Genomic DNA, 72,089 nt, shown 5'->3' with positions numbered 1-72,089 from the left:
TTTTAAAGTAATTCCAAATTCATTAGGAAAAAAGACAAAAGGCATATGAGGAACTGCAGAATGGATAGCACAGTTCAAACTGCAGAGGGCACACCAAGCTCATGCATAATCTGGCAGTCACCAAACCTCAGCTTGTCTAACTCACAGGGCATGGCTGTGGGACCCAAGGCAGCACTTTCGGGATCCAGGCAATCAGTCTATTTAGAGCAAGGCCTTAGTATCTGGGGATTGGAAAGCAGAATACCACCACTATCACTACCACTCTTCCTACCAGGGGGTTAAAGAAGAGGTAGAGGTGTAGGGCAGGCAGGGATAAGCAGGGCCTTGTCCTAGAAGAGAAGGATGCTACCTTACTAACATCATTGGTGGTGCTAGTGGTAAAGAACCTGCCTGCCAACACAGGAGACACGAGACAGGAGTTCGATTCCTGGAACCAGAAGATCCCCTGGAGAAGGGCACGGCAACCCACTCCAGTATTCTTGCCTGGAGAATACCACGGACGGAGGAGCCTGGTGGGCTACAGCCCATAGAGCTGTGAAGAGTCGGACGTGATTAAAGCGACTAAGCACACACTGGGCTTTTCCTATGTTTCAGGCACTAAGTGTTTACTTATTCACATCCAGAACCTTCCCTAATATTTAAGAGGCCTGAGGCAAAATTAAAAGTGGAGATCAACATACCATGTCTCTAAATATGCAAATATAAATCAGGCTAACAAGCTATTAAATGTGTTTATCTCCTGTCTAGACAAATAACACTTTCATAATGACTTGAAAGCCCAGATTCAAATTTGCAATTATTAGACCCTTCTCAATGTCATGCTGATACATGGCTGCTCAAGAACAGATGGGCCATGGGGCGCCCATTTTTCTTCCTATTGTCCCCAACTCCAGTCCTCACTTGAGGGACCTCATATACATGTGTGTGGCCCCCCTCAACCCACACAACACATCAATAGCTGTCCTTTGCACTCTCAAGCCTAGAAATGCACACACCCTTGATTTGATGGAACCTGTCTTGGGGAGACCTAATCCTGGCACCCCAGTTAGTTCTAGCCAACGCAGGCTGTGGAAGGAGGATCGGTTACTTATCAGGAGATTTCAGGTCCAGGCATGTGTAGTGTGTTCTAGAAGGAGAAGGGGAGGGGGCTACTCACTGGATGCGCACAACCTCCTGGCCTTGTGGACTCCTTACACCATAGAAAGGACCAGCTATATAATTTGGAGAACCAAGTACAAAATGAAAATGCAGGATCCCTTGTTAAAGCAGAAGTAAAAAGTATTATTAAAGCTACTAAAATATAAAGCTTTTTACTTTCTTCCATAGCCTTTCTTCGGTTGTCATAGTAATTTTATTTGTAATTTAAAGTTGTTCTAAACTTGAAAAATTACCACTATAAAGTATTCATGTGACTTTTACCAATCCTCTTTACATTGTGCAATGCTAGTTCTAAATGCACATGTAAGAATATTTAACTTGTATGTAGAATACACAATTCATATTTTATGACTCATACATGCATATGTATTTCATTCTTGCCAAAATAGTGAAAACAGTGCACAAAACTAACTTTTAAGTGTTTTTACTTCACATCTTGCCTGACAGATGCTCTCCACCTCTGGTTCACTGGTGAGTAAGGAAGGACTGAAAGGAAAAGGAACTATGAGTTGTTCTATTTTTCCTTTTCCTTCTATATCATCATTATCAATATAAGCAGTTAACTAACAAAGGAAAATGGAGAAGAAAATGGCAATCCACTCCAGTATTCTTGCCTGGAGAATCCCATGGACAGAGGAGCCTGGTGGATATAGCCCATGGGGTCAAAAAGAGTTGGACATGACTTAGGGACTGAGAAGCAACAAAGGGAAATAACATGAATAAGAAAGGATATGATACTTTCTTGGTTTCTTGTGTTTCTTGGAATGTCATTGCCTTCTTTCTGCATTCAAAGTTCTGGATTAAACTGAAAGCACAGCCTTTCCAGGCTGTCAGGGCACTGTCTACTTAAATAAAATATGTTTATCCTGTATTCACTTTGAGTCTCACTGAAATCCAACACTTTGTGAGCTCACCTGAATTTGTGCTCATGAACCTCATGAATGCTATATGTAAAGAAAATGGCAAGAAATGGTGGGCACACATCCATCTTCCCATCAGACTCTACTTATAAAAAATAAATTCAAAGAAAAAAAAAACCTAAGGATTTTAGGACAACTACAGCAGAGCATTGAGTCAAGTGTAGGGCTTTTCTGAATCCAGGGCCATATGTGATGACTACATAAGTCTCACACCCATGAAGTTAGCCTGGGGGAAGTTAGCACAGCCAGCAAAGGGCAAGTGCAGGGCCCTCTAAAGAGAAATGATGTTATATCAAAGGCAGTACAGACAAGCAACTAGGGCCTAAGAGTTCAGCAATCTGCCTGTAGTCTCAGTTGGTAAGTGATTTAAGTAATATTTAAGCCATAGTTAGTCAAAATCTGGACAGTAATCTCTTAAATAAGTTTACTGCACTTCCTCCTGAAAAAGAAGACCAGCTGCATAAACTGGGCCAATAGTGTACAAGCCTCAGATTTTCAGGTATTCTTTTTCCCATAGCCAAGAAGCATTTCCAGGTGAATCCTTTGGCAGGCTGATAGAAACATAACTGCATTTGTAACAATACTATTCATAAAACATTAGCCTGATGAAAAGAGAAGATGCAAGCAATTTTTCTTAGTAGTAATAATTAGAATATATAGACTAATAAGCATAACAAGAAAAATTATTATTATATAATACTAACAAAAAGAATAGCTAACATATATTTGTGTGTGTGTGTTAAAGTCGCTCAGTGATGTCCAACTCTTTGTGACCCCTTGGACTGTAACCTGCCAGGCTCCTCTGTCTATGGAATTCTCCAGGCAGGAATACTGGAGTGGGTTGCCATTCCCTTCTCCAGGGGATCTTCCCAACCCAGGGATCAAACCCAAGTCTCCTGCATTGTAGACAGATTCTTTACCAACTAGGCTACCAGGGATAGCACTTACTAAGTGTCAGGTACTGCTCTCAGAGCTTCTGCTATATTTTCTCATTTTTATTTCACAGAAAACCTTTAAGTTTGGTAATATTATTATTCATATTTTACAAATGAGAAAACTGAGGTAAAGAGATTTCAACAAATTTAGTAAGGTCACGCAACTGATTAGAGATAAGAATCGGCAGTTTGAACCCAGAATTGTTTCCTGTGTTTTTTGACTATAAAATAGGGGAAATATAAAGTTTATTCATATTCAAATTGACTACATTAATATGGTATGGCCTTTTATTGAAGCATGGTTAACTTACAATATTGTATTAGTTTTGGGTGTATAGCAAAGTGGTTCAATTATATATATATATAACTGAATATATATATATATATATAAAATGGGCTGGCTAAAAAGTTTGGTTTTAAATAAAAATAAAAGACACATTTTTCATTTTCACCAAGAACTGCATTGAAACATATTCACTAACTGAAAAAACTTTTAAGCCAAAACAATATTTAAACATATATATATATATGTATACACATAGACACACACACACACACACACACACACATATATGTATTCTTTTTCAGATTCTTTCCTCAGCTCAATTCAGTTCAGTTGCTCAGTCAAGTGCAACTCTTTGTGACCCCATGAACTGCAGCACTCCAGGCCTCCCTGTCCATCCCCAACTCCCGGAGTCTACCAAACTCATGTCCATTGAGTCAGTGATGCCATCCAACCATCTCATCCTCTGTCGTCCCCTTCTCCTCCTGCCCTCAATCTTTCCCAGCATCAGGGTCTTTTCAAACAAGTGAGCTCTTCACATCAGGTGGCCAAAGTATTGGAGTTTCAGCTTCAACATCAGTCCTTCCAATGAACACTCAAGACTGATCCCCTTTAGGATGGACCGGTTGGATCTCCTTGCAGTCCAAGGGACTCTCAAGAGTCTTCTCCAACACCACAGTTCAAAAGAATCAAATCTTCAGTACTCAGCTTTCTTTAGAGTCCAACTCTCACATCCATACATGACCACTGGAAAAACTACAGCCTTGACTAGATGGACCTTTGTTGGCAAAGTAATGTCTCTGCTTTTTAATATGATGTCTAGGTTGGTCATAACTTTCCTTCCAGGGAGCAAGCGTCTTTTACTTTCATGGCTGCAATCACCATCTGCAGTGATTTTGGACCCCCCAAAAATAAAGTCAGCCCCTGTTTCCACTGTTTCCCCATCTATTTGCCATGAAGTGATGGGACTGGATGCCATGATCTTTGTTTTCTGAATGTTGAGCTTTAAGCCAACTTTTTCTATTATAGGTTATTACAAGATATTGAATATAGCTCATTGTATTGAATATAGTAGGTTAATTGTTTCTATTTTTCATATATTAGTGTGTATATGTTAATTTGAAATTCCTAATTTACCTCCTCTCCTTTGGTAACCGTAAATTTGCTATGTCTGTGAGCCTATTTTAGATTTGTAAATAAGTTCATTTAAATAATTTTTTTTAGATTCCACACAAACGTGATATCATATGATACTTATCTTTGTCTGATTTGCTTCACATAATATGATAATCTCTAGATCCATCCAGATGGCATTACTTTATTCTTTCTTATGGCTGAGTAATATTCCATTGTATACATATACCATATCTTCTTTATCCAGTCTTTCCTCAGTGAACTTTTATGTGACTTCCATATCTTGGCTATTGTAAACAGTGCTGCCATGAGCGTTGAGGTGCAAGTATCTTTTTGAATTATGCTTTCCTCCAGATATATGCACAGGAGTAGGACGGCAGGATCATGCTGCTGCTGCTGCTGCTAAGTCACTTCAGTCGTGTCCGACTCTGTGCAACCCCATAGACGGCAGCCCACCAGGCTCCTCCATCCCTGGGATTCTCCAGGCAAGAACACTGGAGTGGGTTGCCATTTCCTTCTCCAATGCATGAAAGTGAAAAGTGAAAGTGAAGTCGCTCAGTCGTGTCTGACTCTTTGCAACCCCATGGACTGTAGCCTACCAGGCTCCTCCGTCCATGGGATTTTCCAGGCAAGAGTACTGGAGTGGGGTGCCATTGCCTTCTCCAAGCAGGATCATATGGTAAGACTATTTTTAGTTTCTTAAGGAACCTCCATACTGTTCTCCATAGTGACTGTACCAATTTACACTCCCATCAACAGTGTAAGAGGGTTCCTTTTTCTCCATACTTTCTCCAGTATTTACTATTTGTAGACTTGTTGATAGCCATTCTCTCTCTCTCTCTACACACACACAAACACACACACACACACACACACACACACATATCCATCCCTATATTAATGAAGTCTACTTGCAGACAGGTAGAACTAAGCCAACTGACCAAGACAAAGTGATCAACAAATATTTTTAGAATAACAGTAAAGGGAATGTTAATAGCATTTTCATTTATCAGACATAACTAAAATCTACATTAATTAGTTTTCCTTTTTACTTTTCAGAAAGTTTTTTTTAAGTTTCCATTTTAGATCTAGTTTTTTTCATCCTGTAGGCAAGATTTCATATGCAGGAAACATTTTGTATTTAATTCAATATCCTATATACCTTCCTTATCTACACTGACAGACAGTAAGGCCAGGAACCAGGAAATAAGGAGAAAATCCTGATGACTAACAAAATTGTTAGTACATTTCTCAACATGGCTATTAACTTCAGAATTGAGCGTCAATCAAATTTGCTATCAATGTACAGAGTTTATTGCCTAGCTTCCTTGTTTGTTTTGGTTCTTTTTGTTTTAATGATGGATAGTATGTGGATCAAATTTGCTAATACAGCATGACCTAGTTGTCTAGTTAGCTTTCTGTTTTATTACCAGATAGTATAAGATCTATGTGGAAACAGGTATCAAATATGCATACCTGGTAGTGAATCAGTAATCCTGAATAATAAACAGTGACAAAGGTAACCAAGAGTAGGGTTCACTCAATTTCCTCTTATGAGAACGAGGTTAGAGAAGTGCTGTGAGCAACCCCATTGATCAGCAACAAAAAAACAATAAAATAATTGTTACTAAATTAAATATACATATATATAGTATTTATGTATACATATTATTTGTAAAGTGTAATGAGGTATATACACTTATATACCATTTCATGAACCATAAATAGGCACTGACTTTCTAGAAAGCAATTGGCAATGCCAAAAGCCATAAAAATCTCCCCTTGACACATTAGTTCACAAACAGTATCTATCATATGGAAATAAATAAACTTGCCAACAAAGTTATTCACAGCAGCATTCTCTGAAAGATACCCAAATTGGGTATCTTTGTAATATCAGTACAATATAATAGTAAATCAATGTAATAGTAAATTTTATTGTATTCTTGTGATGAAATTTTACTCATTCATTTTGGTTTATGAAATATTGATATAAAAATGCTTTAAAAATACATATCCTCCCACTAGTTATGAAACATTGGCCAAGTTATCTCTCTGTACTAAAGCTTCTTTATATGTGGTATAAAATGAAAACATAGGATTTCACATCATAGGACTGATGTGAAGATTAACTGAATGACTATAAGAAGGGTGGTTAGAACAGGGTCCAGTACAGAAGAATCACTAAGTCAATATTGGTTATCTCATCAGCTACATTATCATCTTCATTCTCATTCCAAAACAGTCTTTTGGTAGAATGCTCATAGTATATCTAATTTTTAAAGGTTTACAAAATTGAAAAATTGAGAACATATACACATATGAAATGAGGAAAATGGAGAATATGCAGTTCTGCTGTATATGGACAACATCTCAGCAGTGCTTTCACTTCTGGCCACTGCACACAATTCTACAGAGATTAGCAAATTTCCAAGAACCTTGTACTGGTCTCCAGAGTGGTGGCCAAAGTTGATCTACAGAATGATGGTCCTGAGTGTGCAACTAAACTAATTCTGATATGACATAGATGTCACAGAAAGGCAAGCCCAAACACACTCAAAGAGGACAAGGAAATGAGCTTTCTTCTATCCCTGGTAGCTCAGATGGTAAAGAATCCACTTGCAATGTGGGGTGGATTTGAACCCTGGGTTGGGAAGATCCCCTGGAGGAGGGCATGGCAACCCATTCCAGTATTCTTGCCTGAAGAATCCCCATGGACAGAGGAGCCTGGCAGGCTACAGTCCATGGGGTTCCAAAGAGTTGGACATGACTGAGCGATGCACACACATGTGTGCAAATGAGCTTTCTTCTCTCTCTTTTCCCATAACAGATTACCACATTCAGTTCAGTTCAGTTCAGTCGCTCAGTCCTGTCCGACTCTTTGCGATCCCATGAATGGCAGCACGCCAGGCCTCACTGTCCATCACCAACTCCTGGAGTTTACTCACACTCATGTCCATTGAGTTGGTGATGCCATCTAACCATCTCATCCTCTGTCATCCCCTTCTCCTCCTGCCTTCAATCTTTCCCAACATCAGGGTCTTTTCAAATGAGTCAGTTCTTCACATCAGGTGGCCAAAATATTGGAGTTTCAGCTTCAACATCAGTCCTTCCAATGAACACCCAGGACTGATCTCCTTTAGGATGGAATGTTTGGATCTCCTTGCAGTCCAAGGGATTACCATATTAATTTATCTGAAATTGAATTCTAAAAAATTTTAAATCTGGCACTTCCCTTCTGTGAAAGTATTTGTGTGCCTCAATATAAATGTGTCCTGTGGATAAAGACTGGAATATATGATCCTGGTGTCCAATGGAGGGCATTCATTAAAGACTCTTAACACCTTCACTCACTCTTGTGCCCCATTCATTACTCAAGTTATCCTCGATATATTCTATTCAATACATTCTCTTTTAGAAAGAAAGGCCTGAAAAGAGTTAAAATTAAGTTTTCAAACTAAATGAATTAGGCTTCAGTTATCTGGGAAGTTCAATGGCAGTATGTATTCCTGATTGATGCCAGATAATCAAGGCTTCCAGATATCCATATCAAGTAGCATCAAAGAATATCACATGAACTGAGCCTAGTTCTTCCAGAACAGCATATATAGCAGTCTAATGCTTCAGCCAACCAGGATTTTTTCACCTTAGGACCATCTCAGACTTTAGGAAATCATCCCCCAGATATTTTCAGAATCTGACCTAGGTATACAAAGTTGTCAGCAAAACTGATTTTGTATTGGTTCCTGGATAATGCACAGTAGGGCTGGTTTTGAGTTCTCTTCAGGCTACTTCTTTGCAGTGCTATGTGAGATGTACCCAATATCCTTCAAATGAACAAACATATAAATAGATTTCACTAACTTATGTGAGTTGATTTTCTATCACATGCAACCACAGAGTCCTGTTTAAAATACTCATACAGTATAATTAACACTTCAGGAAACAATCTTTTTAGAGCTGAAAAAAAACATTCATTGTAACCTTTGTAAAAGAACCTATTTCCTAAATTTTTGTTTCTTAACTATTGCTCTGAGTCTAACAGTGTCTAGCACCTAGAACATAATATCTGTTAACTTGAATTCATTTATTCATTGAGCACAATTTGTACTGTATAATAGTCACTGTGCTTTAGTCTGGAACTACATAGTCCCTGCTCTTCCCAGAGGTTTACGATTTAGTCAAGGAGACAAAGCAATTTCATGTGATGTGATACAGTGCCATGTAATTATAGGAGTATAAAGGAGAAAATGTAAACATTTCTGGGTATTCTAAGCTGGAAGAGGAGAGGGCAAGAAATTGAGGACTAAGAAGGTAATGAGAAAGTAGCTAAGCCACAGAGGAAGGCTTTGAATAAAATGCCAAAGATCTTGGACTTTAACCTACAGGCAATGGGGAAATGATGGTTAAAAAAAACAAAGTCTTTATTGAGAAAGACTGTGGGTGGGAAACATTGGGAGGACTTAGCGTAAAGACAAGGTTTTCTGTTAGGACAGAGATTGTGTCTCTGTACTAGTAAGTTACTGTACAAAGTTATAATGAGGTAAAATAAAATCATTCAGGGCCAACTGATTTTGTCTTTTTCATTACCTGTTACAAATTTCCTACCTTTCTTGCATTTTCTTTTACATGTAAATAATTTTGGAATAGTTACAAAAAATATATTGAGAAATTGAGGTACAGGAGGGTCAAGTAGCTTAACCAACTTCATCCACATAATGGTAAAACTAGGGTTTGAACTTAAACAGTACAGTTCCAAACCCTTATATTCTTGACTGTTTTGCTTATGGCTGCCCCACAAGATAAGAGCTCTAGTATCTATAGCTTGGAAAAGGAATATATGTATGCATATGGATTTGAATACCCATCTCAGTAAACTTGAGTCCCCTTAGAGTCTTAATCCACAGGTTGGAAATCACTCTCCTTTGATTTGGAAATCACTCTCCTTTACCTAGCATGGCCTTTAATATGTTCAAGTTCACATCTCTATATTAGAAACATTTGAAATCTTGAAATCTCAGAGTCCCACTTTTATATAGCTATAAATATAAGTGATAACTGCTTGAAAGTGAATATTCTAATTATAAAATAATTCTGAGTCATTTTAAAGAGAATCTGTCAATCAGAGGAAAGCACTACTATTCTTTCCACCAGAGCAAGTAAATGAGGTCTAGGTCTTTGTATTAGATTTCTAATAAAAATCACAGATACAGGCCATTTCCTACCTCTGTGATCCTGGCCTCCATTTCAAACACAATTCCGATATTAAAACACTAAAATCCTATCCATTCTTTGTGACTCATGAGTCATTCCTTAACTCCATCTCTAGGACTGAATCAGAATATTTTACTCCTTCTTTTGTGCTATCTTGTGCTTTTATTACTGTATATTTCAGATTGCATTATAGACCTTCACAGGTCAGCCTCCTTCACTGAATTGTAGATTCCTTAAGAGTAAGTACTTCTTTTTTAATCTTCTGAGCTTATCAGAAAGCAAATACTCCACAAATATTCAAGGCAGTAGTCTAAAGACTATATGAAATGTCATATAATATGTTTTGCCCAGACAAGATTTCTCACTCTCCCCAGTCACAGAAATGTATATCTTCTGGATTAGGAGAAGAAAACTGTAAAATACATGATAATTTGTGTTTTGCAACTAGAATTTTTATCATTTGTTTTTGTATTCTCCCACAGACGGAGGGGCTGACTATGAGTTGGCCCCCTTACCGGGGGACTTTATGTATCCTTGAGGAATATAGCATAGGGGTTATGAATATGGCTTGGGAGTCAGACCAGGGTTTCAGCTTGGTTCTGACACCTGCTGGCTGCGTGACCTTGATGGTGATATTAAGGCTCAGCTTTCTCATTTGTAAAATGAAAAATGGTATCTACTCATGTGGTTCTTGTGAGGATTCAATGATTTAGTAGATTTAAAGAATATCACATAGTGCTTGGCATATAGTAAGTGCTTAATAAATAATAGTTGAGAAATTAAGACATGCTCCTCTATCTTAGAATGGATTCACCAAAATTAAATCCTGAGACAAGACTTTACATACAAGCAATTTATTAAGGAAGTTCTCAAAGAAAAAAGTGACAACGGAGGAAAGAAAACAAAACAAGGAAAGATTAAGTCAAGTAGGATGTTGATTACTGTCCTGTGGAGATTTTTTTTAGGTTTTTTCCACAGGGAGCTCTAATATCTAAGTTACATCTTAGAACTTGTCCCAACTTGAAGCAAAGACATTAAGATTTCACATTCCTTGCACTTGTTAGTCACTGGCTAAGGACTACCTGGGAGGATGTAAGCTACCACTGGCTGTCTGCATAAACAGATTAAGCAGCTCCCATAGTCTGAGGACCATCCTCCAGAGGAGAGTTGCCAGTGTGAGCCACTGAGAGAAAAGGCCCCTGACACAGAGAGAAGAGGTATACAGGAACACTAAAAAGGCAAGAGGAGAGGGGGCACAGCGGTAACAGTGTCCACCACCACAGTCCAATGTGTAACCAAACAGGCAAAATATAGCTACCCATAACATGATGTAGAGACAAAAGACATAAGTTCAAATCCCATGTTCTTCCTTCTATGCGCCTATTATTCAGAACATTTACTTGACATCTCTGATCTCTGTTTCACCATTTGTAGAAGGAGGAAGATAATAGGATACCTATCTCATGACTCAATTTGCTGTACAGCAGAAAATAACACAACATTTTAAATCAACTATACTACAACAAAATATTTAAAAAAAATAAAAATTTAAAGTTAGTGATTATGAAAACTAAATGAGTTAATGTAAAGTAACAATAAGAGTATCTGACATGGATGCTCAATAAATATTAGTTCTCCCTGATCCTTATAGGATCCCATATATACACAAGAATGAATTATAGAGATCACTATGAATAGATGAACCTGTGAGTACTTGCTCCTGGCATAAAATTCTTTGGACAAACTTTTGGTTTAAAGCAATTTTGCTCAAAGGATTTTTTTTTCTCCTTGTGGCTTGTCCAATTCTGATTACACAATGAGAAAGTCTTTAACTTAGGAATCATATGTTACAAAATTTCTGTAGCATCTGATAACTTTACAACTCCTAAAAAGAAACAGGTACCTTGAGTTCAGGGTACAGCTGGTGTAACAAACAGCCATAGCAGCGGCAGCCAGGGGGAGTAAGGAGGTACTGGCTCAGTGTTGGGAGCAGGAAGCCATGGGAAGAGGTCACACTGGGCAAAAGTCAGATGTTCTGGTTGAAGTTTTGCTACTAAGTCACTTTTCCTAGGACATGTGTTGTCATCCATAATATCAGTGGTTGAACTAGATGGTCTATCAGGTCTCTCAGGTCTTCCAGCACTAAAACTGTCTTATGAAGCTATTCAAAATCTCAACCCCTAAATCCTGAAATTGAGAGGATTCTCTGTGTAGAAAACTGTGTTATTAATCAAAGGGTACAGAAATTCAGAGAAGGGAAATAACAGGAGGTATTGGTCAGTGAAACCATAGGAAGCAGAATTTAAGCTAGATATTGAATAATTAGAAAAATGAATGTGGTCAAGGATACCATAGTGGAAAGTAAAGGTGATTTTTCACAAAGTATGAGAGAGAAATATTTATTACTGGTGGTATTAAAAGACAAAATTGAAACTGTAAATTGACCAGATTCTGATATATTCTAAATAGCAAATCAAGGTTTGTGCCAATCTGAAGGTAATGATATTCTCTTGAAGAATTGGAGAAGGGAAAGATGACATTGTACGTGAGACAACTGACGTATAAGAGGAACTGGAGCCAGAAAATCTGGTGACTAAGGATTCAGTAAGAAGGCTGCCTAACTGCTTGATTATGAAATTAAAACTCTTTGAAAATAGGGTTTTACACCATATGGCTAGCACTATAAAGACTAGTTGAACAAGGTATAGTTCCTCTAACAATGAGAGAAAATGAAACCACCTCTGACTGTCTAAGGGCTTCCCTGGTGGCTCAGATGGTAAAGCGTCTGCCTGCAATGTGGGAGAGGGTTCGATCGCTGCATCAGGAAGATCTCCTGGAGAAGGAAATGGCAAACCACTCCAGTACTCTTGCCTGGAAAATTCCATGGACAGAGGAGCCTGGCAAACTATAGTCCATACTGTCGAAAAGAGTTGGACAGGACTGAGCGACTTCACTTTCACTTTCTGACTGTCTATCCCCTCATGAAGAACCTGTTGGAAAGTAGACTTCGTTTCGTTTATATAAGACTATATAGCTCTTACATGGAAACCCACTCCAGTATTCTTACCTGGAGAATTCCATGGACAGAGGAGCCTGGTAAGCTACAGTTCATGGGGTTGCAAAGTGTCGGATGTGACTGAGTGAGTGACTATCACTCAGTCAGTGATGATCACTCACTCATCTTTAACAGGCTTCAATGTGCAAGTTTGGGAGCAGCAGCAGGAGAGAGCTAAAGCACTACTTTGTAGAACAGAGAAAAGTATTTGCAGTTCCAGGAATTTAACAGTCCTGAAAGGAATAAGTGAGAATAAGCAGAGAATGAGAAAAGAAAGGGGAAAGCTGGTCACTAAGTAGGAAGAAGGGCCAATAGGAAACCGTTATTGGTGGGATGTTCCAAGAAACTATAAATATGTGATTTTATACTGTTTCCTATTTAATTAATACTTTGGACTTTTAAATCACAGACATATATACAAAAGCCCCAGCCATTTCCTTTTCAGAAGTTGGAACTAATTTAGAAATGAGTATAGGAGTTAGAAAATAAAAATATTGGCTAGATCAATGGCAAAACTGGACTAAGAAATATGATTTGACCTGAAGCCACAGTCCAAGTCCAAGGTAAGGAGCAGTGGCTGCACTTTGCTGGAGCAGCCTTGAAGAGATACCCCACATCCAAGGTAAGGGAAAACCAAGTAAGATGGTAGGCACTGAGAGAGGGCATCAGAGGGCAGACAGACTGAAACCACAATCACAGACAACTAGCCAATCTGATCACATGGACCACAGCTTTGTCTAACTCAATGAAACTAAGCCATGCTGTGTGGTGCCACCCAAGACGGGTGAGTCATGGTGGAGAGGTCTGACAGAATGTGGTCCACTGGAGAAGGGAATGGCAAACCACTTCAGTATTCTTGCCTTGAGAACCCCATGAACAATATGAAAAGGCAAAATGATAGGACATTGAAAGATGAACTTCCCAGGTCGTTAGGTGCCCAATGTTACTGCAGATCAGTGGAGAAATAACTCCTGAGAGAATGAAGAGATGGAGCCAAAACAAAAACAACACCAGTGGATGGGACTGGTGATAGAAGCAAAGTCCGATGCTATAAACAGCAATATTACATAGGAACCTGGAATGTTAGGTCTATGAATCAAGGCAAATCGGAAGTGGTCAAACAGGAGATGGCAAGAGTGAATGTCAACATTCTAGGAGTCAGCTAACTAAGATGGACTGGAAAGGGTGAATTTAACTCAGATGACCATTATATCTACTACTGTGGTCAGGAATCCCTTAGAAGAAATGGAATAACCATCATGGTCAACAAAAGAGTCTGAAATGCAGTAAAAGGATGCAATCTCAAAAACGACAAAATGATCTCTGTTCATTTCCAAGGCAAACCATTCAAAATCACAGTAATCCAAGTCTATGCCCCAACCAGTAACACTGAAGAAGCTGAAGTTGAACAGTTCTATGAAGACCTACAAGACCTTCTGGAACTAACACCCCAAAAAGATGTCCTTTTCATTATAGGGGACTGAAATGCAAAAGTAAGAAGTCAAGAAACACCTGGAGTAACAGGCAAATTTGGCCTTGGAGTATAGAATGAAGCAGGACAAGGGCTAATAGAGTTCTGCCAAGAGAACGCACTGGTCATAGCAAACACCCTTTTCCAACAACACAAGAGAAGACTCTACACATGGACATCACCAGATGGTCGACACTGGAATCAGATTGATTATATTCTTTGCAGCCAAAGATGGAGAAGCTCTATACAGTCAGCAAAAACAAGACCAGGAGCTGACTGTGGCTCCAATCATGAACTCCTTATTGCCAAATTCAGACTAAAAATGAAGAAAGTGGAGAAAACCACTAGACCATTCAGGTATGACCTAAATCAAATCCCTTATGACTATACACTGGAAGTGAGAAATAGATTTAAGGGACTAGATCCGATAGGCAGAGTGCCTGATGAACTATGGACAGAGGTTCATGACATTGTACAGGAGACAGGAATCAAGGTCATCCCCAAGAAAAAGAGATTAAAAAAAGCAAAATGGCTGTCTGAGGAGGCTTTACAAATAGCTGAGAAAAGAAGGGAAGTGAAAAGCAAAGGAGAAAAGCAAAGATATTCCCATTTGAATGCAGAGTTCCAAAGAATAGCAAGGAGAGATAAGAAAGCCTTCCTCAGTGATCAATGCAAAGAAATAGAGGAAAACAATAGAATGGGAAAGACTAGAGATCTCTTCAAGAAAATTAGAGATACCAAGGGAACATTTCATGCAAAAGATGGGCTCAATAAAGGACAGAAATTGTATGGACCTAAAGAAGCGAAAGATATTAAGAAGAGGTGGCAAGGATAACAGAAGAAACTGTACAAAAAAGATCTCATGACCCAGATAATCACATGATGGTGTGATCACTCACCTAGAGCCAGACATCCTGGAATGTGAAGTCAAGTGGGCCTTAGAAAGCATCACTACAACAAAGCTATGGAGGTGATGGAATTCCAGTTGAGCTATTTCAAATCCTGAAAGATGATGCTGTGAAAGTGCTGCATTCAATATGCCAGCAAATTTGGAAAACTCAGCAGTGGCCCAGTGGAAAAGGTCAGTTTTCATTCCAATCCCAAAGAAAGGCAATGCCAAAGAATGCTTAAACTACCGCACAATTGCACTCATCTCATACCCTAGTAAAGTAATGCTCAAAATTCTCCAAGCCAGGCTTCAGTAACACGTGAACCATGAACTTTCAGATGTTCAAGCTGGTTGTAGAAAAGGCAGAGGAACCAGAGGTCAAATTTCCAACATTCACCGGATCATCGAAAAAGCAAGAGAGTTCCAGAATAACATCTATTTCTGCTTTATTGCCTATGCCAAAGCCTTTGACTGTGTGGATCACAATAAACTGTGGAAAATTCTGAAAGAGATGGGAATACCAGGCCTCCTGACCTGCCGCTTGAGAAACCTATATACAGGTCAAGAAGCAACAGTTAGAACTGGACATGGAACAACAGACTGGTTCCAAATAGGAAAAGGAGTACATCAAGGCTGTATATTGTCACCCTGCTTATTTAATTATATGCAGAGTACATCATGAGAAATGCTGGGCTGGAAAAAGCACAAGCTGGAATCAAGATTGCTGGGGAAAGTATCAATAACCTCAGATATGCAGATGACACCACCCTTATGGCAGAAAGTGAAGAACTAAAGAGCCTCTTGATGAAAGTGAAAGAGGAGAGTGAAAAAGTTGGCTTAAAGCTCAACATTCAGAAAACTAAGATCATGGTATCCAGTCCCATCACTTCATGGCAAATAGATGGGGAAACAGTGGAAACAGTGGCTGACTTTATTTTTGGGCTCCAAAATCACTGCAGATGGTGATTGCAGCCATGAAATTAAAAGATGCTTACTCCTTGAAAGGAAAGTTATGACCAACCTAGACAGCATATTAAAAAGCAGAGACATTACCTTGCCAACAAAGGTCTGTCTAGTCAAGGCTATGGTTTCTCCAGGGGTCATGTATGGATGTGAGAGTTAGACTGTGAAGAAAGCTGAGTGCCAAAGAATTGATGCTTTTGAACTGTGGTGTTGGAGAAGACTCTTGAGAGTCCCTTGGACTGCAAGGAGGTCCAACCAGTCCATTCTAAAGGAGATCAGTCCTGGTGTTCATTGGATGGACTGATGTTGAAGCTGAAACTACAATAATATTTTGGCCACCTGCTGGGAAGAGCTGACTCATGTGAAAAGACCCTGACTTGGGGAAAGATTGAAGGCAGGAAGAGAAGGGGACGACAGAGGATGAGATGGCTAGATTTCATCACCACCTCAATGGACATGAGTTTGGGTAAACTCCGGGAGTTGGTGATGGACAGGGAGGCCTGCCGTCCTGCCGTTCATGGGATTGCAAAGAGTCAGACATGACTGAGCTACTGAACTGAACTGAACTGAAGCCACAGTTGGGGTTTCTAATGCTTCTCTCCAGGTCTAGAACTCAGAAACATATTCCCTCTACTATCTCCAAAACATAGTTTGAAAAGCAGGTACTTATCTAATTAGGTACATAGGGAACCACAACCTCTCATAAATTGTGTACTAGCAGTAGAGAAAGAGAGATTGATTTCCAGATCTGACTCTAGAAGGCAGGAAAGGATTCTGACCAATGTGTGCTTAGCACAAGTAATCTAGAACACAATATACACAGTGCGGATAGGAAGATCCACAAAAGGAGGAGGAAGAAACAATATCAAAGGAGGAATTCCAACCTATTTATACCTTAAATTATGTGTTATTAGTGGAGAACTCATTACCTTCAGGGAATTTCATAAGGTGGGGTAACTCAGTTTAACAATTCAGAAAGAAACTCTTTTCATTTTTTAAAAATGAAGACATTGCAAACATCATTCCTTCAAGGAAATCAAAAGTGAAATCACAGACCGTACACCTGCCTCAGTATTGCCAATCCAAGTCTTCTTTTCATAAGGAAAGAAACTGGCTGTTACTGTCTTACCATGTGACTGACCCATGATTTAAAAATCCCTTGATAAGAGATCCTGTGTCGCTATGGCAATCAAAATCTGACTCTCCCTGGGGAATTCAGTGTTACTCACCAAAATTCCCCAAAAAGAGAAGCTGGGATGGAATGTTAAAAAGAAAAAAAGAACATAAAATTAATATCCCATTTTCTTAACTTGGCATATTGATTCCCCCTATGAGAAGTGTAAGAGACTTCTGCTGTTTTTGATAGATGTAAAATAGCAAGGAGAAACATGTTTGTTTGTTTGCTTTATGGCTCTTGGAAAACAGTGTTACTCATTCAAATGTGAATCCACCATGATTTATGGCAGCCAATAAAATGCCTACTTGGGACAGAAAGAGAGTAGAATAGGGAATTATTAACACAGTAAATGTATGTTCTCTAAATGCTCACTCAAATGTTGATACTATGCAATAGAAACTGTTACCCATTGGAATCTATTATTAATCAAATTCTACCAACTATTTTCCCTTTGGGTTATTATGTGAAAACTAAACTTAATAAAACCCTCTATTTTGAAGTTGAATAAAGTTTTTCATGCATTATAAAAGTATTATATAAAAACAATTCATAGTAATTACATTTGAAAAAACTCAAGAGAGTTTAGGGAGAGGTAGAGGGAAGTAGGAAGTGAGGTCAGTGAGGAAACCAAGAAAGACTGCCTAGTATATGTTTGTCAATACCTAGTCTAATCCCGCCAGGTAATCACAATTCACCTGCAGTGGCTAGTATAGTGACTCCACCCTGTATCTTGCATAAAATATTAATTCTATGAATGTAAAGTTATTCCATAATATTCCTGAATGAATGGAAGGAGGGTATGAGATGCTACCTAAGAGGTCGGAATCTGAACACATATGATAAAACGTCTATCTTGATAAAAATCTTTTGCTTGTTCAGCATCTTTTCATGTGTTTGTTAGCCATCTGTATGTCTTTGGAGAAATGTCTGTTTAGTTCTTTGGCCCATTTTTTGATCGGGTCATTTATTTTTCTGGAATTGAGCTTCAGGAGTTGCTTGTATATTTTTGAGATTAATCCTTTGTCTGTTTCTTCATTTGCTATTATTTTCTCTCATTCTGAGGGCTGTCTTTTCACCTTTCTTATAGTTTTCTTTGTTGTGCAAAAGCTTTTAAGTTTAATTAGGTCGCATTTGTTTATTTTTGCTTTTATTTCCAATATTCTGGGAGGTGGGTCATAGAGAATCCTGCTGTGATTTATGTCAGAGAGTGTTTTGCCTATGTTCTTCTCTAAGAGTTTTATAGTTTCTGGTCTTACATTTAGATCTTTAATCCATTTTGAGTTTATTTTTGTGTATGGTGTTAGAAAGTGTTCTAGTTTCATTCTTTTACAAGTGGTTGACCAGTTTTCCCAGCACCACTTGTTAAAGAGGTTGTCTTTTTTCCATTGTATATCCTTGCCTCCTTTGTCGAAGATAAGGTGTCCATAGGTTTGTGGATTTATCTCTGGGCTTTCTATTCTGTTCCATTGATCTATATTTCTGTCTTTGTTCAGAATGTAGCACAGGTATCCTCCTACTTAAGCTCTTAAAGATATTTTTTACTGTTTTATTTTTATTTCTCTTCTGAATTTCTGATGAGTCCTGGCTCCTTTTCTTTAGGACTAGATATACTTAACTCATCATTATAATTCCTATCCTGACCCCCTTTTTTCATTAAAAAATCTTATTATTTGCCTTATAAGACAATATTGCCTTATTGTGGAGTATGATAAAACTCTGGAGTAAGAATATTGGGTTCAAATACTGACTCCCATTCACTAGCTATGTGATCTTGGCAAGGTACCAAAATTGTGTGCCTCAGTTTCCCCAAGTATAAAATGAAAATAATATTCATACTTATGTTACAGAGTTGCAGTAAGGAGTAAGTGAAAGAATCTCTGCCCTGGTAAGTACTGAATAAATATTAACTATTAAGATGATTCACTCTGCCTCAATAATAACCAACACATTCCATTCTTTTTTTATACACTTGATTAAAAACAAATTCTATTCATTCTTTACTGGACAGGGCTTTAAAAATTTACTCTAATAACTTTATTAAGTTTCCCTTAATTTATCAGTCTTTAAAATACTTAATTTAGGAGGCGGCGACGGTGGCAGAGGCGGCGGCGCCGGTCGCTCGGGACGGCGCTGTCTCCGTGGTTGTGCGACAGCGATCCGGCCACCCCCGGAGCCCAGTCCCCGAAGGATGATAATGAAGATAATTCAAATGATGGGACCCAGCCGTCCAAAAGAAGGCGAATGGGCTCTGGAGACAGCTCCAGGAGCTGCGGCACTTCCAGCCAGGATCTTGGCTTTAGCTACTATCCAGCAGAAGATTTGATAGAGTACAAGTGGCCACCTGATGAAACAGAATACTATATGCTTCAAGAACAAGTCAGCGAATATTTGGGTGTGACCTCCTTTAAACGGAAATACCCAGATTTAGAGCGACGAGACTCGTCTCATAAGGAGAAGCTGTACCTGAGAGCTGAACATCATCACAGAGACACGGTGCACTCTTAGGTCTAACAGCGTTGCGCAGTGATGAAGTACTCGACTTAATGATAAAAGAATATCCAGCCAAACATGCTGAATATTCTGTTATTCTACAGGAAAAAGAACGCCAACGAATTACAGATCACTATAAACAGTATTCTCAAATGCAACAACAGAATACTCAGAAAGCTGAAGCCAGCAAAGTGCCTGAGTACATTAAGAAAGCTGCCAAAAAAGCAGCTGAATTTAACAGCAACTTAAACCGGGAGCGAATGGAAGAGAGGAGAGCTTATTTTGACTTACAGACACACGTTATCCAGGTGCCTCAAGGGAAGTACAAAGTGCTACCAACAGAGCGAACCAAGGTCAGTTCTTACCCGGTGGCCCTCATCCCCGGACAGTTCCAGGAATACTACAAAAGGTACTCATCGGATGAGCTGCGGTGTTTGCCACTAAACACAGTGCTTTACGAGCCCGCCCCTCCACGCCCCCCGACCCTGAGCTCCCTGCTCTTGAGAGCAATGGTGACCCAGATGATGCCGAAGATGGTGGAGGTGATGAGAAACTGAAAACAAAGGCACTTCGGACAGCTCCTCCGGCCACGTGTCCGAGGGGGAAGGCCTTCCCGAAGGCCAGGAGGAGCCTTTGCAAGGAAGACAGAGGTCCAGGGACAAGGCTGCCCCTCCACGCAAAGATGCTTCCAAACGTTCTGTACTGTCCAAGTCAGTTCCTGGGTACAAGCCAAAGGTCATTCCAAATGCTCTATGTGGAATTTGTCTGAAGGGTAAGGAGTCCAACAAGAGAGGGAAGGCTGAGTCACTTGTACACTGCTCCCAGTGTGACAACAGTGGCCACCCTTCTTGCCTGGATATGACCATGGAGCTTGTTTCTATGATTAAGACCTACCCATGGCAGTGTATGGAGTGTAAGACTTGCATTATATGTGGACAACCCCACCATGAAGAAGAAATGATGTTCTGTGATGTGTGTGACAGAGGTTATCATGCTTTTTGTGTGGGCCTTGGTGCTATCCCATCAGGTCGCTGGATTTGTGACCGTTGTCAGCGAGCACCCCCAACACCCAGGAAAGTGAGCAGAAGGGGGAAAAACAGCAAAGAGGGATAGTTTTTTTGACCCCAATACTGTAATATGCATTTAAATGAAGTATTTGGTGCCAATTTATTTACAACATTCTCATTTTATGCCAATAAAAGATTTTGAAATTTAAAAAAAATAATAAATAAAAAAATAAAATACTTAATTTAATTTTCAAAGTCATCTTACCTAATTTGGCATTATTTACATTTAGTAATCTTAACATTTTCTTCTATTTTTTTTTTACTGTTAGTAAATAATCTAAATAATAGTTAAATCACTGTAAAATTGAATAACAAAATTAGCATTTTTATTTCTATTAATATCATGATGAAATTTTATTTATTTTCACATTGCACTCTTCAGAAAATGCAAAGTATATGTCTATACTGAGGAAATTGGCCAGAATTAGAAAGCATAGAAAATATGTCCCAAAAGGAATATGTGCAATATATTTTATAAAAAGTTCTGAACTCATCTATGATTCAGGTCATTTTAGAGTAACGTACAATAAAACAATTGTGTAACCTGAAGTCAAATATTTTCCCACATATGTAACTTTGACCTTTATACAGTCAAAGTCCCATAACTATCCAATGTTGATAATGTTCAGGAGTATATATATGGAGAGATTAAAGATGAAAGAAATGTCCCTTGAACAACACTGGGGCCTGGACCAACTCAAGAGGAACAATGGGGTTATTCGGAAGTTTTGTCTTCCTCTTAATGCTATACCTGCTGAAGGGGTCCAATGCTTCCCTTGTTCAGCTGAATAACAATGGCTACGAGGGCATTATCATTGCTATAGACCCCGCTGTGCCAGAAGATGAAACACTAATTGAAAAGATACAGGTAAGAAAGTAATGGGATTTCTTCTATTTGAATTGATGAGAAAAAAATATATATAGTAGTTAATAACTGCAATGGAAACTTTTAAACTTCAGGAAGTTTAAAAGCACCAAGGTGCAGTAAAAAAAGAAAATAAAATAACGCTGGAATGGGCAGTGAAAATTGAAGGTTCCAGACAAGGTTCTACCCTGTCCCACCAAAAGATCAAAGACAAGCCATGGGGCCTCCCTGATCCTCCGTTTCTCCATCTGTCAGTTAGCAACTGGACTTGTATGTTCTTTAAACAATGATTTACCAAATGCTTGCTATGGCATGACAGGAGAGAGAGCAGTAGATTTTTTTAAAACTCTTGATCTCATGAAATATATATTTTCTTCAGATGATACAGATAATAAAAACATGTCAGTGTATAGCAGGTTCATGGTAGTAAGTTGTTATGCAGTAAAATAAACTGGCAGAGGGGATAGGCAGTGATGGTGGGGCTAGGATAAGGGGAGAATGTAGGTTACTGTTTCATGCAGGGTAGTCAGGGAATGTCTCACTAGACGTAATATCTGGGTGGAAACCTGAGATGAGTGAGGAGAGAGTCCACTGAAAACCTTGGAGTGGACACTAGGTGAGCAGAATGGAGATGGCAATATGCTTGATGTGACCAAGGAAACAACTGAATGAGCAGGAGGAAGAGTGGGGGACAGCTGAAGATAGACAGGTGCAGGGCCCAGACCATTGGAGAGATCTGGACTTTCACTCTGAGTGAAATCAGAATCCATAGAAGAGGAGAGGTGTGCTCTCTTGTACTTGGTGTGGAGTCATTCTGTCTGCAGTGTTGAGGAAACACTGGAGAGGGTTTTCCCATGTCACTCATCTTGTATAAGCTGTTAGAACTGTGGAGGGAGCTGTTGGAAGTGAGAAATGACAGTGACTATGAACAGGGGTATTGTGGTAGACATCATTAATGCGGTGTGATCCTGAACATGTTCTTTGCCATGAGCTTATCAGAGACAAGTCTGCTAATGATTTAGATGTGTGGGGTAGGGGAAGGGAAGAGGGAAAAATAAAAGTCACAGAAGACTTCAAGGGTTTTGGCCTGAACACTTGGAAGGGTGGAATTATCATTGATGGAGAAGGAAAAGACTTAAGTGGAGAAAATTTGGTGGCTGGGAGATCAGAAGTTAGCTTGCAAAATTTTGAATTTGAGATGCTTTTGCCATTTCTTTCTCTAGGAGTCTTCCTGACTCAGGGATCTAACCTGAGTCTTTTATGTCTCCTGTATTGACAGACAGGTTCTTTACCACTAGCGCCACCTGGGAAGTCCATTAAATATGTATATGGTTGGAGATATGAATCTGAATTCAAGGAGGAAATCTAGGGAGAGATAAAAACTTGGGAGTCATCAGTGTGTAGATGAGATTTCAAGCCGTTGAGAGTAATTGAGTTCACTTGGAAGTGTGGATAGGCCAGAGAAAGTTTCCAGGACTGAACCAAAGACTCATATCTATTGTTTCATCCAACTATAACGTTCCATATAATAAAGAGACTGGTGTTACAGCCATGTAAATTAATTCTCCCTGTCACTCACCTCAACAGTTACTAACGCCTTATATTTAACTCCTTCACTATTGTTTCCTTAAGCTCTCACTTTCTGCTTTCCATGCCATGGGTGTTATTATCCATCAAAAGCTGATGGGCTTGACCTGAAAGGTGAGCAGGTGATATTGTGGCTGCCATTATAATCTTAAGCACAGCAGTATTTACTTACTGGTACATTTTGAATTCCGGGAAAATACAAAGATTAATTTACCGATGAACACAGGCTTGAGTAGCAGTTAATATAGTTGATTCTGAATGGTGGCTTTTTTAGTATCCAGCTAGCTGATCAGTATCAAAACTAACAGAAGCTCAGGAGACAGTATTTGGAAGAATTGTTTGTAGGGGCAAAACATTTGTTAAAATGGTCCTCTATTGAATGTAAAAGTTCAATGTTTAGCAGACATTCCCAGATAAGAAGAATGTTTTCTGGCATTCTCTGAGTCATCTACAAAGTCCTTACATTGATATTTTCAGACAACCTTGTGAAATACTCTCATCCACATTATATAGAAGGGAAAACTGCGATTTGGAAAAGGAAATAATTTTCCCAAGGTCAAGTTAAATAGTACAATCAGAGCTGAGATCCTGCACATGGGTTTTGAAAGCTGATAGATCTGGATTTGAGATCCAGTTTATATAAGATAACAAAAATCGCTCTTTTTGTAAAGGGTGAACAGTGAATATACTCTTATTCTTGGGATACTATCTGACCGTAGTAAGATATGTTGAATTGATTCATAACTTATAACCTGAGTTTCAATTGTCAACTTTCCTTATTCCTTTTATTCTCATGTCTTTTGGGTTTAAGAGTACTTTTTTTTTTTGAAACATTAATATCTTAATCTTCTTTGATCCAACTAGGATATTATAGGAATTATGAGAAGGAATTTAGATGGAATATTATAAAATTCTGCATGGAAGCCTCTGAGAACCATTTTTAGCCACCCCAGCAGGCCCCAAGATATCACAGTCATCTGATATAGGGTATTTGAAATCTCTCCATGACTTTATAAACATACCACTACCCAAGACAGCTGTATAGTGTTACAAGACTACAAAATAAATTGAATCCCGTGGACTTGTACAATTCCCAGCCCACAAAACTGTATGCAGTGATCCTATTTTCCCAAACTGTACTACAATTCAATTTACTACATGCTATATACACTCAAAGGGACAGAGAGATCTAAATATTCCAAAACAAAAAGAGAGGAGAGACATTCTTAGGGAAAATAATTTCATCTGCTTTAGGCCAGTGACAAAGTAATCTTTGGTCTAATTTAGGAGATCTCTGAAGTCCTCTTCCAAACTCCTAGCCAGTCCTCTGGGTCTTCAGTTTTCTGTACCCTAGCTTCTGACTGATCCCTGGCTCAGAACTCGGTCTGCTTTCTGGTCATCAGCACGTGTGATCCTCTGTTTCCTACCTGTAAATTAGCAATTGGACTTGTCTGTTCTTTAAACAATGATTTATTGAATGCTTGCTTATGGCATTCCAGGTGAGAAAGCAGTGAATTTTCTTAAAGCTCCTGATCTCTTTCAATGTATACTCTCTTCAGATGATATAGATAATAAAAAAAATCAATGTAAACAAGTCTGTAGTAGTAAGTTCCTATGCAGTAAAATAAATCAGCAAAGAGAGATAGGCAGTCATTGTAGAGCTGGGGTAGGAAGAGAATGTGGGTTACTGTTTCAGGCAGGGTGGTCAGGAAATGTCTCACTAGATGTGATATCTGGGCAGAGGCCTGAGATTAGTGAGGGAAGACCCACTGAAAATCTGGGGAGGGGACAGCAGCTGCAGTGGCATGGAGGTGACAGCATGTTTGATGTGACCAAGGAAACAGCTGTGAATGAGCAGGAAGACTGAGGAGAGCTGAAGGTGGAGAGGCAGCAGGGCCCAGGCCACTGGAGAGATCTGGGCTTTTACTTCGAGTGAGATGAAATCCATAGGAGGTCAGGTGTGCCCTATCTTGCTTATTCTGAGATCACTCTGACGGCAGTGTTGAGGACACTCTCTACAGGGCTTCCACTTATCACCCATCCTGTATAAGTTGTGAGCATAGAGGTGTCAAGGGACATTAGTAGGAAGCTGCAGCAGATGAAAAGTGATGGTGAATAGGAATGGAGGTATTGTGGGAGAGATCATTAATGTGGTGTGATCCTGGACATTTTCTGAGAGTATTATGGAGAAATTTGCTGATAGTTTAGATGTGTGGGATAGAGAAGGGTTGAGGGAAAGTAGGAGTCAGAAACTTCACAGGTTTTTGCTCGAATACTTGGAAAAATATAATTATAATCAACTGGGAAGTAACCTCCAACTTACTGTGGGAGTTCTGTAAAGCCCTTGTCGTACCGACAGCCAGTCCTCTGGTCTTCAGTTCTCTGTACTCTAACTTCTGGCTAATCCCTGCCCTGAGCCTAATCACTTTAATGATCTCTTCAATACACTAAGAGCACACTAGACCATCTTCCAGAGAAAAGGAAAGACATCCTTGGAGTTTCTGAAGAAGAGTTATATTCTGGTCTTAGGTCAGGAAGAATTAAAAAGGAGGAGATATTTTCAAATAAAAAATACTGTAGACTGTGCTCTTTGCCAGCAACATGAAGAGGGTGACATCATCATCCAGCACCCAGTATTCTTCAATTTTTCAGTGGATTTGATCATGTAGAATAGATCACCAAAGAATCTTTCAACCATATATTTCCTCCACTAGATAATAAGCTCTTTTGAGGAACTATTTCTCCTATTAATCCTAACATTTTTGGGTTTGGGATACTAATAATATATTATTTTCACCTTGATGGCAGAGCAAGAAGTTCTGCCTAAAAAAGCTCTGCCTTGCCTATAAACATTTCCATTACTCCACTCTCTGTGCTCCCAACCCAACTGCCTCTCCTGAGAGGTAGTGAAAACTTCTTCTATGACCCATCCATATAAACTGTTTTTCTCAGTTTGCATCAGGTAAAGCCTTACCTTACTAGTAATTATAGTAGTGATGATATCAATGAGTTTTATGACTACCTTGTGTAGAATCCTTTTTTATAACTCATTTCATGTTTATGCCATCATTAAAGATAGGTTATAAGAGTATATTAAATAGATAAGAAGGCTGAGATTCAAAGCAGTCACATAAACCAGTCAAATTTTAATAGCAAGAGGCTTAAGCTAGTATCAAAACGAAGTCTAGCTGCTTCCAAAGTCCATGCCCTTTATCATATTAATCAATTCCTCATAATGCAAACATAAGTATTTGCATTTTGATGTAGGATTACAGAAGACTGAAAGCTGTTAAATGTGCAAATTAAGTCATAATTTTGAACTGACAGATGACAGATTTTGATTTTTGGATCAGAAACGCTACTCACCAGTCAGCTGCTTTTTTATTAATGACTAACGGTGAGAAATGCCTGTGATGAATGCCTGTTCATTTAGTCTACTCTCCCTTGGCCAGCCTAACTTCTCTTTTTTCCTATAATAACAGAACATGGTGATTGATGCATCTACGTACCTGTTTGAAGCCACAGAAAACAGATTTTTTTTCAAAAATGTATCAATATTAATTCCAGAGAACTGGAAGAACATCACTAAATACAAGAGGCCAAAACATGAAAGCTACAAACATGTAAGAATCAAAAAGCATCTCTTAAAAATATTTTCTCTGCTGCTTCTCAAATTTGATGTTAATTAATCATTTCAGAATTTTTCACATAAATGTTATAATTTCTATTCTGATTTTTTAAACACCTTTTTAAATGTTCTCAGGCAGATATTAGAGTTGCTCCACCTACACTCCCAGGTAGATATGAACCATATACTAAGCAATTCACAGCCTGTGAAGAAAAAGGAGAATATATTCATTTCACTCCCGACTTTGTACTTGGAAAGAAGCAAAATGAATTTGGACCATCAGGTAGGAATTTTGGTTAAAACAAATATTTTGCAATGATTCCAACATGCAGATTTGTATCCATGTTTAGTATGCAGCCTCGTAGGCTTAAATTCTGACTCCCCTATGGTTGTGTGTGACCTTGGACAAGTGACCAAGACTTTCTGTGCTTATTTCCTTTAAAAATGATGAATAGAGGAGCTGCTTCTGCCTTATAGAATTGTTGGAAACATTAAACTATATAATCCTTGTAAGTGTACTCAGTATGGTCTCTACAGAAATTTGAATACGGGACAGCCATGATAAATTTTTTACTTTAGGAACACATTTTAGATTTTAATTTTTCAGTTCTCCATTGCTGGATATTAATCACATGCCACCTCCATGAAAGGCAGATGCAAGGCAAAATGAAAAGGGCCAAGAGAAAACACTAATAGGCTGGTAGCTGCTATTATTATTCAACCCATTCTTTGAACCAGATGAACTTGTTTATAAGTGATCATTTTTACCTATGAAAATGACAGTTTCATCTAGTTCAATCTAAGAGTTAAGATCATTTTTTGAAATGAACTAAAGCACATTATATTTCAGATGAAGATGAAAATCATTGTCAAAGCATGTCCAACTCATCACTAATCAATAAAAAGACTTCTTAAATTCGCACTCCCCAGAACCAGCTTTTCCTCTTGCACTGCCCCTTCAAAGAACATTATTTAGTCTTTTATCTTTGTCAAACAAGTCAGTCCTCATCCTCAACATTTTCTGGACCTGTTCTCCACCTCAATCCTAAAGCCCCATCACCCCATCCCATCCCAGCCTTACCTCTCCCCCTCACTTTGATCTGACCATGTTTGTTGTACTTGGCACCTTTAGCCCCTTGTGCCTTTCTAGATATAGTTTCTTTTCTACTTGGCATGTCCAGCGAAGTTGGTCATGTCACATACTAGTGTAAATAGCACAACTCCCTTACCACTTTTATCCTTATGTTTTATTCAACTGCCATTTCTCCATATTGAATTTCTAGACAGTTTCTTTTGACTTCTGTAGTATCTTTCCAAGATTGTGAAAGAAAATTATAAAACTAATTGGCATTGTTTTAAAAAACACACTTCACAAGATCAGTGAAGCTCTCAAATCCACTCAACAATGATTGGACTTGCTTCCTATCATCTCGCTCATTCCCCCTAACAGTTGTCCTAAATATCTATCACTTTTCTTATGACCAATAACCAATCTTTTCCACCTTAAAAGTTAATGAACGCCCTGATTGAGAAAGTAGAAGCCCCTACCTTCTACCTTTCTACTTCCAAACTCATGTCCATGTCATCTCCCTCCATCTCCACCTGTCTTAGAAGAGGAAGATTTTCTTCAGTTTTTAAAAACAATGCCCCCACTGGAGCTCTTATTCTTTTCCCACACTTCTCAGATTATCCCATCCCATAACTGACAGTTTCCCCCTCTTTCTTAGACAAGTATTTCTCCCATAATGTGATACATGTGTTTGTGGGAAAACTCAAATTCTGGAAAACGATGCCTTAAAAACAACAGGGCTTTGGGAGGAAATAAGATTAAGAAGAAACTCTTCAAAAATCTATGCAATTTGTAATAAAAATGATAACAGCAAAGCAATAGTTCCCTGGAAAGAGTTTTTGGACCCTCAAGCAGCAGTTCAGCGTGTCTGGAAGCTACCTCCAAAGCAGATACTAGAAGTATACCCCCCCAACACACACACACAGTGAAATACTATTGGAAGTAAGAACAGGACTAGTAGGAACTGAGCCAATAATTGAGATAAGAATGGAATTCTAAGTCAGAGGAACTGCTTTTTAATAACAATTGTATATAATTAAGATGTATGACACAATGATTTCACATACCTGGACATAGTAAAATGATTACCATGGTTGAGCTAATTAACATATCATCTCCTCACATAGTTACCCTTTTGTATATGTGGTGCCCTGGAGAAGAGATAGGTTACCCACTCCAGTATTCTTGGGCTTCCCTGCTGATTCAGACAGTAAAGAATCCACCTGCAATGTGGGAGACCTGGGTTCAATCCCTGGGTTGAACCCTTCCCCTAGAGGAAGACATGGCAACTCACTCCAGTATTCTTGTCTGGAGAATCCCCATGGACAGAGGAGCCTGGCAGGCTACAGTCCATGGGGTCACAAAGAGTCAGATACAACTGAGCGACTAAGCACAGCACACCACAGCACATGTGTGGTCAGGGTACCTGAATTCTATCCTTTCAACAAACTGAGGAAACCATGGGAGCCAGGCAACCAGCCATGAGCTAAAAAAGTCAATCTGACGTGGACTGTTCTAAAAAAGGAACCACAGATGCAGGAAGATATGAGTTTTCTTAAAGTTCACCAAATTTCTATCACAGTCGTTGATATGAGAGCTTTTTCCTCCCACCCTGAAGGATATAAATAATTCATGCTCACTCATTGGCACCATTTGCCTAAGAAACCTAAAAACAGTGTTTTTAAACTTTAATGTGTAGAGTAGTAATTTAGGGGTCTTGACCAAATTCTGAGTCATTAGGTCTAGAGTAGGCACAACATTCTACGTGTCTTGTCAGCTCCCAGGTGATCCTGACACTGCTGGTACAAGGAACACATATTGAGTAGCAAAGGTTTAAAGAAGAAGCATGACTTCTTCATAATGGTGACATTTTCCCCCTATTTTCATGTCTCATGAGGTCATTATAGTTGGAGAAACACACATTGTAGTGGACCAGACTATATTTTCAAATTCTACCTCTCTATTTCAATTTCCACTAAAGTTTTTCTTAATATTGCTAAAACAAAAATGTAGTTATTCTTCTTTGTGCATTTTAAGCTTCGATTTAACCTTTATGCTTCTATTAATCCTGAAACTCTTAGGGAAAAAAAGTTTAGTTCTGACTCACTCTAGAACCTATCCTACTCAAGGACTCTATCTTACTCATATCTATATTTCTTAGTATCTAGTACAGTGCTGAATATATATAATTAAAAATAACTGTTTTTATTTAATTAATGCTTATATGTGCTAAGTACTATAAACTAATTACCTCATTCAGTTCAGTTCAGTCGCTCAGTCGTGTCCAATTCTTTGCAACCCCATGGACTGCAGTACACCAGACCTCGCTGTCCATCCCCAGCTCCTGGAGTTTACCCAAACTCATGTCCATTGAGTCAGTGATGCCATCCAACCATCTCATCCTCTGTCGTCCCCTTCTCTTCCTGCCCCCAATCCCTCCCAGCGTCAGGGTCTTTACAAATCAGTCAGCTCTTCGCAGCAGGTGGCCAAAGTATTGGAGTTTCAGCTTCAACATTAGTCCTTCCAGTGAACATTGAGGACTGATTTCCTTTAGGATGGACTGGTTGGATCTCCTTGCAGTCCAAGGGACTCTTAAGAGTCTTACTCAAGAGTCTTCCTCAACACCACAGTCCAAAAGCATCAATTCTTCGGCACTCAGCTTTCTTTATAGTCCAACTCTCACATCCATACATGACCACTGGAAAAACCATAGCCTTGACTAGACAGACCTTTTTTGGCAAAGTAATGTCTCTGCTTTTTAATATGTTGTCTACACTGGTCATAACTTTCCTTCCAAGGAGTAAGCGTCTTTTAATTTCATGGCTGCAATCACCATCTGCAGTGATTCTGGAGCCCCAAAAAACCAGTCTGCCACTGTTCCCACTGTTTCTCCATCTATTTGCCATGAAGTGATGGGACCAGATGCCATGATCTTTGTTTTCTGAATGTTGAGCTTTAAGCCAACTTCTTCACTCTCCTCTTTCACTTTCATCAAGAGGCTCTTTAGTTCTTCTTCACTATCACCTCATTAGACATCCTCAAATTATATTTTGTCTACAGCAGTGTTTTTCAACCTTTTTTTCATTATCAATCCTTAACAAGCATATGTAGACATTTTTAAATTAGTTGTACCTTCATGAAATTTTAATACCATAGATGTGCTTTATATATGTTTATGCTATGGTAGAAGTAACTTTTGTAGGGATAAAAACCACAGTAATATCTAAGACTTTTTGACCCCCCAAGAACCAAAACTCAGAGTTCAAACTGTTCTGCCCACAGCATATACATAGTAAATGGTTTGTTGACTTAACAGATGTGGAATAAAAAATAATATGCTGAAACGAGATAATTAATGCAATGAAATATAATGCAATATGTGTTTTAGAAACAAAATACAAATGCTAGCAGCTATTTAAATATTCTGGACTTTAAATTTTTTATTAAAATATAAGGGACAAGTTATGTCACTTAAAATATAATCATGGATTTGAAATATTTTCCCACAGGTAGACTGCTTGTCCACGAGTGGGCCCATCTCCGCTGGGGAGTGTTTGATGAGTACAACGATGATGAGCCTTTCTACAGGGCAAAGTCAAGGAAAATTGAAGCAACAAGGCATGAATATTTACATTTTTAAATTACTGCTGGCAGTAACTTATTTTCCTTAGACTTATTTCTTTAAAAGCCTTTCTTTCATTTTTGTCCCAATGTAGATAATGAATGCCATATCACAAAACAGAGCTTTTTGGTTTTTTAAGAAAATATACCTGAAAGAAACTGGTTGTCCATTTAAAATACACATAGATTCAAGAGCATCTGGTGGCCAAGTTGATTTATTTTTATACCTCTCTACCATAGCTGCCAGAACTCATTTTTGCTGAAGTTAATGCTCTATGTAAAGGGTTGTACTATGTTCTAGGAGGTAAAAATTATTTACACTACAAAAGAATGAAAAAATAAGTAGTGGAGAATGCCAGTTGAGCAGGAAATCAACCAGCTTCAAAGAGCCAAGGAGAAATTTCTTGAGATTAATAAAGTTTACGTTAAAATATCTGTGAAGCATCACACTTAACAATAGACAATCCTCTCGATTATGAGATCAAGAGAACAGAATATGTGGGCTAATAAATATAAAATTGGGTGCCAGCTGCTTAATCAACCTTAGATGCCCTGCTGGGAATGGGGACTTATTAAAAAATGTACAAATTTCAGTGAAGATTCTTCCTCAGCACCATAGCACCAACTTTTAGGATGCATATTTCAAAGATTATTATGTTGATAACATTTGTTTAGATCATGCATGCATGTTAAGTCACTTCAGTTGTGTCCAACCCTTTGCCAGACTATGGACGGTAGCTTGCCAGGTTCCTCTGTCCCTGGGATTCTCCAGTGAAGAATACTGGAATGTGTTGTCATGCCCTTCTTTCTCTAGGGGATCTTCCCAATCCAGGGATAGAATCCATGTCTCTTATGTCTCCTGCTTTGGCAGGCAGGTGGGAAGTTCTTTGTTTAGGTCATATTCCCCTAAAATCCTCTCTCTGCTACAGGCTATTCATCATGGTTGTTAACATGTGAGAGTAAAAGTTGCTCAGTCATGTCTGACTTGTCCATGGAATTCTCCAGTCCAGAATACTGGAGTGGGTAACCTTTCCCTTCTCCAGGGGATCTTTCCGACCCAGGGACCTAACCCAGGTCTCCCGCATTGCAGGCAGATTATTTACCAGCTGAGCCACAAGGGAAGCCCAAGAAGACTATAGTGGGTAGGCTATCCCTTCTCCAGTTGATCTTCCTGATCCAGGAATTGAACCAGGGTCTCCTGCATTGCAGGTAGATTCTTTACCAATTGAGTTATTAGTTGTTAACATAGGTAACGCTATTAAGTCTGCTGAGTTTGGGGGCAATAGAGGCATAGACATATTTAGAAGACTTACGAAATTACTGAATAAAATCTAGTCTTTGTTTCTTTAATTTGGACTGGAACACACTGAAAAGATGAGCTACACTAACATTACAACATATTTGCTGCAATCACTGTCACTTGCTGAAAATTCCATGCAATAAGACATATGTCTAAAATTCCTCTACTATTCTTTACTAGCCTTGGCAGAACCCCAGTCTTTCCTTCTAGCCACATTTCACTTTGCATAAAAATGCTCCTTGAATAATCAAAACACTTGTAGCTATGCAACATTTCATTCTTTTGAAGAAAATTTCTTTGAGTGAGGAATACACAAAAAGTCTTAGGCTAAAGTGGTACCAAAAGTAAATGATTTCACAAGATACCTTTTCCAGATTCCTGCAATATATTTACCATCACGAGGTTACTGGGAGAGATGTTTGGAAAAGGGGAGCCTACAGTCACTAGTATAAGTGGGACAACAGAAGATTTAATTCCAGAGGACTCACCCTTTGCATAGACAGGAGATTCTACTTCAAATTTCCTTCAAAAATTTCTTGTAAAACAGATAAGCTACCTGGTGGGAACCCTTAAACTTTGCTGTCAAAATAGGATGTGTGTGGTATACAAATAAGGACAAAAATAATGATAAAGATCATTATTAACAACCTTGACAAGAAGACCACTTAATATTTTATAAAAATTTTAATGATTAGATTGCCTGAAAGACTAACTGTCACATATTTTCAGGTGTTCCACAGGTATTACTGGTTTAAATAGAGTGTATATATGTCAAGGAGACAGCTGTGTAACAAATAGGCAATGCAGAACTGATTCCAAGACAAACTTGTATGAAAAAGATTGTCAATTCTTCCCTGATAAAGATCAAACTGAAAAGACATCCATAATGTTTATGCAAGGTATTGATTCTGTAAGTATACCAATCAATCATTACTTCAGTTTGTGTTGATATATTTATAATCAGAGGACTTGTTATCATGTTTATAAATTATCTATAGGTGACCTGAGGGATTAGATGTAATATTATAGAATTCTTTGAACACTGGCTGGCACATAGTAAGCACTCAAGTAGTGTTACCTATTATTATTGAAAATCTGCCTTACTAAAACATTTCCTCCCTTAAATCATATTTCATTCAATAAGCATTTTTAAAGAAAAGGTTTTTAATATTTTCAGATCTGTTGGTGAGTATTTAAATGCACCTCATATAATTTTTTTTTCATTTTATAATATTAACCTTTTAGGTCACTAAATTCTGTAATGAAAAAACCCATAACCGAGAAGCTCCAAGTCTACAAAACAAAATGTGCAATTACAGAAGCACATGGGAGGTGATCAGCAATTCTGAGGACTTTAAAAACATAACAGCTATGATGGCACCACCCCCACCACCTGTCTTCTCATTGCTAAAGATCAGTGAGAGAATTGTGTGCTTAGTCCTTGACAAGTCTGGAAGCATGGGGGTGAGTTCATGGGCCCATTTTTCCTGGATGTAGGGACAGGGCAGTGACTGAATGTCTAAGAACATTCTGGCTGCTACCTGCACCTGGGTTCTTCTAAAATGTATGGTGACATAAGTACTGTCACCTCCTGTGATCTTGACCTCAAGAGGGGCAATGAACATTATAATGAAAGAAGGATGATAATAAGAGTTAGAAGGACCTAATCCAAGAATTTTCTTTCCCAGAAAATGGAGAGTTTATTGAGGAGAACTTTTAAGTCTTTAGTAAAACTTTTGTTCCAGGATCAGAACTGGAGATTGAAATGTGTAATTATTTCCTAGTCTTACTCCCTTTATCTATTAAAAATACTTGACAGGCATGAAGAAAGAGTTGATTCAGAGCTTCCAAACTATATTCCAAATCAAGGAACAAGATCAACCAGGAGGTTTCTTAATATGTTTCTCTTATTTAAACTCTCTATAGGAATGACCTCCTTATGCTCAAAGACACAGACAAAAAGCATCACTATAAAGAAGATATGGCCAGATTCAGTCATTCATTCCTTCTACTATATTAAGAGAATGGTACTAGGCTGGTACTAGGCTTTAGGAATAGAGATCCATATCCTTGAAAAGTTAATAGATGAATAAAGAAAAATTTCACTCTCTTCCCCATCATGATTTATACTTAATTATATTTCAATATTTGGCATAGGTATCCACTTTGTCCAGGACATGGGCTGGTCTTCCAGGCTGGGCTAAGGGCATTTCTGTAGTTCTTTCACAGGGACCTGGGTGTGTGTTTAGTCACTCAGTCACGTCTGACTCTTTGTGACCCGATGAACTGAATCCTTCGTCCATGGGATTTTCCAGGAAAGAATACTGGAGTGCCATTTTCTCCTCTAAGGGATCTTCTTGACCTAGGGATTGAACCCATGTCTCCTGTGTCTCATGCATTGCAGGCAAATTCTTTACCTGCTGAATCATCAGGGTTCCCCTCATTACTATATATTACATTGAAATTACACATTTTTCTCCCACTATTCTATGAATACCTCTCAGACTTGAAACCATCTTATCTAGGAACCAGGTCTTCTAGGACTTGAAGTAGTCTTATTCATCTTGTGTCCTTTTGTCTAGAATATGGTTTAACACATGTAGGCATTCAATAAATAATTGTTGAAATGAATGAACTATAAATGAGCAGATGGAATGTGTCAAAAGGATGGCACATTTGAAGCAGAATAAGGCATGCTGAAGATCAGGAATAATGCATTCAACAAATGGGGGTTGCTTAGTTAGTGGAAATGGCAGAGGATGATACAGCTGGCTGAAATAATCCACAGTACTACAGGGTTTCAGAAAGAACATCAGAGTGCTAAACCTCACCACATAGCAATGTTTTAGGAAGAGTCCCTGGGGAGACATGAGATTCTTAATTGGGAGAGAAGATGAGCAGTTTTCCCTAGACAGGATGCAGGCATAGTCAAGTTTAGAGGTAAAGCAAAATGGCAGACACAACCCTCTAAGATGGGGATGTATTATAGAAGAAGTTCCTCACTGTGGTTTGTTTCTAGGCAGTTCAGAGGGAAATTTGGGCATGTGTTGGGAACAGGTGCCACAGTTCAATTGGTACTGAGGGACTGGACAAGACCAGTGCATGAAAAGGTGTACATCCCAGGGTATTCACCTAGAAAATAAGGACTTGAATCCTAATACAGTTACCAAAGAACCAATTACAGTTAATCCATTAGTGGAAATGTGGTGGGGTGTGGTTAGGTGTAGAAGCAGAAATGGGTGAGGTGGGGTTTACAGTAAATTTCATCTTTTGGTTAGTCAGGTGGCCAGGGGATAGAGAGATTTCAGTCTCTAGTTGGAGTCCATGATGGTCTGGTTTGATATTGATATTATGGGACCTGGGGAGTAGTTTCATCTTGATACAACCAGAACAGAGGATCCCAGGAGTAATCAGGCAGTCTGTAACATTTGAGTCATCACCCTCCAATTCCAACCCAACCTCCACCGTACTCTATACCTCTAATTGAGGTGCTTAGAAGTCAAGGATCAGCTCTAGTTAAAAACCCATGTTCCTTAATATACTATACATATGTATTACATAAGGCTTTCCAGGTGGCTCAGAGGGTAAAGAATCCACCTGTAATGCAGGCGATCGCCTGCAATACAAGAGATGCGGGTTCAGTCCCTGGGTTAGGAAGATCCCCTGGAGAAGGAAATGGCAAACCACTCCTGTATTCTTTCCTGGAGAATCCCATGGACAGAAGAGCCTGGCAGGCTACAGTTCATGGAGTTTCAAAAGAATTGAACACAACTTAGCAACCAAACCACCATGTATTACACAATAAACAAAACTATATTTTTAATTTTATCAATTAAAAAAATTTGCTTTTTTAAATAACATCAATTACTACTGATAGAAAACCTTTAACAACAAAATCTGTTCACTCATTTTATGTGATCTTCTATTACTTTCCTGTCAAAAATTACTTGTTTTTGTTACCTGTTTTTATTCAGACTTATAATCGTCTAAATCGAATGAACCAAGCGGCCCAACATTTCCTGCTGCAGACTGTCGAAAATGGATCTTGGGTGGGGATGGTGCACTTTGATAGTTCTGCCTCCATCAAAAGTAATCCAATCCAAATCATAAGCAACAGTGAAAGAAGAAAGCTCTTGGAAAGTTTACCTACAGTTGCTAGCGGAGGAACTTCCATCTGCAGTGGAATTAAATCAGGATTTCAGGTGAAAATCATACTTCAAATATACTTTGTTTATTATTAGAACATTTTAATGTTAAGTGATGCTCCTCATACTTGCTGTCTAATTTTAACATAACTAATTCTAAAAAGTAGAGAACTAATCACATAGAGAAATCCACTTGTCCATCTTTTCATTAAAAGAAATCAATGAGCAAAGTAATGGGTAAATAAATGACTATTACATTTTAACTGGAGTGTAAGGCCAATGAGGTCAGAGACTTTGTCTTATAATGGCAACCCACTCCAGCACTCTTGCCTGGAAAATCCCATGGATGGAGGAGCCTGGTAGGCTGCAGTCCATGGGGTGGCTAAGAGTCGGACACGACTGAGCGACTTCACTTTCACTTTTCACTTTCATGCATTGGAGAAGGAAATGGCACCCCACTCCAGTGTTCTTGTCTGGAGAATCCCGGGGACGGGGGAGCCGGGTGGGCTTCCATCTATGGGATCACACAGAGTCGGACACGACTGAAGCGACTTAGCAGCAGCAGCAGCAGTCAGTGCTCAAGGAATGTTAATTAAATAAGAGGGCTTGAGCAGCAAGAGTCATCCAACTTTAAGCAATGAAGCAAGTTATATGGTATGATTCTCCTTCAGAGCAATCCTCATTTTAGCTTCTGTTATATATTCAGTTAGGGAAACTAATGTTTATCTGTCAAAGTTCCAGATGTAGCAGGAACTATTTATCATACTTAGGGTAAGGAATACTGGTCATAACATGAGTTGTGACATCATCAGAGTACTGGCTATACTACTTACCAGCCATGTGATCTAGGCACAGTCTTCAGCCTCCTTGGAAATTAGTCTCCAATGCCTTATGTATAAAATATAGGAAAATAAGAATGCTTAACTCATAGGATTATTATGAGAATTAAGCAAAATGATACATGTTTGTACTTAGGACAATAGTCATTATACTACATAGTAAACATATAATTCACATTAATTATTATTACAAATCTTATTTTTATCCAACTGGTCATCTTGAGCTCAAAATTAATATCAATTGCATCATTTTCCTGCTTAGAAAACGTGTCCCTTCACAGTCCTTAAGACAAAGTCTGAATTCCTCAGTGTGATGTTATTTAAAAGCTTTTCATTCTATGATAAACTTGCCCTCACCTCTCTTGCCAACCTTTGTTTTCAGTTCTCCCTTACCAATACTCTATGCTTCAACCAATTTACAACACACATTGTTCTCCAAGCCCCTATGTACTAACAGCCTCCATACATGTAATTCCCCAGTCTAAAATGCTTCTTTTCTGTCTTTGCATGCCCAAATTCTATCTATTCTTCAAAATCCTTGCTCCTTCATGCAGCTTCTCCTGATACTTCCAACTCTATCGAATGTCCTTCTTTTATGAATTAATGGCATTTTAGTATAGTTTTCTAGCATGAAGTCTGGGTTCATACTCCAATGATCACTTACCAGATTTCTTACCCTAAGCATTCTTCACCTCACTAGCTTTTAATTACCTCATCAATAAAATTGAGTATGAATGTTAGTCTGTAGGGTTGTTCATGTTTAATTTATTCAATACATATTTACTGTAGGGAGTAACCATAATATATTATAATTTATTAACACATATTTATGTAAGAAGAAAATCTCACATGTTAATTTATTGGGGAACAGATAATATACAGATAAATGTATCAATAATTTTTTTAATTGAAGGTTGTAGATATAGTCTTGTGAAGTGACCAAACAAATGTGATGTGATTAAGTAAGAGGGAAAAGAGGGACAAAGCCTACGTTAGAAGAGAGGATCTATCTGAAGGGTGATGGTTAAGCTAAGATTTGAAGGATGAGAAGGAGCTAGTCATTCAGGTAGAAAGAAAAGGGCAAAGTCCCCTGGGAATGAGGTGAACAAAAACTGAATTATTTAAGAAATGATAGAAGCCAGTGACACTGGAATTTGGCAAGTAAGGGGAATGAAATGTAATGGCCAGGTAGAAAATGGTGATATTTTTCAAACTCTCAAAAAAATATGATGAGGTTTGTATTTTAAACACAACAGAAGGGCTTTAAGCACAAAAGACAAAATTAATTCATATTTTGGGAAGATGACTATGGTTCAGTTCAGTCACTCAGTTGTGTCTCACTCTTTGTGACCCCATGAATCGCAGCACGCCAGGCATCCCTGTCCATCACAAACTCCCGGAGTTTACTCAAACTCATGTCCATCAAGTCAGTGATGCCATCCAGCCATCTCATCCTCTGCCATCCCCTTCTCCTCCTGCCCCCAATCCCTCCCAGCATCAGGGTCTTTTCCAATGAGTCAACTCTTCACATGAGATGGCCAAAGTATTCCGCTTCAGCATCAGTCCTTCCATTGAACACCCAGGACTGATCTCCTTCAGGATGGACAGGCTGGATCTCCTTGCAGTCCAAGGGACTCTCAAGAGTCTTCTCCAACACCACAGTTCAAAAGCATCAATTCTTCAGCGCTCAGATTTCTTCACAGTCCAACTCTCACATCCATACATAACCACTGGAAAAACCTTGATCAGACAGACCTTTGTTGGCAAAGTAATGTCTCTGCTTTTTAATATGCTGTCTAGGCTGGTCATAACTATCCTTCCAAGGAGTAAGCATTTTTTCATTTCATGGCTGCAATCACCATCTGCAGTGATTTTGGACCCCCCAAAAATAAAGTCAGCCCCTGTTTCCTCTGTTTCCCCATCTATTTGCCATGAAGTGATGGGACTGGATGCCATGATCTTAGTTTTCTGAATGTTGAGCTTTAAGCCAACTTTTTCACTCTCCTCTTTCAGTTTCATCAAGAAGCTGTTTAGTTCCTCTTCACTTTCTGCCATAAGGGTGGTGTCATCTGCATATCTGAGGTTATTGATATTTCTCCCAGCAATCTTGATTCCAGCTTGTGCTTCTTCCAGCCCAGGGTTTCTCATGATGTACTCTGCATATAAATTAAATAAGCAGGGTGACAACATACAGCCTTGATGTACTCCTTTTCCTATTTGGAACCAGTCTGTTGGTCCATGTCCAGTTCTAGCTGTTGCTTCCTGACCTGTATATAGGTTTCTCAAGAGGTGGGTCAGTTGGTCTGGTATTCCCACCTCTTTCAGAATTTTCCACAGTTTATTGTGACCCACACAGTCGAAGGCTTTGGTATAGTCAATAAAGCAGAAATAGATGTTTTTCTGGAACTGTCTTGCTTTTTCGATGATCAGTGGATGTTGGCAATTTGATCTCTGATTCCTCTGCCTTTTCTAAAACCAGCTTGCACATCTGGAAGTTCACAGTTCATGTATTGCTGAAGCCTGGCTTGGAGAATTTTGAGCATTACTTTACTAGTGTGTGAGATGAGTGCAATTGTGTGGTAGTTTGAGCATTCTTTGGGATTGGAATGAAAACTGACCTTTTCCAGTCCTGTGGCCACTGCTGAGTTTTCCAAATTTGCTGGCATATTGAGGGCCATAAAAGACATAATTAATTCATATTTTGGGAAGATGACTCTCGTTACCCTATATCAAATAAAATGTAAGGATTTTACATTTTAGTAGAGTAGTAATCTAGAGACAGGTTGGGATTTTGGAGTTGGATTAAATTACAAAATGTGTAAAACACATTTAACTCACAGCAAATTTCAGTAAATGGTAGCACTATAATATTATAATTCTCTTTATTGAATATATTAGTTTTGCCTTTGCCAGTCATCTCTATATTTCTCCAGTCTCTCACCCAACTCCCAATAAATATCTTTAAGTGTAATTATTTCCATGAATACAAAATCCATGTAGTTCCTGCTGAATCCCCAGCAGTCAGTACAGTGAAAACACACTGCAAGTGTTCAGTGAATAAAATAATACAAGGGAGACATGAAGGACAGAGAACTCTGCTTCATCTTTGAATCTTCATTTGTTCCCAAATGTGTAGGGGGGATGTGATGGGGATGCTGTATAAATGCTATAATACCTGAAAGCATTTCCTAAATTTTAATTTGGTTCTAGTGTACATTGAGCCATATTTCACATATATTAAAAATATACATTCAGAAAACTAAGATCATGGCATCTGGTCCCATTGCTCCATGGCAAGTAAATAGGGAAACAATGGAAACAGTGAGAGACTTTATATTTGGGGGCTCCAAAATCACTGCAGATGGTGACTGCGGCCATGAAATTAAAAGACGCTTGCTCCTTGGAAGAAAAGCTATAACCAACCTAGACAGCATATTAAAAAGCAGAAACATTACTTTCCCAAAGAAGGTCCATCTAGTCAAAGCTATGGTTTTCCAGTAGTCATGTATGGATGAGAGAGTTGGACTATAAAGAAAGTTGAGCACTGAAGAATTGATGCTTTGAAGTCACTTGGACTGCAAGGAGATCAAACCAGTCAATCTTAAAGGAAATCTGTCCTGAATGTTAATTGGAAGGACTGATGCTGATGCTGAAGCTCCAACACTTAGGCCACCTGATGCAAAGAACTGAAAAGACCCGGATGCTGGGAAAGATTGAAGGCGGGAGAAGGGGACGACAGAGGATGAGATGGTTGGATGATATCACCGACTCGATGGACATAAGCTCCAAGAGTTAGTGATGGACAGGGAAGCCTGGTGTGCTGTAGTCCATGGGGTCACAAAGAGTCTGACACAACTGAGCGACTGAACTGACTGAACTGAAAATTATATATAACAGTCATTCTTTGCCTCAAAACCTGCAAAAATTGAAACAAGACTGGTCACATTGTATCCTGACACCAACATTAGTAAGACTTTTTTACATTGTAAACCTTTCTTTGTAAACCTATATACATCTCCACTACAAGTTCAGGGAAGCCACCAATAGCCTATCATTTTTTTCCTCTTGGACTAGACTCGGTTTCTCAAAATGATGTGTCAAGAAGCCACTTCCAATAAAGCTGTCAAAGAAGATGAAATACAGTTGCCTTCCTGAGATAAACTCTCTTTATCCTTTTTTTTCTTTATCCTATATTCAAAGCTCTGTGATTCAAACTGTTTCGCTTTATAGGAAATTGCTCAAGCCATAAATAGGACACATTCTCAGTAAGTCATATATTCTCTTCAGTTCAGTTCAGTTCAGTTGCTCAGTCATGTCCGACTCTTTGCGACCCCATGAGTCGCAGCACACCAGGCCTCCCTGTCCATCACCAACACCTGGAGTTTACTCAAACTCATGTCCATCGAGTCGGTGATGCCATCTAGCCATCTCACCCTCTGTCGTCTCCTTCTCCTCTTGCCCCCAATCCCTCCCAGCATCAGGGTCTTTTCCAATGAGTCAACTCTTATATTCTCTTAGCACCATTAATATGCTTAGCTATGTTCTTGTGACTATTAGAGATTAATTAAAAATTGTATAACAAGATTTTTAACCTGTGTAGAACTTTCCATATCTTTTGTTTATTAGCATACTGAGGATACCCTAATTTGGAATCAACAGCTTCTTTAAAATGTTGAGGTGAACTCTTAATACATCTAGCTGCATATAGAACCAAAGAAGCAGAAAAATATTTAATGCCATTATATGCTTGATGTCTGGTTTTCCTGAGTGCCACAGAATGTGATGTCATAGTCATTGAACTCAAGTAGGATTTTCCATACCCCTACTCCCACACAATTTCATCTGAGCAAACATTTCCTACAGTGGGTGGACAGAAAATAAAAAGTCCTGTTTAAATTCCCCTAGCATTGTGGATTACAGATCCTTTGATTTAAAAATGAAGCTCTCTCCTCTTTTCTGCACATTATTTTCTATGTCCATTTTATCCTAATCTCTCCCAGGCCTAGTTGACCTAGGATCACCTGTAATAATGCTCTGGTTATATTTGTAGGCAATTAGAAATGCTTACTTCCAAATAGATGGATCTGAAATAGTGCTGCTGACAGACGGGGAGGATAACACTGCAAAGTCTTGTGTTGAGGAAGTGAAACAGAGCGGGGCCATCATTCATTTTATTGCTCTTGGACCAGTTGCTGCACCAGAAGTCATAGAGATGAGCACTGCAACAGGTAAAATATGACATACATCCTTTGATAGCAATACATAAATGTAGAGGCTGACAATTCAACAAGTTCTCTTAAGCTCCTACTCTGCAGGTTCTGTGCCAGGAGCTTGGGATCAGAGTTAAACCAGACATGATCTCAATGTGCCAATAGTCCTGCTGACCCGAGAGACAAATAACACTGCTAATCAGAAAAGCATAGTCAGATAACACTCCTCCATACCAAGAGACATACATAGATGTCAAACACCACGTGAGCAGATGGAGTCATTGATTCTCTCAGCATTGAATAGAGTCAGGGAAACAAGGCATGAGAGACGAGGAGCTAGACATTTATCAGTTTGTTTCCTTTCTCTGGAAGAAAAAGGATGACAGAGAATATAAAGCATGTTGGGGTAACAATGGAAGCCATATTGAAGGATAGTGAGAAATACGTAAGACTAGAGAATAGACTGGAAGTTCAGGATGGGTTTAACAGAAGCTCAGGCTATAAATTTAGTAATAACAAGGTTTCTAGATTAAACATAAAACAGCTATTATCTTACAGACAGAGACATGTGAAGAAAATGGACTACATGTGTTCAGTGCCTTCTTAAACATAGCAGAGAATATATAATTTATAACATTATAAAAATCAATTATTGTATTGAATTGACCTCTAATGTTACCAAACAAACACTTGCTTTTTAATGCTTAATTGTACAAACTCCCATCATTTTGAAGTAATTTTATAGCCATTGTAAAGTATTTCTGTCCTAAATATCCCTCCAAAAGTATTGTTTTTAAACTTGTCTCTATTGCTTACCATTTTTTTATCTGCTCATTGCCAAATTTTGTCAGGATGCTTCAATATGAAATCTCTTTAACCTTTCTGATTCTGATCTACTCTGGGAGGAAAACTTGAAAGCTGATACGGTTAGAACGTATCTTAAATAATCATCAAAGTGAATACTTTTCCTAAAGGTTATGTGATCCTGTGAGCTTTAGTTCATGAAGTTAGAGCATCTCCTTTCATATTCTTTAGTTAGTTGATGCATTTAAGTCAGAAAGATTTCTATTAGTGGAGTTTAAAGGTAGCTTACCTCCCAGTTATGACATTTTTAAGGTAACATTTCAGAGATAATCTTTATACCTATCCGATTTGGGTTTATTTTTACAATACATACTGAAACTATGGTTTTGTTTACCCTGATATCGTCTTAATCACTAAAATGTGAAAAGCACTTATTTTCTGAAAAGCAACCTAGTTAATGTATTTACATTTTAGGAGGAATATATGTTTATGCTTCGGATGAAGGCCAGAACAATGGCCTTATTGATGCTTTTGCGGCCCTTGCATCAGGGAACATCGATGCCTCCCAGCAATCTCTTCAGGTCAGAGTTCCTAGTCCTTGAGTATTTATGTTTGGATTTAGACCTAACCAAGAAAAATAATCTGGTTGTTACAAGTTTTGAGTTCTATATCATCACCAGGTGGCTCAGTGGTTAAGAATCTGCCTGCCAATTTAGGAGATGCTGGGTGGAGAAGATCCCCTGGAGGAGGAAATGGCAATCCATTCCAGGATTCTTGCCTGGAGAATTCCATGCACATAGGAGCCTGCAGGGCTATAATCCATGGGGTCACAAAGAGTCAGACACAACTGAGTGACTGAGCACTCTATTTTAAGTCATCAAGAAAATGGTAAACTGAGGGCAATACACACACACACACACACACACACACAGAACTAATTTTCTCAGAGGTAGTTTAGCACTTTAATGCTAAATCCTAGTGTAGGTGCTCACCAAGACAACTGGGAAAATAATCTCCCAGGGCCATATCTCCAACTGTAAATCCCATTGTCCTGCTCTAATGCTTTTATTATACCCTGTTCTCTCCTCAGTAGCTATATTTCCACACTTTCTGACTGACAACTGTCACATCTCAATTAACTTTCAAAGAGATTGCAAGCCTAAGGTGGTATGCCATATTTAAGTTTGTTCTCAAGGCAGAAATTTAAAAATATGTAAAACAGAAAAAAAGCATAAAATTACTCTCTTCTACAGTTATTAATTTTTAATATATTTAAACAGCTTGAAAGCAAGGGATTAAAACTCAACAGTAATGACTGGATGAATGGCACTGTAATAATTGATAGCACTGTGGGAAAGGACACATTCTTTCTCATCACGTGGAACCAGCAACTTCCCTCTATTTATCTCTTTGATCCCAGTGGAATATCAATGGGGACTTTCATAGTGGATTCAGCTTCCAAAATGGCCTATCTCAATATTCCAGGAGCTACAAAGGTAAGCAATTCATTTTTAGACCTCCCAAATTTTATAGGTGAAAATACATCATTTGATATCATAAATATGAATGCCAATACTTGTATCATTTCAAAATTAAGATAAAGTAGAATGTACTTGGTATGACTGTATGGTCCTGAAAATTTTGGTGACAGAGGAAAAAAAAAAAAAGAACTTAAGCATTTAGAAGAAAGGAAGAGAAGGGAAAAAATTAAGTAGGCTAAGGATAACTTTGAGGAGACAGTGTAGTAAGTCTGTGCAGCTTGCTGTGTAGATAGCTACAGAGCTATTTCTTAGTACTACCAGGTCATAGGAGAGCTTCCCTCATAGCTCAGTTGGTAAAGAATCCGCCTACAATGCAGGAGACCCCAGTTTGATTCCTGGCTCGGGAAGATCTGCTGGAGAAGGGATAGGCTACCCTCCCCAGTATTCTTAGGCTTCTCTTGTGGCTCAGCAGGTAAAGAATCCGTCTGCAATGTAGGAGACCTGGGTTTGATCCCTGGGTTGGGAAGACTCCCTAGAGAAGGGAAAGGCTACCCATTCCAATATTGTGGCCTAGAGAATTCCATGGACTATTGTCTGTGGGGTCACAAAGAGTCGGACACGACTGAGTGACTTTCACTTTCACTTTTCACCAGGTCATAGAATCTGTAGACTCTGAGATCTGAGGATAAGTCCAAGATCAAGGCAAACTTTCCAAAACTTATTTTTACCAATGGAGATTTCATAAACTCTGGATACCAGGCATGATAATAGGATATTCTTCCCAAACTGCCTCAACTCTTACCTCTTTACCCTCAAAACTCTTAAAGCTCTCAAAACTGTTTATTTGGTAACACACTTAATAGTTTAGAGTTAGATAATGGAAAAACAGAAAATAGCTTGCTGTTTCTGTTGTTGGATACTTCCTCCATTTTTATTGCATTTGTAGGTGGGTGTGTGGACTTACAACATTCAAGCAAAAGCAAGCCAAGAAACATTGACTATAACAGTAAATTCTCGGGCAGCAAACTCTTTTGTGCCTCCAATCACAGTGAATGCTAAAATGAATAAAGATACAAACAGCTATCCCAACCCACTGATTGTTTATGCAGAAATTGTACAAGGGTATTTACCCATTCTTGGAGCCAATGTGACTGCTTTCATTGAATCGAAATTTGGAGAAACAGAAGTTTTGGAACTTTTGGATAATGGTGCAGGTAAATCACAGATTTCTCTGAACCAGTCTAAATTTTCATAACTCAGGATATGTTATGAGTCCCTGAGGAAGTGTGGGGCAGAGGGACAGGCATGAGAAAATTGATGCAGATTGTGGATGCACAACTGGACCAGAGTGAAAATCTATCCAGGTAACAACTCCAAAGTGATTTGCCAGTGTCTCACAGATGGTAGAGCACTCAATGAATTTTATTTACTGTCATTATTGTTCTTTCTTTCATTTAGACAACCAATGTCTTCCAATAAATAGGATAGTGTCATTGCTGAGATTGAGGACAGCATCAAGAATTCTGAATAAGTGATTCTTAGGGGTATATAATCAAGAAAGTCTGGCCAGAGACAGTGAAACACAAGTAGTTGTATGGAATGAAGCAGTACAATTTGGGTCCCTGGCAGGGAGAGGATGACAGTCATGAGAAATTCCCAACAGCTGGATAAAAGTTCACATATAATCTTGGGAATTGAGACCAAAGGAAGCTAGATCTGCCATCAGAGAGAAGGGGACATCACGGGGTCATCATCAGATACCAGATCTGACTGGAAGGTATCAAAATAGAGTGTTGATCACTCTCTATCTCCTTGGTCTGTATAGGTGAGTAGTACTGTCTTTTAAAACATTTTCCCAATTCTGAATTATTCTGGGAACTAAAACTTCTTTAGAGAGGTCATTTAGTAAAGAAATGACTATCTCAGTAAACTTCTAAGTTGTCAGAATTTTCAATTAGCTTCTTTTCAGTGCAGTTAAATCAGCCAGCTTATAACCTATCATCAACTAGAGTTGGCCCTGTGAAAAGATTAGAAGGCAAAAGTCTTTGCTTTATCAGTGCCTTCATCTAATACGACAATATTTTCTTAAATTATCCTGTGACTCTCTTTCTCCCAACCCCTTCCATGCTACATTAAAACTCCTATATCTTGTTTCATTTCTCAAGGAGAAATAAAATTTCTCAAATAAAACTCAAATAATTTGGGACACCTTTACCTAAGAAAGCATAGGTGATTAAGAATGACTTTACCTAAGAAAGCAGTGGTAATTAACAATGACTTGGAGCAGGGGTTCTCAAATTTTAACATAAAAGTGAAACTCCTGAACAGCTTGTTTTATAACACAGAATGGGAACGCTGGAAAAACTTTCATTCCTAATATGACCCAGAGAAATGCAGATGCTGTTGGTCTAAGGATTTCATTTTAAGAATCTCTCTCTTAGAGTCCTAACCCTCCCAAGAAATGTGTTTGCAAGTTAACAAAACTCTCTAGTAGTGGTGATATGAAGAAATATCCTTATGATACAGTATTCCTAAGCTCTCCTAAATGTTTATTCTAAAAATAGGTGGGGTTTTCCACTGTTAGACCAGAAAATTAATCGATCATAGTATAAGAGGTAGGGATTAAAATGAAAAATGAGAGATTGAAGATAAGTTAAAATAAGTAATTTGTAGGTGATAGCAATGAGAATTAAATCTTATGCAAAGAAAATATTTCTTTAGTGGGGATCCTTTGATTCAGAGAGAGAGACAACGTAATTGTGCTTAAAGCATGAGCTGCAAACAAACTATCTAGCTGAGAAATGGTAAGAAGAATGCTATGATAATCTGCATATGAGTTCATAAAATGAAGGCATTAAATACACATGCATAGGTATCAGTATATATACCAGTATGTCTATGTAATAATATATTATTACAAATAGAAAGGTAAAAAATGGAAGCAGTGAAAGATTTTATTTTCTTGGTCTCCAAAATCACTGTAGTGATTGCAGCCATGAAGTTAAAAAAACTCTTGCTCCTTGGAAGAAAAGCTATGACAAACCTAGGCAGCATATTAAAAAGCAGAGCCATCACTTTGCCAACAAAGGTCTGAATAGTCAAAGCTATGGTTTTTCCAGTAGTCATGTACAGATGTAAAAGTTGGACCACAAAGAAGGCTGAGTGCCAAAGAATTGATGCTTTTGCACTGTGATGCTGGAGAAGACTCTTGAGAGTCCCTTGAACAGCAAGGATATTAAACCATTCAATCTTAAAGGAAATAAACCCTGAATATTCATTGGAAGGACTGTTGCTGAAGCTCTAATACTTTGGTCACCTGATGCAAAGAGCTGATTCATTGGAAAAGACCCTGATGCTGGGAAAGACGGAAGGCAAAAGGAGAAGAGGGCTGAAGATTAGATGGTTAGATAGCACCATTGACTCAATGGACATGAATTTCAGCAAACTCTGGGAGATAGCAGAGGACAAGAAGGCTTGGCGTGCTGCAGTTCATGGGGTCACAAAAAGTCAAACACAACTTAGTGACTGAACAACAATCACAACAAAAATAATACACACACACACACACACACACACACACACATGGGCTTCCCAGATGGCACCAGTGGTAAAGAGCCCACCTGCCAATGCAGGAAACATAAAAGGCTCAGGTTTGATCCCAGGGTCAGGAAGATCTCCTGGAGGAGGGCATGGAAACCCACTCCAGTATTCTTGCCTGAAGAATCCCATAGACACAGGACATTGGTAGGCTACAGTCTACAGGGTTGCAGAGTCTGACACAACTGAAGTGACTTAGTATGCATGCATATGTACACACACAAACACAGTACCACAAGGATATCCATCCAAGGAGATACTGGTTGGCAGAGCAAAATGGAAATATTCCCCAAGGGGTCAATCACAAAATAGGGAGATCTATAAAAGCAATATGCTTATAATGCCCATACGCTTGACTTAGGAAATACTTAAGTTTTTCTTTTTCTTTACATTAATAATTTATTCCTTCACTTCCTTAACAAGGTGCTGATTCTTTCAAGAATGATGGAGTCTACTCTAGATACTTTACAACTTATAAAGAAAATGGCATGTATAACTTAAAAGTTCGGGCTCATGGAGGAGAAAATGCTGTCACAAGGAGCTTAAGGCACCCACCGAATAGAGCTGCATACATACCAGGCTGGGTAGTAGACGGTGAGTACTTCATAATGTCTGAATCTCACTGGTGACTTGAATAATTGTGAGTTGGTATGATTAAGGCTACAAATATTCTATAACTTCAGAGTATAGCTTCTCCCATTTCTGGAATGAATTCTCAGTCATATGACAGTTTGCCTCCAAATTAACCTAAGCTTTGGTACAGTGTCTTTGGTATAGACATTTCAATGAAAGCCAGCCATTATTACATTTGTTTGGAGCATCTGACCTATATCAACAAAAATTTGCCACATTTTCAGTTCAGGATGAAGTAAAGAGGCTAATATGTTATGTACTTAACTAGAAACCAATGGTAGAATTTATCCATCTGATTATATATGCTTTTATTTGCAAAGTAAAGGAAAAATGTGTAGAGGAAAGCGATGACAAATAATAAGAATGCATTTTTGTTAGCTTTCCTTTATTTTGTCCCTTATGTCACCCTTATAGGGGCTTTCTGTTGCAATATAATCTGAATATTATTCATTAGCACTTGCAACAGGGACGAAGTGTGAAACCTGACACAAGTGACTGAAAGGGAACCAGTAGAAATTCCCCCAGATTTATTCCCATCTTAAAGGTAATTTAAGAAATAAAGCAATTCCTTTATTTTTAAAGCATATATTAACTATATAACAATATTCCCACTCAGGACAGTCTTAATTCCAAAGCAATTTATTATCCAATTCTACCCTACAATACTCTGGTCAGGATGCTAAAGAAAGAATTCTACCAACTGCATCCTTATGACCTTGTAATCAAAATTAATAAAATGAAACTGTGTATATGGGAAAAAAGGGGGGGGGGGGGAAATGTAGGATAAGAAATACAATTCAGTGAGTTCTGAAAATATTAGTGCAGATTTGTCCATTAAATACCAGGAATTTGTAATGCAGGCAACATTGAAAGGAATCCATCAAGACCTGAAAATGATGAGGACACTCAGACAAATGTGGAGAGTTTCACCAGAACAGCAACAGGAGGTGCATTTGTGGTTTCCAATGTCCCACAGTCTCCCTCATCCCTTGACGTCTTCCCACCAAGTCAAATCACAGATCTTGAGGCCACATCACATGAGGATGAGATAAGTCTAACGTGGACAGCACCAGGAGATGATTTTGATGTTGGAAAAGGTAAGGACTATGTGTCATGCACTGTTGATTAAGTGAAAGTTGCTTGTTGCAAAAGCAAGTGTCTAAGGGTGTGTGAGAGGAAAGTAATTTATAATTAATAGCTCAGCAAAGTATTAATTTTATAATCTCATGTTATGAATCATCAAATGTGGCACATTATAACCTGCCATGTATCATTTGCAGAGTATAAAAATCAGAATTCAGCTTTTATGGGAAAATAAATAAGGCTCTGGATGTGAGCATAACTTTGGCATGACTAACAGCATTTCAGAGGAGAATGAAAAAAGATTTCATATGGTATGCTCTAGTTTCTAAACTACATATAACTTTTTTTCTTAGTTCAAGAATATATCATAAGAATAAGTGAAAGCATCCTGGATTTAAGGGATAATTTTGATGATGCTCTGCAAGTAAACACTACTGCTCTGTTACCCAATGAGGCCAACTCCAAGGAAACCTTCACATTCAAACCAGGAAATATCTCAGAAGAAAATGAAACCCACATTTTCATTGCCATTCAAAGTGTGGATAAAAGCAATTTGACATCAAAAGTATCCAACATTGTGCAAGTAGCTTTGTTTGTTCCTCAAGAAGATTACATTCCTGATGAAATTCATCCAGATCCTAGTCCTGATAAAAATCCCCCTAAGTCCGGACTCAGCATTTCTGCCTTGGTGTTGTTAGTGGTTGGCTCTGTGGTAATTGTTAGTCTGATTTTAAGCATCACCATTTATTTCTTAAACAAGAGAAGAAATCCTAGCAGACCTAGAACAGGGTTTTAAGAATATATCAACAACAAAATTAAAGAATGTTTCAGAATTTTTAAATTTATCATGTGTGAAAATTATTTTAAGTTTTACAAGGGACACTTTGACTAAATATAAACATGCAGAGATATTTGAAAAATTGTAAATCAATATTAAATTAAACAACTTTTATTTATTAATTTATCAAAAGGTGATAAAGATCTTTTTCATATTCATACCTGGTTACATATTATCTGACACAAAAGTTCTCTATAAAAACTCAAATTTCATCGAGAAGTTAAAACTGTCTACTGGAGTGGTCAAAATACAAATGTAAGGAGGCAAATAAACATTATTTTCAAGAAATAATTTGGTCTCAGTATTTTTTAGTATAAATTGATTTTATTGTATTCACTGAAGGTCTTTAATTATATACTTGTATCAGTTCAGTTCAGTTGCTCAGTCATGTCTGACTCTTTGCGACCCCATGGACTGCAACAAGCCAGGTCTCCCTGTCCATCACCAACTCCTGGAGTTTACTCAAACTCAGGTCCATTCAGTTGGTGATGCCATCCAACCATCTCAGCCTCTGTCGTCCCCTTCTCCTCCCACCTCCAATCTTTCCCAGCATCAGGGTCTTTTCAAATGAATCAGTCCTTTGCATCAGTGGCCAAAGTACTGGAGTTTCAACTTCAGCATCAGTCCTCCCAGTGAATATTCAGGACTGGTTTCCTTTAAGATGGACTGATTGGATCTCCTTGCAGTCCAAGGGACTCTCAAGAGTCTTCTCCAACAATATACTAGTATATACAATATAAATAAGGGCATGTTTACTGTACTTCATTGATATGTAAGATAATATTAAAGAAGCTAGGGGAAAGGAAATAAGTGGGGGATGCCTGATAACTAGAAATGTTGGTTTTACTCTTATAGCATTCATTGGAAAACAAGCTGTGTAGTAGGGCATTTAGGGACTGTGCTATTGAGGTAGAAGGTCTATTAGCACATTTAATTCCTCTGGTGGGCTGGCACCTACTCAAGCATTGCTGAAAGCTATATACATAGAGGTGGACATGGAGAAAATGTAGGAAAGGGGTTGAAAGTGGAAGTGTTAGTTGCTCAGTCATATCCAACTCTGCGACCCCATGAACTATAGTAGTCCACCAGGCTCCTCTGTCCATGGGATTCTCCAAACAAAAATACTGGAGTGGGTTGTGTTTTCCTTCTCCAAATGGGCTAGCGTAAGACAACTGACTTTTTACCAGGAGGGGAATAAAAGCCTGAAATTCTCTAATAGTTACAGAAATAATGTGAAATAGCCAGACTTTCCCTATGTCCTTCCAACCTATCAACCCAATAGCCCTGGAGGCAAAGCCTACCAGCCTGGTTAGTACTCTTCCTGATTCTCTGAGGCAACAGCTTTGCTCTGATGAGTCTCAGTTGAAGACTCTCCACTTTCAGGTCAGGCTTTGATTTAGATCTATTTATAGAACTACATCAGTAACTGAATATGAATTGGTAAGAATCAGAAAAATAGCAGAATGATTACTGTTTTTGTATTCTGAATAAGCTACAAAATTTATAGGACTCAGTGAAAAATGAAAATGAAGAGCTCCTGCTCGATAATTTACAAGGATTTCAAGATGGTAACAGCAAAGCATTAAACCAAGTTCTTGGACCTTCTAAGCATGAGACACCATGCAAATGTACAAGTCTCACCCCACAAAGCTAGCCCTGACTATAGTACAGGATAACCTAGTGAGAAAATCTGCAGTATAAAGGCTCTACATGGGATTTCCATTACATTCCTATAGCATTGTTATGATATAATCATTTATTTATAAAATGTACCAGGTATAGAAATGAAACCTTGGGGCCATCATCATCTGGTAGGAAATCTAACTGCGGGAAAAAATTCTAAGCTATCCCAGTAAAGGAAGAGAGGCAGCCCTAAGTGGGGAAGAGTAGCCCATTACTAACCACAAAAGTTCAAATGACTACAGGATTCCTGAAGAGAAAAACCACCCCAGCAGCCATCCAACTGGCTGCAGTCCCTAAAGATGGGCAGCTGGCAGTGTCACAAGCTAATGACCCACCTGGAGAGGTCAGTCCAAGCTACAGGACCAAGAGATGGTATCCATTTACCATCTCAGCTGAGGGAACCACTTTCCCATGTTATAATGCATGCTACTTGGTGTTGGCTGATGTTACAGGTCAGAGTGACCTAATACAGCATGGGTAAATGGCCAGACCCAAACCACAGTGTCTGATGACACTAGCATAAAATGGAACTCAGAATAGCACAGGTCAAAGTAACTACGAAGTGAGTTGGGACTGCTATAGATTTAACAGTAAAGTATGGTTGCTAGTCTCCAAAAGGATTTCCAAAGAGCCACAGCTCCTGTTGTTCATGGCCTTATGTAGTTGCCTCCCACATTAGGGTATGGGATGGCCCCAGTGACTTATTTAAAAATTAGAAAGCAGCAGAAATGATGGACACAACATTTTTGTGTTCTTGATAACTCTGTCATTTACAAAATTCAGTTATAGTGACAGATATCACTACAGAGGTTCCAAGACTATACAGAGAATGAAAGAGACCTAACTATCCCTGCTTCCCAGTCATACCTCAAGATTATTCTATTTGCAGTCATTAGACTTCAACCATAACTGGCAAAAGAATCTCCCCTTTAAGATCAGTAAGCCAACACAATTATGGAGGGGATAAATAGGTAGTTGTTTTAGCCACCAAGTTTTCAACTAGTTTGGTCCATAAATCTAAATTACTGAAACAACCAATAACAGTATTAGTCGGTGTTCCATCTGGGTATCAGAACCACTGTTAACATTATGGAATTGAGAATTTATTATAGGGGTTAACTGGGACACTAAAGAACTGAACAAAAAACTGTAGAATCAGAAAAAAAAAAGCTTAATATAAATATTAATAACAAACCTCCCTGAAACCCTGGAGTTAGCTCTTGGCGTTGGGTGTTGGAAGTTAAGCAAGGCCAGGAGCTAGCGTGGAACTGTAGAAGTTTGCTGTGTGCTATAGAAGTCTATTGCCTCTGCTCCTCTACCACCTCTGTAAGACAGTTGCCAAGTATCTCATTGTGGGTCTGGGATCATGATAGGTCAGCAAAGCCAGCATTAAAGCAGAGGAGTTGCACATGGAGTAGGGAAAGAGTAAGGACACTGGCCCATTTCCATCTTTCTTATTGCCTCCTATCACCCCAGCTTCAGATAGTTATGGCAGCTCTTTTAGACCTTTGAACTTTCAAGCAAATGTCTCTTGTCACCAACTCTAACCCAAACCATACAGTTTCTGTGAAATGTACTTCTATTTTCTCCAAGTTGCCTCAGCAAAGCAAATTCAAACAGGGAAGTATGTAATGATGATCTGTAGCACAGCAAGGAATTTCCTTATGTGGTAGTAAGTGGACCCTGTCCTTAATGTAATAAGAAAACTGAAAGAAACAGGAAGCTCTGAGCTCCTGTGACCTGGTAGATTACTCCCTCCAAAACGGCTTCATGGACTGCAGAACTTCTGGCCCACTCCCATGAGGAACTGTGGAGGCATGTTGTACTGAGCCCACTTATCTATTTACGTCAATATTCTGTAAACCTTTTGTATTGCTTCTTTGCAAATTCAGTAATAAACCTTGTTATCCAGTAATAAACAATTAAGAAATATTATCAACTTCCAAATGACACGAATAGTTTTGATACTGAATAGAAAAGCATAAACTGCTGGGGGCAGGGGGCAGGTGGCGGGGAGAAAGAGCTTATGAATACAATTGAGAAACTCAAGTGTGTGAGATCAAGAAAAGATAAGAATGATTCAAGAAGGAAGAAGCATTCAAGCACTTCTGATTAATGCTAAAATGTGGCCATTGAATATAACAACACAGTTATTAATGACCTTAATAAGAGAAATCTTGCTTAAGAAAAACAGGAAGTGAATAAATCCAGAAACTGTATGCACACAATTCTTTCAAGATTTTAACTTGGAAGTAGAGCAGAAAAAAGGAGTAGAAATTGGGAAAAGTAATATGTGGTCCAAAGAGATTTAATCTGTACTACAATTGTAAGTTTTTTTTTAATGTTTCAGAGCTATTTTATATTTTAAACTCTCTCTACATAATGAGCTGATAAAAAATAAAACTTTAAAACAGTTCTTTGTAATTAGAGATTGATATAAAAGCAACAGAAACTATGCTTTAATTTTCTCGTCTGTAAAAATCTGTGAAAATACTAATATCCACCCTCAGAAAAGTGAAAGGGAAAGTTGCTGAGTCATGCCCAACTCTTTGCAACCCCATGGACTATAACCTGCCAGGCTCCTCTGTCCATGGAATTCTCCAGGCCAGAATACTGGAATAGGTGGCCGTTCCCTTCTCCAAGGTATCTTCCCAACCCACTGATCAAACCCAGGTCTCCCGCAAGTGTTGTATAAATATCAAGATAATGGCAGTCCTCGGCCTCATTTCTGCACATACTTAGGGTTCAATTCATAGCAGCTCTCATGCTAAGCAGGTTTGTACTGCCATACCCTAAATTCAGGTATCTCAGCACTAAGGGCAAATTGCTTGTCAGTCAGTCAGCCAGGATATTAAATTCCTATTTATCAACACTTTGCAGCTAAATGTTGTGAGAAGAATGGTGAATGAAAATGCTTCCCTAAGTCTTCATGGAGGTTAGAGTCTCACAGAAAGACAGACATTAAACAAATCACAAGACACAAATAATTATAAGTTTTCAAAGTGGTCTGAGGTTTCATTAGTAATTGTATCTCTCATGATACTTATCAAGGCTCCAAGCAAGTAAAATCCTCACTATTGACACCACTGACCTTCCATTCATATTCAGATTTCTAGGAGCACAAGGTTTTGCCCACAATATGACCTTTACTATAAGAACAAGGGAGTATTTACTACCCATCAGGATATCATTTCCAAAAATCAACTATGCAGGCCCAAAACAGAGAACAAAATTTACCAATGTACCAGATTACAAACTTAGAATACTGCAAGCCACATCTCCTTACAGAAAGTGAGAGGTACTAAGTCAGCCAAGCATGACAATCACCCACTAATTCTACTACTCTAAACACTGCCCAATACAAGAAGATAAGGAAAGAGAGAAAGCGGTTGTCCTTCTGGAGAATGCAGTGTTCTGGTAAGACACGCCTGCATGAAGTGTAAATCTCAGGAAGCCACATAAGTCAGGAGGGTAATCCACTAACGTCAACATTGCTGAGCCTCTGGAAGGGCAGAGTTGCTGACGCTGCTGACATGGAAGAAATGAACAGGAGAGAGAAAGTGGAAGGCATCAAGTATTTTGTGCATGTTTGATACATCAAGGAGTATAGAGTTTCTTAGAGTAGAACTGTAGATTGTGACTGGGCTTAATCCACTTGGGATCTCCCATGTCAAGAGACTGTATAAAGAGAAGAGCTTTATAGGGCCCATCGAAGAAACTGCTAGGGAACGTTTGGAACACCTGCCACTAAGTGACATCTGAAACTACACAAGAGTGGGACAGGCTCATGAGGAGGCCTCTCCTATTCATCCTCACCAAGATCCAAGCAGAATACCTCTAGGAAAAAGGAGAAGATATAGAGACTGAGGTATTACACTCCATCCTCCCCTACTTTAAGTCATAGCCATAAGTCTGGCTTGGATTAGAGGAAGAGAAAGAGGAAAGCTGCCATTCAAGTATGAAGTGCTAGTCACTCAGTCATGTCCGACTGTTTGTGACCCCATGGACTGTAGCCCGCCAGGCTCCTCTGTCCATGGAATTCTCCAGGCAAGAATAATGGATTGGGTTACCATTCCCTTCTCCAGGGAATCTTATTGACCCAGGGATCGAACCCGGGTATCCTGCATTGCAGGCAGATTCTTTACAATCTGACCTACCTGGGAAATCCAACTCAAGTGTAGGCATGTCTGAATAGGATTGGGATTTAACCATCAAACGAAACATGAGAGCCAAAATTGATAACACTAATGGAATTGGGTCTTCCCTGATATCTCAGACAGTATAGAATCTGCCTGGAATGAGGGAGACCACGGTTCAATCAGTGGGTCAGGAAGATCCCCTGGAGAAGGGAATGGCTACCTACTCCAGTATTTTTGCCTGGAGAATTTCATGGACAGAGAAGCCTGGCAGGCTATAGTCCATGGGGTTGCAAAGAGTTGGATACAACTGAGCGACTAACACACACACACACACACACACACTTGCACACACACACATGCACACATGCATAAAATGGAATTGGAGTGTCTTGTAAGTAAGTAAGAGACATTGGTACCCAATCAAATAGGAGAGCTCTGGAGCACAGTTCATTAGAGACATGGAAGAACAATATTCTTCCAGGCTTATACACCAAAGAGATATGGCTCAGATGGTAAAGAGATAATACCACTCAATAAATTGACTTCATAGTGATCACAGTCAACAATATGGTTGCACAAAATTATGGTGACAAAGCAATTGATATACAGACAATTTCCTGGACACCAAACTCCTACTGTCTTCCACTTCCTTACCCCCCCCCCGACCCCCCCACCCCCATAGATTAGATTTGTGTTCTCCTCATCATCATCCATTCTTCCTTTTGCAGGCATAGGTCCAGTCATTTTCCATGCTGGATTTCCTGACAAGTCCTTGTCTTCATTTCCAGTGAGCCTTCCTAGCATTGCCCACTACTTCTGGTGCTGAGCGTGGCTTCACCCCTTGGATTGGCTCCATTTCCCTCTGTTTCTGTCTTCTGTTTCCTTATAATCTCAATTCTTATCTAGGACCATCACATATATGACTCCAAAGGGATCCATTTAAATCATATATTAATGGCATTACTGGAGTTTAGCAAAGCACAATCTCAGGGTTGTCATGTGGTGGCCTTGTTCACCACATAGGACTGACACATGAAAAATATGTAGTCTTTGGGAAAGGTTGTAAATGCACCATTAAGCGGTCCTATAGCTTTAGTACTACAATAGCCCATTATACCTCAATTCAAGTAACACCTTTTGCAAAACAACTATACAAATTATGATCCCAGTGCTCTATGTTCTTTTAAAAACTATGTGATGACCCACACATTAATTTGTGGTATGTCTGACCTCAAGGGGAATATAAGCAAAGTGCTAAACACTATGTTTCCTGCTATCTGTCCTCACACAGTTTAAGGAATAAAGGAGGGCATTTACACAAAATTGTGACAGAGGCACATGAGAAACTGAAAAGTAACAATGTTGTGATATGGAAGTAGCGCCATCACTCATCCCATAATTTGAATATCAGATTGGACTTAGAAGTAGCAATGATCAAAGTCTGGTGCTTTTCTCCAAATGTAAATTCATACACAGCAGTTTCTCACATATATTTTGACCTTTAATCAAACTTTTTTTCCTAGGAAGGAAAACAGGGCTCTCCAGATTCCAGAGAATCTAAAGTCAAGGGATAAGTCCATCAGAGGAAATCCTGCTATTGAATGCCAGTTCCATCTCCAGCTTTTGCTCCCACACCATGAACGTCACACATACACACATACTCACAAACACACATTTTAAGACAACATTAAAATGTGGGTAGTTTAGAGAGCTTTTTGGATAAAGGTTTGTCAATTTTGATAAGGAAATGAAACAATTCCATAAAACTTAAATATTATCTTCACCCACACGTCCATCTGAACTTCTTTTTCTCAGAGAAAGAAATATCTTTACCACCCAGGCATTCAAATTGGAGACCAGGAAGCCAACCTTGACCTGCCAATTTCCTCACATTTTGCCTCCCATCAGTTGACAAGTCCTGTCACAGACATCTCCCCATCTCATCTTTGTCTCTCCCCATCTCACCATCAGTGATGCTGCCTCAGTTCAGCATCCATCATCATCTCCTGGGTGCAGATGCTCCCTACCTTGTCTCTATCTTTTTCAATTTAATTTTGCACTGGACTGTCAGGGAATGTTTAACAGGAGGGTTCCTGTGTGCTGTTTCCTCTCTCTCTTGAGCCCTCTGTTCCTTATTAGTCCCTGTCAGGGGCGAGAGGAGCAGGCAAGCTGCTCCCAGGATGGAGATCAAAGAGATGGGATGATTGCATAGGATTTCCTTCATTAGCTTTTCCATTTGGTGAAAGGGATTCTTTACGACCCTCTTTTTATATGGATCGCCTTTTGGCCTTATGGCCTCTATTACCTTGCTTCCTTGGTAACTTGTAAAGTCTGGTCTCTTGATCTTTATCTGAAGAAGCTACCTTGTTTTCAGTATATATACTCTTACAGAATTCAATAAGGCACCCTTGCTCCACCAGAGACTTGGGTCCCCGTGTCCTTCTCTCTCTCTCTCTATTTCTGGCTGATACCCTGGAACGTGAAGGCTGGCTGTGTAACCCAGGGAATATTAGCCTCCTTCCTTCTTTCATTTTCTCATCGTGAACTCCAGACCACCAGGTTCCAGTCCATTAAAGGACCCCAACGCTGGACCATAACTGATTTATAATATTGTGTTAGTTCCAAGCATATAGAAAAATGATTCAGTTACACATTTTACATGCATCTATTCTGTTTCAATCTTTTCCCATTTAGGATATTACAGAATATTGTGCAGAATTTCCTGTGCTATAGAGTGTCCTTGTTGGTTTTCTATTTTAAATACAGTAGTGTATACATGTCAATCCCAAACTCCCAATCTATCTCTCTCCTCAACTCATCCTTACCCCCGGCAATCATAAATTCCTTTTTTTAACTCTGTGAGTCTGTTTCTGTTTTGTAAGTAATTTCATTTGTATCAGATTTTCGGATTTCACATATAAGCTATATCATATATTTATCTTTCTCTTACTTACCACATTTAGGATGATACTCTCTAGGTCCACCCATGTTGCTGTAAATGGCATTATTTCACTCTTTTTAATGCTTGAGAAATATTTCATTGTATATATGTATCACATCTTCTTTATCCATACATCTCTCAGGGGACATGTAGGTAAGTTACTTCCATGTCCTGACTATTGTAAACAGCACTACAATGAAACCTGGAGTACATGGAATCTTTTGAACCATCTTTTTCTCTGGATATATTCTAAGGAGTAGATTGCTAGATTATATGATAGCTCTATTTTTAGTTTTTTAAGGAACCTCCATACTTTGGAGATTCCCCATGGTGGCTATACCAATTCACATTTCGCCAAAAGGGAACACCCTCTCCAGAATTTATTGTTTGTAGATGTTTTGATGATGGCCACTCTGATTGGTGTGAGGTATTATCTTATTGATATTTGACAATGTGTCTGATATTACATTTGACTTGCATTTCTCTAGTAATTAGCAATGTTAAGAATCTTTAGATGTGCCTCTTGGCTATCTTTATGTCTTCTTTGGAGAAATGTCTATAGGTCTTCTGTCTATTTTTAGTTGGGTTGTTTGTGTTTTTTTATATTGAGCCTCATGATCCATTTGTAAATTTTACAGATTAAACCCTTGTCAGTCTCATCATTTGCAAATATTTTCTCCCCTTCTGTGGGATTTCTTTTCAATCTGTTTATGGTTCCTTCACTGGGCAAAAGCTTTTGAGTTTAATTAGGTCTCATTTGTCTATTTTTATTTCCATTACAGGAGGAGACTGCTCCTAAAATCAATTATTGCGATTTATGCCAAAGAGTGTTCTATGTTGCCTCTAAGAGATTTATAGCATCCAGTTCTACATGCAGCCCTTTAATTCATTTTGAGTTTATTTTTGTATATGGTGTTAACCAAAAACAGAAATACAGATCAATGGAACAGGAAAGAAAGCCCAGAGATAAACTCACCTACCTATGCTCAACTACCCTACAACAAAGACGGCATCTTAAAACTATCCAATTGCACACACATAGAGAACATAATTATGGACATGGCTGGTTGAGGGAGAAGGAGAGGTTGGGAGGCATGGAAAAGTAACATGAAAACATACTTTACCATATATAAAATAGATAACCAACAGGAATTTACTTTATGACTCAGGGAACTCAAACTGGGGCTTGATAACAACCTAGAGGAGTGTGGTGGGACAGATGTTCAAGTGGAACGGGATATGGGTAAACCTATGGCTGATTAATGTTTGGTAGTTCAGTTCAGTTTAGTTCAGTTGCTCAGCCATGTCTGACTCTTTGTGACTCCATGGACTGCCGCACACCAGTCTTCCCTGTTCATCATCAAACCCTGGAGCTTGTTCAAATTCATGTCCATCGAGTCAGTGATGCCATCCAACCATCTCATCAACTGTCATCCCCTTCTCCTGCCTTCAACCTTTCCCAGCATCAGAGTCATTTCTATAACACTGATCATGAGGAAGGCTTTCTTATCTCTCCTTGCTATTCTTTGGAACTTTGTATTCAGGTGGGTATATCTTTCCTTTTCTCCTTTGCCTTTTGCTTCTTTTCTTTTCACAGAGATTTGTAACGCCTCCTCAGACAACCATTTTGGTTTTTTGCCCTTCTTTTTCTTGGGGATGGTCTTGATCACTGCCTCCTGCAAAATGTCACAAACCTCTGTTCATAGTTTTTCAGGCACTCTGTCTATCAGATCTAGTCCCTTGAATCTATTTGTCATTTCCACTGTATAATCATAAGGGATTTTATTTAGATCATACCTGAATGGTCTAGTGTTTTTCCCTACTTTCTTCAATTTAAGTCTGAATTTTTCAATAAGGAGTTCATGATCTGAGCCACAGTCAGCTCCCAGTCTTGTTTTTTCTGACTGTATAGAGCTTCTCCATCTTCAGCTGCAAAGAATATAATCATTCTGATTTTGGTATTGATCATCTAGTGAGGTCCATGTGTAGAGTCGTCTCTTGTGTTGTAGGAAGAGGGTGTTAGCTATGACCAGTGCGTTCTCTTGGCAAAACTCTGTTAGCCTTTCCCTCCTTCATCTTGTACTCCAAGGCCAAACTTGCCTGTTACTCCAGGTGTTTCCTGACTTCCTACTTTTGCATTCCAGTCCCCTATGACGAAAAGGACATCTTTTTTGGGTGTTAGTTCTAGAAGCTCTCTTGGGTCTTCATAAAGCTGTTCAGCTTCACCTTTTTCACATTACTGGTTGGGGCATAGACTTGGATTACTGTGATATTGAATGGTTTGCCTTGGAAACGAACAGAGATCATTCAGTCATTTTTGAGATTGCACCCAAGTACTGCATTTTGGACTCTTGTGTTGACTATGAGGGCTACTCCATTTCTTCTAAGGGATTCTTGCCCACAGTAGTGGATATAATGGTCATCTGAATTAAATTCGCCCATTCCAGTCCATTGCAGTTCACAGTTTCCTAAAACGTTGACATTCACTCTTGCCATCTCCTGTTTGACCACTTCCAGTTTGCCTTGATTCAAGGACTTAACATTCCAGGTACCTATGCAACATTGTTCTTTGCAGCATTGGATTTTACTTCCATCACCAGTCACATCCACAAGTGAGTGCAAGTCAAATCCTCACTATTGACACCACTGACCTTCCATTAATATTCAGATTTCTAGGAGCACAAGGTTTTGCCCACAATATGACCTTTACTATAAGAACAAGGGAGTATTTACTACCCATCAGGATATCATTTCCAAAAATCAACTATGCAGGCCCAAAACAGAGAACAAAATTTACCAATGTACACAATGTACACCAGATTACAAACTTAGAATACTGCAAGCCACATCTCCTTACAGAAAGTGAGAGGTACTAAGTCAGCCAAGCATGACAATCACCCACTAATTCTACTACTCTAAACACTGCCCAATACAAGAAGATAAGGAAAGAGAGAAAGCGGTTGTCCTTCTGGAGAATGCAGTGTTCTGGTAAGACACGCCTGCATGAAGTGTAAATCTCAGGAAGCCACATAAGTCAGGAGGGTAATCCACTAACATCAACATTGCTGAGCCTCTGGAAGGGCAGAGTTGCTGACGCTGCTGACATGGAAGAAATGAACAGGAGAGAGAAAGTGGAAGGCATCAAGTATTTTGTGCATGTTTGATACATCAAGGAGTATAGAGTTTCTTAGAGTAGAACTGTAGATTGTGACTGGGCTTAATCCACTTGGGATCTCCCATGTCAAGAGACTGTATAAAGAGAAGAGCTTTATAGGGCCCATCGAAGAAACTGCTAGGGAACGTTTGGAACACCTGCCACTGAGTGACATCTGAAACTACACAAGAGTGGGACAGGCTCATGAGGAGGCCTCTCCTATTCATCCTCACCAAGATCCAAGCAGAATACCTCTAGGAAAAAGGAGAAGATATAGAGACTGAGGTATTACACTCCATCCTCCCCTACTTTAAGTCATAGCCATAAGTCTGGCTTGGATTAGAGGAAGAGAAAGAGGAAAGCTGCCATTCAAGTATGAAGTGCTAGTCACTCAGTCATGTCCGACTGTTTGTGACCCCATGGACTGTAGCCCGCCAGGCTCCTCTGTCCATGGAATTCTCCAGGCAAGAATAATGGATTGGGTTACCATTCCCTTCTCCAGGGAATCTTATTGACCCAGGGATCGAACCCGGGTATCCTGCATTGCAGGCAGATTCTTTACAATCTGACCTACCTGGGAAATCCAACTCAAGTGTAGGCATGTCTGAATAGGATTGGGATTTAACCATCAAACGAAACATGAGAGCCAAAATTGATAACACTAATGGAATTGGGTCTTCCCTGATATCTCAGACAGTATAGAATCTGCCTGGAATGAGGGAGACCACGGTTCAATCAGTGGGTCAGGAAGATCCCCTGGAGAAGGGAATGGCTACCTACTCCAGTATTTTTGCCTGGAGAATTTCATGGACAGAGAAGCCTGGCAGGCTATAGTCCATGGGGTTGCAAAGAGTTGGATACAACTGAGCGACTAACACACACACACACACACACACACACACACTTGCACACACACACATGCACACATGCATAAAATGGAATTAGAGTGTCTTGTAAGTAAGTAAGAGACATTGGTACCCAATCAAATAGGAGAGCTCTGGAGCACAGTTCATTAGAGACATGGAAGAACAATATTCTTCCAGGCTTATACACCAAAGAGATATGGCTCAGATGGTAAAGAGATAATACCACTCAATAAATTGACTTCATAGTGATCACAGTCAACAATATGGTTGCACAAAATTATGGTGACAAAGCAATTGATATACAGACAATTTCCTGGACACCAAACTCCTACTGTCTTCCACTTCCTTACCCCCCCCCGACCCCCCCAACCCCATAGATTAGATTTGTGTTCTCCTCATCATCATCCATTCTTCCTTTTGCAGGCATAGGTCCAGTCATTTTCCATGCTGGATTTCCTGACAAGTCCTTGTCTTCATTTCCAGTGAGCCTTCCTAGCATTGCCCACTACTTCTGGTGCTGAGCATGGCTTCACCCCTTGGATTGGCTCCATTTCCCTCTGTTTCTGTCTTCTGTTTCCTTATAATCTCAATTCTTATCTAGGACCATCACATATATGACTCCAAAGGGATCCATTTAAATCATATATTAATGGCATTACTGGAGTTTAGCAAAGCACAATCTCAGGGTTGTCATGTGGTGGCCTTGTTCACCACATAGGACTGACACATGAAAAATATGTAGTCTTTGGGAAAGGTTGTAAATGCACCATTAAGCGGTCCTATAGCTTTAGTACTACAATAGCCCATTATACCTCAATTCAAGTAACACTTTTTGCAAAACAACTATACAAATTATGATCCCAGTGCTCTATGTTCTTTTAAAAACTATGTGATGACCCACACATTAATTTGTGGTATGTCTGACCTCAAGGGGAATATAAGCAAAGTGCTAAACACTATGTTTCCTACTATCTGTCCTCACACAGTATAAGAAATAAAGGAGGGCATTTACACAAAATTGTGACAGAGGCACATGAGAAACTGAAAAGTAACAATGTCGTGATATGGAAGTAGCGCCATCACTCATCCCATAATTTGAATATCAGATTGGACTTAGAAGTGGCAATGATCAAAGTCTGGTGCTTTTCTCCAAATGTAAATTCATACACAGCAGTTTCTCACATATATTTTGACCTTTAATCAAACTTTTTTTCCTAGGAAGGAAAACAGGGCTCTCCAGATTCCAGAGAATCTAAAGTCAAGGGATAAGCCCATCAGAGGAAATCCTGCTATTGAATGCCAATTCCATCTCCAGCTTTTGCTCCCACACCATGAACGTCACACATACACACATACTCACAAACACACATTTTAAGACAACATTTAAAATGTGGGTAGTTTAGAGAGCTTTTTGGATAAAGGTTTGTCAATTTTGATAAGGAAATGAAACAATTCCATAAAACTTAAATATTATCTTCACCCACACCTCCATCTGAACTTCTTTTTCTCAGAGAAAGAAATATCTTTCATTTTCTCATCGTGAACTCCAGACCACCAGGTTCCAGTCCATTAAAGGACCCCAACGCTGGACCATAACTGATTTACAATATTGTGTTAGTTCCAAGCATATAGAAAAATGATTCAGTTACACATTTTACATGCATCTATTCTGTTTCAATCTTTTCCCATTTAGGATATTACAGAATATTGTGCAGAATTTCCTGTGCTATAGAGTGTCCTTGTTGGTTTTCTATTTTAAATACAGTAGTGTATACATGTCAATCCCAAACTCCCAATCTATCTCTCTCCTCAACTCATCCTTACCCCCGGCAATCATAAATTCCTTTTTTTAACTCTGTGAGTCTGTTTCTGTTTTGTAAGTAATTTCATTTGTATCAGATTTTCGGATTTCACATATAAGCTATATCATATATTTATCTTTCTCTTACTTACCACATTTAGGATGATACTCTCTAGGTCCACCCATGTTGCTGTAAATGGCATTATTTCACTCTTTTTAATGCTTGAGAAATATTTCATTGTATATATGTATCACATCTTCTTTATCCATACATCTCTCAGGGGACATGTAGGTAAGTTACTTCCATGTCCTGACTATTGTAAACAGCACTACAATGAAACCTGGAGTACATGGAATCTTTTGAACCATCTTTTTCTCTGGATATATTCTAAGGAGTAGATTGCTAGATTATATGATAGCTCTATTTTTAGTTTTTTAAGGAACCTCCATACTTTGGAGATTCCCCATGGTGGCTATACCAATTCACATTTCGCCAAAAGGGAACACCCTCTCCAGAATTTATTGTTTGTAGATGTTTTGATGATGGCCACTCTGATTGGTGTGAGGTATTATCTTATTGATATTTGACAATGTGTCTGATATTACATTTGACTTGCATTTCTCTAGTAATTAGCAATGTTAAGAATCTTTAGATGTGCCTCTTGGCTATCTTTATGTCTTCTTTGGAGAAATGTCTATAGGTCTTCTGTCTATTTTTAGTTGGGTTGTTTGTGTTTTTTTATATTGAGCCTCATGATCCATTTGTAAATTTTACAGATTAAACCCTTGTCAGTCTCATCATTTGCAAATATTTTCTCCCCTTCTGTGGGATTTCTTTTCAATCTGTTTATGGTTCCTTCACTGGGCAAAAGTTTTTGAGTTTAATTAGGCCTCATTTGTCTATTTTTATTTCCATTACAGGAGGAGACTGCTCCTAAAATCAATTATTGCGATTTATGCCAAAGAGTGTTCTATGTTGCCTCTAAGAGATTTATAGCATCCAGTTCTACATGCAGCCCTTTAATTCATTTTGAGTTTATTTTTGTATATGGTGTTAACCAAAAACAGAAATACAGATCAATGGAACAGGAAAGAAAGCCCAGAGATAAACTCACCTACCTATGCTCAACTACCCTACAACAAAGACGGCATCTTAAAACTATCCAATTGCACACACATAGAGAACATAATTATGGACATGGTTGGTTGAGGGAGAAGGAGAGGTTGGGAGGCATGGAAAAGTAACATGAAAACATACTTTACCATATATAAAATAGATAACCAACAGGAATTTGCTTTATGACTCAGGGAACTCAAACTGGGGCTTGATAACAACCTAGAGGAGTGTGGTGGGACAGATGTTCAAGTGGAAGGGGATATGCGTAAACCTATGGCTGGTTAGTGTTTGGTAGTTCAGTTCAGTTTAGTTCAGTTGCTCAGCCATGTCTGACTCTTTGTGACTCCATGGACCGCAGCACACCAGGCTTCCCTGTTCATCATCAAACCCTGGAGCTTGTTCAAATTCATGTCCATCGAGTCAGTGATGCCATCCAACCATCTCATCGACTGTCATCCCCTTCTCCTGCCTTCAACCTTTCCCAGCATCAGAGTCATTTCTATAACACTGATCATGAGGAAGGCTTTCTTATCTCTCCTTGCTATTCTTTGGAACTTTGTATTCAGGTGGGTATATCTTTCCTTTTCTCCTTTGCCTTTTGCTTCTTTTCTTTTCACAGAGATTTGTAACGCCTCCTCAGACAACCATTTTGGTTTTTTGCCCTTCTTTTTCTTGGGGATGGTCTTGATCACTGTCTCCTGCAAAATGTCACAAACCTCTGTTCATAGTTTTTCAGGCACTCTGTCTATCAGATCTAGTCCCTTGAATCTATTTGTCATTTCCACTGTATAATCATAAGGGATTTTATTTAGATCATACCTGAATGGTCTAGTGTTTTTCCCTACTTTCTTCAATTTAAGTCTGAATTTTTCAATAAGGAGTTCATGATCTGAGCCACAGTCAGCTCCCAGTCTTGTTTTTTCTGACTGTATAGAGCTTCTCCATCTTCAGCTGCAAAGAATATAATCATTCTGATTTTGGTATTGATCATCTAGTGAGGTCCATGTGTAGAGTCGTCTCTTGTGTTGTAGGAAGAGGGTGTTAGCTATGACCAGTGCGTTCTCTTGGCAAAACTCTGTTAGCCTTTCCCTCCTTCATCTTGTACTCCAAGGCCAAACTTGCCTGTTACTCCAGGTGTTTCCTGACTTCCTACTTTTGCATTCCAGTCCCCTATGACGAAAAGGACATCTTTTTTGGGTGTTAGTTCTAGAAGCTCTCTTGGGTCTTCATAAAGCTGTTCAGCTTCACCTTTTTCACATTACTGGTTGGGGCATAGACTTGGATTACTGTGATATTGAATGGTTTGCCTTGGAAACGAACAGAGATCATTCAGTCATTTTTGAGATTGCACCCAAGTACTGCATTTTGGACTCTTGTGTTGACTATGAGGGCTACTCCATTTCTTCTAAGGAATTCTTGCCCACAGTAGTGGATATAATGGTCATCTGAATTAAATTCGCCCATTCCAGTCCATTGCAGTTCACAGTTTCCTAAAACGTTGACATTCACTCTTGCCATCTCCTGTTTGACCACTTCCAGTTTGCCTTGATTCAAGGACTTAACATTCCAGGTACCTATGCAACATTGTTCTTTGCAGCATTGGATTTTACTTCCATCACCAGTCACATCCACAAGTGGGTGCTGTTTTTGCTTTTCCTCTGTCTTCATTCTTTCTGGAGTTTTTTCCTCCACTCTTTTTCAGTAGCATATTCGGCACCTAGCGACCTGAGGAGTTCATCTCCCAGTGTCATATCTTTGCCTCTTCATACCGAACATGGGGTTCTCAAGGCAAGAATATGAAGTGGTTTGTCATTCCCTTCTCCAGTGGACCACACTTTTTCAGAACTCTCCATCATGACCCATCTGTCCTGAGTAGCCCTAGACAGCATGGCTCATAGTTTCATTGAGTTAGACGGAACATTGGTCTGTGTGATCAGTTTGATTAGTTTTATGTGATTGTGATTTTCATTCTGTCTGCCCTATGATCGATAAGAGTAAGAGGCTTATGGAAGCTTCCTGATGGGAGAGACTGACTATGGGGGAAACTGTGTCTTGTTCTCATGGGCGGGGCCATGTTCAGTAAATCTTTAAACCAATTTTCTGTTGAAAGGGTAGTCTTTCCCTTCTCCAGGGGATCTTCCCAACCAAGGGATCAAACCCAGGTCTCCGGCATTTCAGGTGGATTCTTTACTAGCTGAGCCGCAAGGGAAGCCCAATGTTTGAGAGACACCAATTCAAAACTGTAAGCAATTTTCCTTCAAGTAAAATTAAATAAACCAAAAAATAAAATAAAATGGCCAAAAGCTCTGGAAAAAAAAGAAACAAACTATCCAATAGAAAAAATACCATCTGTTCAATAAATGGTGCTGAGAAAACTAGACAGCTGCATGTAAAAAATGAAATTAGAATATTCTTTAACACCATACACAAAAATAAACTCTGTATCTGCATTCTACCCTCCCTAATATGTCTACCACATTGCCCCCAAAGTAATGCACAAAACCAAAATAGCTCTCAAGCTAATTTCAAAATAGTCTCATGCCACAAAGGCAGCGACTATATATCACTTTTGCCAGGAAGACATCTAGCACAAAAGCACCAAAATATTTATCAAATGGGTTGGTGCCAGGCCTGCCAATGGGGCTCTTGCCTCCACTTCCTTATCTCTTATTGTATCATCCCAGTGATCTCACATTTTTAATCTGTCAGACTTTCAGTCTTCCCAAAATTCCACATGACTTTATATCTCTGGGTGTTTATCAGAAACACCATAGTCCCTCATCCTTCTGCATTTCTAACCCTACCATCCTCAGGCTCCTTTTCCTGCCTTCTGATCATGTCTTTCTTTTAAAATCCCATCCTACAAACTCTCTTGGCTGCCTCACCCTCTTGCAGGAGTAGAGCACTCCTTATTTTGTGTCCAGTTGGAAGAGGTCAGTTTTCATCCCAATCCCTAAGAAAGGCAGTGCCAAGGAATGCTCAAACTACCACACAATTGCACTCATCTCACACGCCAGCAAATTAATGTTCGAAATTCTCCAAACCAGGCTTCAACAATACATGAACCATATTGTTCCAGATACTCAAGCTGGTTTTAGAAAAGGCAGAGGAACCAGGGTTCAAATTGCCAACATCTGATGGATCATTGAAAAAGCAAGAGAGTTTTAGAAAAACATCTATTTCTGCTTTATTGACTATGCCAAAGCCTTTGACTGTGTAGATCACAATAAACTGTGGAAAATTCTGAAAGAGATGGGAATATCAGACCACCTGACCTGCCTCTTGAGAAACCTGTATGCTGGTCAGGAAGCAACAGTAAGAACTGGATGTGGACCAACAGACTGGTTCCAAATAGGAAAAGGACTACGTCAAGGCTACATATTGTCACCCTGTTTATTAACCTATATGCAGAGTACATCATGAGAAATGCTGGGCTGGAGGAAGCACAAGCTGGAATCAAGATTGCTGGGAGAAATATCAATAACCTCAGATATGCAGATGACACCACCCTTATGGCAGAAAGTGAAGAAGGACTAAAGAGCCTCTTGATGAAAGTGAAAGAGGAGAGTGAAAAAGTCAGCTTAAAGCTCAACGTTCAGGAAACTAAGATCATGGCATCCGGTCCCATCACTTCATGGGAAATAGATGGGGAAACAGTGGAAACAGTGACTGACTTTATTTTGGGGGGCTCCAAAATCACTGCTGATGGTGACTGAAGCCATGAAATAAAAAGACACTTACTCCTTGGAAGAAAAGTTATGACCAACATAGGCAGCATATTAAAAAGTAGAGACATTACAGTGCCAACAAAGGTCTATCTAGTCAAGGCTGTGGTTTTTCCAGTGGTCATGTATGGATGTGAGATTTGGATTATAAAGAAAGCTGAGCACCGAAGACTTGATGCTTTTGAACTGTGGTGTTGGAGAAGACTCTTGAGAGTCCCTTGGGCTGCAAGGAGATCCAACCAGTCCATCCTAAAGGAAATCAGTCCTGGGTGTTCTTTGGAAGGACTGATGTTGAAGCTGAAACTCCAATACTTTGGCCACCTGATGCGAAGAGCTGACTCATTTGAAAAAACCCTGATGCTGGGAAAGATTGAAGGCAGGAGAAGAAGGGGATGACAGAGGATGAGATAGTTGGATGGTATCACCGACTCAGTGGACATGAGTTTGAGTAAACTCCAAGAGTTGGTGATGGACAGGAAAGCCTGGCAGTCGGCAGTCCATGGGGTCACAAATAGTTGGACATGACTGAGTGACAACTGAACTGAACTGGAAGGTTGTTGCTGAGCTATGAAACACACCGGCATTCTTGGCCTCCTGAGGAGAGGAATTCAATCCGGGGCCAGTGACAAGACTTGATTGCTCAGAGCTTCTGTGTAATAAAGTTTTATTAAAGTATAAAAGAGATAGAGAAAACTTCTGACATAGACATCAGAAAGGGGCAGAAAGAGTGCCCCCCCCCCCCCGCTAGTCTTTAGCAGGAAGTTATATAACTACCAGCAGGCTGCTAATTAGAGAAAGGAAATGTCTCAGAACTCAGAGAGTGGCACCAGGCCCCACACCCACAACATGCATTTTGAGATAACATTGGCACAATGGGAGTCATCCAGGGCCATAAAACACTTGATATCAACCTTGAAGAAAGGCAGGTTTCCAAGCAGAGATACAGTCTCATAAACACAGCTTAAGAGAATATTTATATGAGTAAAACATACTGGTTTGTCAAGTTGGTTCTGAGTCTTAGGTTAAACTGACTTGAAGAAAGAGAGAATCTAGGGTAAATACATAGTTCATTAACACAGCTTAAGAAAAACATTTCCATAAGAAAAACACATTGGTTAGCTCAAGGTTTGAGAAAAGTTAAGTTCAGGTGGAACCAGGTGTCATCATGGCAACACAGAATTTTAAAAGAAATCTTCTTTTAATTTTG

At 39.0% G+C, this 72,089-nt stretch overlaps 1 protein-coding gene and 1 pseudogene across 1 annotated transcript; both read left to right on the top strand.

Annotated features, from left to right (window-relative positions):
- The first annotated feature begins 19,329 nt into the window (after window positions 1-19,329).
- Window positions 19,330-20,896, top strand: LOC122427684 (annotated as a pseudogene).
- Window positions 20,897-21,418: 522 nt separating this feature from the next.
- CLCA4 (chloride channel accessory 4) lies at window positions 21,419-51,747 on the top strand. Its single transcript, XM_043460771.1, has 14 exons — window positions 21,419-21,624; window positions 26,691-26,831; window positions 26,972-27,119; window positions 31,415-31,523; window positions 33,556-33,736; window positions 34,072-34,290; window positions 36,801-37,028; window positions 42,861-43,038; window positions 44,299-44,405; window positions 45,105-45,320; window positions 46,252-46,519; window positions 49,326-49,496; window positions 50,396-50,632; window positions 50,972-51,747. The coding sequence occupies exons 1-14, from the start codon at window positions 21,466-21,468 to the stop codon at window positions 51,412-51,414; spliced, it is 2,805 nt and encodes a 934-aa protein (XP_043316706.1). The 5' UTR covers window positions 21,419-21,465; the 3' UTR covers window positions 51,415-51,747.
- The last annotated feature ends 20,342 nt before the right edge of the window (window positions 51,748-72,089 follow it).

Source organism: Cervus canadensis, chromosome 2 (assembly GCF_019320065.1).
Source record: "Cervus canadensis isolate Bull #8, Minnesota chromosome 2, ASM1932006v1, whole genome shotgun sequence".
Classification (NCBI taxonomy): Eukaryota; Metazoa; Chordata; class Mammalia; order Artiodactyla; family Cervidae; genus Cervus; species Cervus canadensis.
Note: the sequence above shows the minus strand (reverse complement) of the source record. Positions and strands in the feature narration are given on the sequence as shown.

Coding starts and splice junctions, on each gene's coding strand:
- CLCA4 (XM_043460771.1), top strand. CDS start 21,466: ATGGGGTTATTCGGAAGTTTTGTCTTCCTCTTAATGCTATACCTGCTG. Junction 31,524..33,555: donor AGGAAAATTGAAGCAACAAG/GCATGAATATTT, acceptor ACATATTTTCAG/GTGTTCCACAGGTATTACTG. Junction 34,291..36,800: donor ACAAGTCTGGAAGCATGGGG/GTGAGTTCATGG, acceptor GTTTTTATTCAG/ACTTATAATCGTCTAAATCG.